Genomic DNA, 72089 nt, shown 5'->3' on the forward strand with positions numbered 1-72089 from the left:
CCTTTGTTCAACACAAGAAGTGACTGTCCTGTCACCTCTTAACAGGATTTAGATCATGAACTTAGGTCATGAACTTAGGTCATGAACAGAGTCCAGCATCTCCACATGCTGGACTCTGGCGGTACCAAACCTCCTGTTTTAAAATTAACCTCCTCCCTCACTGATAAAGATTTCTGGATCCTTATCTCTCATAGCACAGCCCTTTGCAGGCCATCAATCAGGAAATGGGAACATCCTCATGTGAGCTTGAATCAAATAGAATGTCACCTGAACAGTCCTTATTACTCACTCAGGTAGTCTCAAAATTATTAGAACACTTCCCCAGGATGCAGAGATATAGGATGACACTGAAGGCCTTGCTAGATGGAGGTTTAGCCCGGGGTCAGGCAGGGGTGAAACCTCCCTGGGCATGGGGTAAGTGAAACCCCATTTAGCCAAGTTTTTCCCATGGTCCCAGCCTCATGTCGGGCTGAGGCTGGGACCACAGGCATGTGGACCATTCTGCTGCTTTTCCCGGCTACCGCACTTACGCACAAGTAGCCAGGAAAAGTGGCAGACGGGCCACAGCGCTCCCACCGCCTTCCTCCAATTCCCCCCAGGACCTCCCTTAGCCTCCAATCCCCCCTGTCCCCACGTCCATGTATCACCACCACCCCTGTCCCCATTTGCTGTGTCCTGCTGCCACCGCTGCCACCAATGTCCCCAGTTGCTCTGTCCCGCTGCTGCCACCGCCGCCGTCACTGTCCCCAGCCGGCGTTTCCTGTTGTCACCATGTCTGGCCTGTGATGTGTGCTGTCACTATCAGTGACTTCATCTTTATAATGAAGTCCTCACTGATGCTGCCAGACAGCCAAATCCAATTGGCTATATGACCACACGACATCACTACAAGATGTGAACCCTGAAAGCCTGGGATCATGTCACAACCAAAACAAAAATGGGGAAATGGTGTCTGGAGTAAAGAGTAAGGGCAGCTAATAAAAATACTACACTTGGAGATTTTGAGGGAGTATTCTCTCTCTCTCTCTCTCTCTCTCTCTGACTCCCCCTGCCTTTATAATCTGTTCAGCCCAACAGTTTTGTGGGCCAACACTGAGCACATCACACAACAAACCAAGTCATATGTAGCATAGACGGTTAAGATGTGAGGACTCCCTTGCCAGTTCTTTAGATATTCAAATTGGCTTTTTTGCATTGGAGGGGTATTTGGGAAGTGAAGGGTGAGAAATAACGAGACGAGACAAAGGAATAGGGTTAAATATGGGCCACATTTATTAAAAGTTCTGCAAAAGGGGGGAAGGCCTAAGAGTACATCATCTATTGGCCACTTATGAGGCCGTTGTTGGGATCTGGCGAGGCAATCACTCCATGTCCAGTGGCACTTGTTCATTTGCCACCATATGGGCTTCCCCCTCCTGGGGTAGGGAGGCCTTCCAGTGTTAAACCCTCGTCAGGCCGCAGGGCTCTGAGTGGTTTGAGGAGGGTTGGCCTCAAAGGTAACCCTTATCCCGCCAGCTGGTGCTGCAGGGCTCCCAGTGGTTGTCCCTCAGGGATTACTATCACCACCACGGTGCCTGTGAATGCTCACCAATTACACATCATACCAGATGCTCTCTCATATCTGCCTACCCAACAAATGTGACCAAATTGAGAACCAAATCAACGTAATTATACACTCTGCCTGTCTTACAGTGTGAAGGAGGTGAAAAAAAACTCATAACCAAGTTAGATTATGAGCAAAAAATTCCGACTTGGCCTCCTAAAAGACCACCGGCAAACCCACACTGTCTACAGGTGAGGGAGGGAGCTGTGCAGCAAAAGAGGCAGCTGGGAGGGGTAAGTCTGCTTTTATACTCAATAAATCCCCCCCCCAGGGCGAGCGGCACCAAAATGGAGGCAGCCAATGGCTGGCCACCACGTCCTGACATGCCACCCTCACCCGCAATTAGCCTTACTATTCCCAAGCTTTGCTGGGTGTGGGTGTAAGGCATTTCCAGAACCATCTCGAACCGAATTTCCAGTAGCAAGTAGAAAAGGGTGACTAATGCTTGCAGAAAGCAATCTATACGAAATTAGCAAGGAATGACTCCTCCGACTGCCCATATGTCCTGGCCAGTATATTTGTTCACCTCCAGTACCACCCATGTGTTCTGCCTTAATTTATTTTGAATGCTTCCATTTATTTCATTAACTCAATTTGCCAAATGCAACTCAGTGGACTGGGGGTTTCCTTCATCCCTCTCATTAACCATCTGACCCAGACAGTATGGGATGTGTAATAATGCAGACCTCAAATTGGTTAATTGAGTAGATGTGAGAACTTGACCTCGTGAAGAGAAGACATGAGCACTCTTCATATATCTGAAAGGGCTCTTATAAAGAAGAGGGCAACCATCCCTTCTCTGCTGCCCCAGAGGGCAGGAATTGATTGAATGGGTTTAAGAGATGGGAGGGGAAATTTTGGTTAAACATTAAGAGAAAGGTCTTGATGGTAAGAAGAGTTTGGAAATAGAGCCAATTACCTACAGGGGTGTTTATAGGTTGTCCCATACTGGAAGTCTTGGAGCATAGGTTGGACAGACATCACTTGGGGATGTTCTACCTCTGGGTTTCTTGCATGGAATTAAATTAGATGGCCACCAATGCATTGATTCTGTGAATCTATGACTCTAAGTCAGAACATGAAGGTTTTCATTTTGTTTTCTGCTGCATAATTTAGTGCCATTGTGCTCTCTCTCTCTCTCTCTCTCTCTCTCTCTCTCTCTCTCTCTCTCTCTCTCTCTCTCTCTCTCTTTCTGTCACACCCCTCTCTCAGGTTTCAAAGAAAGCAATATAAATTTAATAGGCTTGGGTTTCGTGCTTCTTCTTTTTTTAAATCTGTGCAGGTGATTAAAAAAACTAGTTTTTCTCCAATAGACATGGGGTCATAAACAAGTAAATAAAAAAATCAGGAAGGCTGCAGGGTGTTCTGGCAATAAATGCAGTCACCCCAAACTTCTTTCCTTTGAGTTCTTCACACATTGAATTAATGTGCACCACCATGTGAGGATTGGATATGTATGTGCCAACACATTTATAGTGAAGGCATTGCTTCTGGCATAGTAGTAACCCCTTCCATAAGAACTCAAGTCCTAGTGCTCCAATGGCTTCTAGAAATACTGATTGGCTATGTGGCAACACAACATCATGCCATTCATGATGTGATCCCTGATTGCCTGTAATCATGTCACAAAGAAGAATAGGAAAATAGTTCCTGGAATAGCAGGTCAGGGGAACAAATAAAAAAAAGTACATTTAGAGTTTTTCAGGGGACATACTGTCTTCTATCCCTCCACACAAGTATTCTGTTCAGCCCAGTATTTTTTGTGGACAAATTCTGAGCACAGCACAGCACAAGCCAACTCATATGTGGGTATTCCCTTGCCACCGCGTCAGGCATTTGAATCAGCATTGGGGGGGCAGGTGATTTCCCACACCTCCAGGAACCTAATTTCCAGTAGCAACATAAATTACTATGAAATTATCATGGAACGCCTCCCACTGTTCACATATTCTGGCTATATATACTTTTTCCCACCTCTCGGTGTATTTTGTCTTAATTTAATTTAGTTCATTAACTTAATTTGCAAAAATGGCAGCACAACCGACGTAGCTCGTAGTCAGCGTGGATTTATCTGACTCCTCTTGTCGACAAATCTGACCCAGAGGGTATGAGATGCACAGTAATCCGAACATGAAATTGGTTAACTATGTAGATCTGAGAATTTAGCCTGGAGAAGGAAAGACTATCATTTGGTCTTCCTTCCTTCCTTTCTAACAGAACTACCGGTATAGGTAGCAAAACCAGATTTTATCCAGTAAACGTGTGGTCATAGATAAATAAATGTCCCATGAAGCTGGGAGATTCAAGACAAATAAAAGGAAGGGCTTCTTCACACAGCACAGAGTTAAATTATGGAACTCACCACCACAACATGTAGTGATGGCCACCCATTTGGATGGCTTGAAAAGGGGGTTGGATAAATTCCTGGAGGAGAAGGCTATTAAGGGTTTCTTATTTTCAAATAAAGAAATAAATAACAGATTGCATCTTTTTGGGGCAATGAATATAGTCACCCAACCTTCTTCCCTGTAAGTTCTTCTTCAGACATTAAACCAGTAAGCACTCCTGGGTCACCATTGGACAGCAAAATGTAATAATCCCTTCCACAAGAACCTAGGAGCTAGGGCCCGTGGACTGATGGTTTCTTGAAATTGTCTGTCACACTGTGGGCAAAGAAACTGAGGGTGGAGGGTGGCGTTCACCAAATTTCTCCAGGGGGATGAGAGTTTTTTCCACAATGTCTCAGCGGCAGGGTTTGCCATTAGCATGCAGGTTCAGCATCTTTCTCAGCCCCTTCCACCCCCAGGTTTTGATTTTGCTTTGCTTTTCTGCTGCCATTGTATGGCAACCAGGAGGAGGGCCTTCTCTGCTGTGGCACCTCAGCTGTGGAATGAGCTACCTAAAGAGGTTAGCCTGACACCGACACTATACTCTTTTAGATGCCAAGGGAAGACCTTTTTTTATTCTCTCAGCATTTAAGAATCGATGAGATTAATTTTAACGTTGCTGTTTTAAATTTGTATTTTAAATCGGTATTAATTTCTGCATTGCTGCTCGATTTTATCCTGGCTGTGTTTTTATATTGTATTTTATATTATGCTTTTAGACTGTCTTATATTTTGAATTGTTTCTATGATTTTCATTTTTGTAAACCACCCAGAGAGCTTTGGCTATTGGGTGGTAAAAATAGGTTGACTTGGCATTGCTTATTCATTTGGTCACATTTGATGATGGGCAGGAAGGAACGGGCATCCAGAGGGATTTTGTAATGGTAAGCATTTTCATTTCATTTATTTATTTATTACATTTTTATACTGCCCAATAGCCAAAGCTCTCTGGGCGGTTCACAAAAATTAAAACCATGAAGAACATAATAAATTAACCAACAATCTAAAAACACAAATACAAAATACAGTATAAAAAGCACAACCAGGATAAAACCACGCAGCAGAAGTTGATATAAGATTAAAATACAGAATTAAAACAGGAAAATTTAAATGTAAGTTAGAATTAGTTGTTAAAATACTGAGCATTCACAGGCACTGTTGCAGTGACTGGTAATTCCTGAGGGCTCCCAGATTTGAGCCCCATGACTGGGCTGGGAGATACCCCTGAGATCAACCTTTCTCACCCACCTTGATCCTTGTGGCCTGGGTTGGGGATGACATCGGAAGGTCTCCCTACCTCAAAAGGGGCGGCCTGTGGGAGGGCGAATTGTACAGCACCAACCCACAGGCCATGAATAGCTCGCCCTACTCAGAACGGTCTGAAAACCAGGCCAGACTGGATGCCCCTTTATGTTCCCCCTTTGCAGATCTTTAATAAAATGTGGCCCTATTTAAACCCAATTTTCTGTGTGTCGTCTCTTTATTTACTGATCTCTGTCTCACAAATGACAAGTGCGATGACTGGTCAATTTCCCCAATTTCCCCATTTGTGCAATGTGAGAAGTGAACACAACCATGAAAGGGGTTTAAGCACAAGGTAAGCTGATGTTCAGAGAATACAGGGGATCTTGACCATTGCTTGTTAGCCCGTCCCTAGCAGACATTGCATTGGTGCCCTGCTGCCATTTTGCATCCTCCATGATGTCCCAGTCCTAGCATCATTCTGGGCCATTGATGGAGATTTGGGAATGGCAGTCACCCTCCCCTCCCCACCCCCCAAATAAGGAGACAAAGTGGACTTCTTCTTTTTCTGGGGGTGGTGAAAAAAGAAAAGAAAAATGCCTTCTGAGACATTTTGGCTCATCTCTACACCAAACAGCTTTCCAGGATGAAACCAAAAGGCAGCGCCCAGTGCTGCCATTCTGCAAATTGAAATAGCACTGGCGGATCTCCACCAGATCTTTCCATTGCATAATCGGTTCTTCAATCGGTTGTGCAACTGGTTGCACAGGCAGATGGAAAGAAAATGTAACTTTAGCTGCAGATTCTACGAATACATTTGGAAGAATGAGCATGAAAATATGCATAGATTATGTGGGGAGCCCACAATCTGATACGGGCTCAGGATGGAATTTGGGGAACTTAGGTCACTTGAGATTTGTCAATTCACACATCTGTTTTGCGGTACTTTTCCAGGTCTGCAGTAACCTTTCTGAGATCCTTCCCCCATAGAATCATAGACTAGTAGAGTTGGAAGGGGCCTATAAGGCCATCGAGTCCAACCCCTGGTGAAAGCTGTAGCACTATTAATATAGGTTGTGGCACAGCGACAAAGTAGGCTGTGCCCACAGCAGACTACACCATCGTAAAACACAACAGATCTACATCTTTATGACTACATTGTGGAGGCTGGATCAAATTGCTCCATATTCTCGGAATCCCAATTAACAGAATTAGTGGGAGGGATTTGCTCACATCCAGAGGTTCAAAACTTGGGCTCAACATCATTCACGTCGCCAACGCCAGTGTCCCCAAAAGCAACAACAACATCAATTGCTCACACAGTGGAACCACCTCCTCCACCAGATGGAATAATTCACATCTGGGTCTGCATAGAAGCAGAAATGTGTAGCCTGTCCCAATCCCATGATTCAAATCTATGTTGCTCAGTGACTCTGAATGGGGCGGGTGAACTTCTCTATTGAGACGAATTATGCTTTGTTGATATTAAAAACTGGATGCACTAGAATTTTGTTCCTGCCCACAAATCATTTTTGCAAAGATCTCTCTCTCTCTCTCTCTCTCTCTCTCCCCCTTGCAATTTCCCAAACTTTGCCTTTATGTTCAAAAGTGTGCACTTATAGTCAGGTGATCTTGCTCCATTAGTCCTCACTGAAAGATTTGGAATACCAAGAAGCAGGGCTTTTATTGTGGTGGCCCCTCTGTGTTGGAAGAATCTAACACCAGACAACAAGAGGATCCCATCTCTGGTTGATTTCAGTATGGCTACAAGACTTTCTCTTTTTTTAGCAGTCATTGGGTTGTTTTGGCTTGGGGACTGTTGACATGTTTGCTTGCTAGGTTTTGTTGTTTTCAGGGTTGCTTTTTTGCAATTCCCAGAACTTTGCATTGATGCTCAAAGTGTGCACTTCTGTATACATGCATATGTGCACTTCCCCCAAATCCATACTCTGGAAGCCGCACAGTGTTGTTGCCTGCCTGATCTACAGAGGCAGGGAGTCCCATAGAAAGGGAGCCACCACATTTAAGGTCCTTCTCCAGGTAAACTCCAATCAAGCCATACTTCCATGCAGAAGCTAGGCCACAATTATATCATTGATATGCCATAAATGATACATTGGTCACCCCATGTTTGAATCATGTACAGACTACCTAATTTATCTTCACAGCTATCTTAGTTAGGTGAGGCTATCCAGAAGGTTACCCCAATGAGATATATGGGTGGTTGGGATTTGAAGACATACCTCCTCAGTCCTAAATCAAGATCCTCATGTCTAGACTCTATTCCACAGGCTAGGTACATGAATGAAGAAACTGGCCTTGTTCAAGCTTTGAAGTGCAGTTATTGTATAATTATTTCAATTAATAAAGTAGGAATTGTTACATTAATGTAATGCTACTGTATGGTGTCATAAATAATACTATGTACATTATTGGATTTCCCGGTATGCAATTACCATTTAACTGGCAGGGAAAGGTGTGGGAAGCCAGATGTGAAGAGCTACACATCTGTGGTGTTCTCTTTCTAATGGCCTGTGAGATGCAAAGTCTCCAAATTGACCTGGCTGACGTCAGGCAAGGCATGTGTGAATCAGCCCTCTGCCTCAGGGACGTAAAAGCATGTTGAGGTCCAATTTGTTTTTTTTAAAAAAATGAAACTCAATTGAGGGAAACACAATTCCTGAGGCATTTATGAAGGCTTGGACAGTGTCGTTCTTCTCTGGGTCATCCCATGAAGCTGATTGGTGGGAGATCCAGGACAAATAAAAGGAAGGACTTCTTCACACAGCGCAGAGTTAAATTATGGAACTCACTGCCACAAGATGTAGTGATGGCCACCAATCTGGATGACTTCAAAAAGGGGTTGGAGAAATTCCTGGAGGCGAAGGCAATCAATGTTCACTAGCCCTGATGGTTGTGTTCTATCTCCAGTATTCGAGGCAATAAGCCTGTGTGCACCAGTTGCTGGAAATGTGGGTGGGAGGGTGCTGTTGCACCATGTCCTGCTTGTTCATCCCTGGCCGATGGCTGGTGGCCACTGTGTGAACAGAGTGCTGGACTAGATGGACCCTTGGTCTGATCCAGCATCAGGGCACTTCTGATGTTCTTAAGTTCTTATGTTCAAAGCATAACCGACTGCAATGTGGTTTATGCTAGGTTAGCAGAGGTCAGAGGAATTCATTCAGTTCACATTTCAATGTGACTTCACTGACTTCCACACCCATGAACTACTGTGCGAATTGAGACTCGGCAATCCTTCAAAATTCACACTTTTCCGAATTTTGCAATGGCGTTTTCCAATAACATATTTTTAAAAAAATAAATACAAAAATATGTATAACGGAGGAAATAGTGTATGAATATGCATCGTATTAGTAAAACCGTTTGGGGGAAAAAAGTGAGCATAAGAGGCGGAATGTGCACAAAAATAGACTTGAATTTTAATGCAAACTGTATCGTTCAGGATATGAATTGAAATGAAGATGGAAAAATTCTGAAAGTTCAAGATGGACCAAATTTAAGATTGGGGGGAAAAAAAGTTGCTGAGAGAAACCAGAATTGATGGGTCCGTCCATGGTCAACCCTTGTAGATGTCTCAATAGCTGTTCCCCTTCTTTAATAACCAGTATTGAACGAATTTTACTGGCTACCTATGTAGCCCAAATTAAGGCTTGGGGGATTATTATTATTATTGACCAATACTCACATACCTATGGGATCACCTCTTCTTATACTACCTTGTGTACTTGTTGCAGTCAACTGATTTTCCTTCATAAGTCCTTACTGTAAGATCTGGTACATCAAGATGCAGGGCATATATTGTGTTGGCCCCTCTGTGTTGGAAAAAAAACTACACATAGATGAGAAGCAGAGATCATCTCTGGTTGATTTTAGTAAGGCCACTAGACTTTTTTCATTTCATCAGACATTTTGTCAATTTGGTTTGGGGCTATTTTCAGGTTTGTTTTGTTTTGCTTTTTTAATAAAGTACTTGTCTGCAGTTTAGATTAGATCTTATATGTTCTTCCTTAAAATATTGTGCACATTTTTGATTCCTGGAAAAATGGCTGATGTGCCGTTTTTATTATTAAAAAAGAACACATTGATGCTGAAAAGTTCAAACGACAATGAGAACTTCAAAGGGGGTGAATTTAATTGCAAGCCAAGCATCTCACATTTGCAAATGATGCATCCCAGGATTGCACAAGAGATAACGAGGCTACCTCATGGGGCTGTTTCATGACTCACAGCAATTTTAATATGGAGAGATCCTTAGATCCAAACAACATCCTCTTCATCTAATGATACTAAGAGATCTTGTTCTGTACGTAACAGGCATGACTGGATTGTATGCCTTCTGAGTTCCTTTGTTCTGGGAACGTCTCACAGCTCCCGTTTCATGAGTGTTGTGCTATCTCCAGCATGTTAATTTTGAGATGGCAAAGGGAGTTGAACATAGACACACCCTGGCAGAATAACCAGTTGCTTTTCTGGCTTTTTTCCAGTTCCATTGTAGTGAAATGAGATAAAAAGCCAGTACCCTACTGCCTTTATACAAATCTATGGTGCGACCACACCTAGGCCATCACTAGACAGGGCAAAATCCTGGGATCATCCCTGTGCATTCACATGATGCACAGGGGATCCCGGAATCAGGGAGGGATGATCTCTTCCTTGCCCCGGGATCTTGCCCTACCCTTTGTGCCCGGTTTTTCCATGGTCCTGGGCTGATCCCAAGACCACGGAATGTGTGGCTGGGCATCACGGTTTGTCCTGGTTCCTCGCGAGGAGACAGGACCCATGCATGGGGTGCAGAGCTCCTCAGAAGCACTGCACCCATCGGGGGTGGGGTGGGGTGAGTGGGCATATTATTATTTTTAAAAAATAATTTTGCCAACGAGTGCTCATGCACATCTTCTTCTTTAAGAAAACAGAAAAACAAAATGGCGGGCATGATGCCTCTCCCTCTGAGGTTGTCACGCACTACATGTGAACAGAGGGGGAGATCTCGTGATAAAAATATCACTTCACCCCTCTGTCCCACTAGACCGGTAGGTCTAGCTAAGGCCTTAGAATACAGTGTGAAGTTCTGGTCATCTCACCTAAAAAAACATATTGTGGAGCTGGAAAAAGTGCAGAAAAGGGCAACTGAAATCAGTCAGGGGCTGGAGCATCTCCCCTACGAGGGAAGGTTGCAACAACTGGGATTGTTTAGCTTGGAGAAAAGGAGGCTAAGGGGAGAAATGATAGAAGTGTGCAAAATGACGCATGGCATGGAGAATGTGGATAGAGAGATATTTTTCTCTTTCTCCCATTATACTAGTATCCACAGTCTAATGCTAATGTTTTAGCCTTACTTTCGCCATTTCTGCAATTTGGCCATGATCATACGAAGCTTCCTTTTGCAGATGTCGTAAAGCTTGCTGAGATGACGTGTGTGGATTTTAAACCACGGCAACACTCTAACGTGATGTATGAATGCTAAGTTTTGTTAATTTCATGGATTTGGATTCTTTAGGATATGATCAGCAGGGAACATTTCACATTTGGGACAGGGATAATTTGAATTCAGCGTGAAACTATGCCGTTGCTCTAATCATGGAGTGTGTAGCTTGGGCTTGCCAATTTTTTGATAACAGTGTAAGTGTGCATGACCCCAATATGGTTTGGGACCACATCCCCCCCCATCACCACTGCACACCCCACCCCATGGGAGACTTTTTTAAAAAAGAAAAAAAGCCTCCATTGATTTCCCACAAGGGGAAGACATTTATTTATTTATTTTATTTATTAGTGCATGTATACCCCGCTTTTTTTTCCTCCAAGGAACCCAAGGTGGTGTATATAATTCTCCTCCTCTCCACTTTATCCTCACAACAACAACCCTGTGAGATAGGTTGGACTGAGAGTCTGTGATTGGCCTAAAGTCACCCAGTAGGATTCAATGGCCAAGTGGGGACTAGAACCCAGATCTCCTGACTCCTAGTCCAACACTTTAGCCACTACGCCACACTCGCTTCTGTTGGACAACAGAGGTGTGTATGCCACAAAACATGGCACACACACAGAGACCCAAGCTACCCTGCTGCCTCAGATGTAGTGGAGGACATTTGTCCATTACATAATCCTCCTCCTCTCCATTTTATCCTTACAACAACCACCCTGTGAGGTAGGTTGGGCTGAGAGTCTGTGACTGGCCCAAAGTCACCCAGTGGGTTTCCATGGCCGAGTGGGGAACAGAACCTGGATCACCTGACCCCCAGTCCAACACTCTAGTCACCACACTGGCTCTCTTTGGAGAGACATGGAGAGAAATGGGGAGGTAATAAGGTTTAGCTGTCCCCTCCAGATCCTAGTGGTCATGACCCAAATTGGGTCCATGCACTTACCCAAGAGTAAAACACACATTGTATGCAAAGTTGCCTTGAGTACGATTTTTGGGCAGAAAAGTTGGGTTACAAATCAAATAAACAAGGCCCAGTGACACATTATGTGATTAGTGTATGTAGCATATGTCTCTCCACTTCAAAATGTAAATGACAAATTAGGAGGAGGAGGAGCCAACCTGCAGTGCCCCACAGATGGATGCATTTTGCTCTCCCTCGGACAGCATAATCACCTTCCAGAGCAAACAAGCAAACAGTCCAACTTTAACAAGCATAGCACTTGCATTCCCTTTAAATATCTGGATTCCAAGTTTACCTGCGTCATTTAAAATAGTGAGAATGACTATTCCAGCTTGCCTTTAATCTCTGTGGGTAAATCTTTATAAGGTACCATGTGAAGGTGCTTGGGGAGAATGCTGAGTTTCAGTGACTATACAGTCATTTGGTATCTGCTGATGGTGCAGTAAAAAAAAAAAAAGTTTGTATGAATTGTCATTAAATTTACCCTGGGGTGTAACCAGAATGCTACATTATGCAGAGTTTGGAGGATCAACCAATAACTCCAAATGAAGAGGAAAACAATTATAGTATTCGAAGGCACACGTAGCACATTTTAGTTACACAGCTAATTAAGAGTTGTGGAACAAAGACATGTTTCATATTCATACCCCCTTAAGGCTCTCTAGGAACTCATATAAGAGAGGTAACTATAGCCTTCTCCCCAAAACCTCCTCTCCAACTCGGTCTTCTCACTGCAACCGGTAAGTCCAATTTGATGAAGTTGTTTTACAAGGACTAGATAGTCTTTCTGCAGTCTTATGCATCCAGGTTGGATTTGTGATGAGCAAAAGGACCCTGAGAAGTTGATCAATTTTCCTGGAAGCAAAATCAAATTTCACCGTATCGTTGTATGGAACCCTGTAGGAGAGAGGTGCTTTTTTGCTTCCTTCGAAGTGCCCTAATTTCATTTTAGGCCAAACTTGCTGGAGATTAAATTCCTGGTTGCTTTAGGGAAAAGAAAGCCGTCCTTCCTTCTCACCTTTCCATCCAAACTGTAGAGAATTGTGTCCCATGGGTTGCCCTTGGATTCACTTGCTTTCAGTGTACATAGGGTCTGCACTACAATCATATGTGTGGAGACTCAGATGTAAGTCCAATTGAGTTCAATGAGGTTTACTCACAGGTAGATGTGGATAGGCTGGAATCCTATACTCTTTTACCTGGAAGTAAACCTCCATTGAACCCATTGGGACTTACTTCTAAGTAGACTGCATGGGATTGTACTATCTTCTTATGCCACAAACTTTTACACAATCTTTAATCCAAGCTAACAACCAGCCATTTTGTCAGGAACAGGGAGGTGGGAGGTATCTAAGAGGTGGACTGGAAATTGTCGCTGAATAGCTAGAACATAAATAGATCAGCTGGGTATCTCTGCATTATTTAATTGGGATTATAGTAAGTGATTGGGAAGAATCTTGATGTTCCTCATACCTCTAAGAGAAAAAGAAGAAGAAGGATGTATTTCTCTCTCTGAGGATGTACTTAACCTCATCTCTGAGGTTAAGTACATCTCTGAGGATGTACTTAATGTGACCTGCTCACATTACTCAACAAGTGGGACCACTTCAACAAACTAATTCCAAAGAATGTGATTTAAGACTGAACATCCAGCATGCATTCCGAAGAAGGAATGTTTAAGCCCTACTATTAAATGAGGTTGACTCCTGGGCAAGTGAGCACAACATAGCAGGCGGACAGCACAGGCCTATGCATGTCTACTCTCCTGGCAGCCATTTTGTGGTGGTGCCCACAGCACATTCTGAAAGGATCAAGTGGGTCCACAACCTCAAAACATGATCTAACCCCAATCTACTCTCTCCATTTCTGTCCCTCGAGTACAAAGCTGATGGAGGAAAGCTTGTACAAGTAGGTGAAGGAGAATGCCAGGAGACAATTTTCCCCCATCTCAAGTAACCATGGCATACTGAACAAAGATAAGTGTTCCAGAAACACCACCCACCCTTGGATCAGACCATGCTCACCACTGGGGCATGGACTCAGGGAAAACATCCCCCACCCCATGTTTAGAATGATGGATATAGTGATGGACACCAATTTGGATAGCTTTCAAAGGAGGTTGGATAAATTCCTGGAGGTGAAGGCTATCCATGGCTACTAGCCCTGATGGTTGTGTGCTATCTTCAGTATTTGAGGCAGTAAGTCTGCGTGGACCAGTTGCTGGGGAACATCGGTGGGAGGGTGCTGTTGCACCATATCTTGCTTGTTCATCCCTGGCCGATGGCTGGTTGGCCACTGTGTGAACAGAGTGCTGGACTAGATGGACCCTTGGTCTGATCCAGCATCAGGGCTCTTCTTAGGTTCTGATGATGGTTGAATGGCATTTAGCCAAAACAAATGAACATACAAAGCTGAGACAAAGCAGGCTCTCCTCTGTATGGGACAAAGCCTAGAATCTTAGAATCATAGAATAGTAGAGTTGGAAGGGGCCTCTAAGGCCATCGAGTCCAACCCCCTGCTCAATGCAGGAATCCACCCTAAAGCATCCCTGACAGATGGCTGTCCAGCTGCCTCTTGAATGCAGACGGGTAATTTCTGCAATGCTGGGATGAAGACTGAGGCCACAGCTAGACCTAAGGTTTATCCTGGGATCATCCAAGGTTCGCCTCTGCCTGAGCACTGGATCCCCTGTGTGTCACCTAGATGAACAGGTTTGACCCCTGGACGATCCAGGGATAAGCCTTAGGTCTAGCTATGGCCTAAATCTGCAGCAGGTGACTATCTCCATTTGGAACCATTCTGGTTCTGCTCTGTGTAGCTCCAGCCTTACATCAGCATAGCAATGACGCCCTGTTTCCTGGTCACGCTACTTGTGACCAAATGCTTTTTCTATCTCCATATTGGTTCTATAATGGACATTTTAATGGGAAATGATCCAGTATGTATTTGTTGTTGTTTTTAAAAAGTAAATGGGGAGAATGTAGACCAATTAATTGTGTTGACTTCCTCCACTGTCATTTCAGACACGACTCCCCCTTCAAAAAGATGTCTTTCTACAGGCAATTAAGCTGCTACGAACCTTGTTACCAGCCGTGTTACCAGCCATGCTACCAACCTTGCTACCCACAATATGGCTATGGTCAAGGTGTTGGCTGCTATGAACCTTACAGTAGTTACGGCGGCTACGGTTGCAGTTCTCGCAGCTACGGTTACAGTTCTGGTGCTGGTTACGGTTCGCCTTCCATCCCACCTTGCAGTTATGGTTACCGCTACAGCCGCAGAGGGAGCTGTTATGATCCCTGTGCCTACAGGTTGGGGTACGGCGCTAGATTGAACTCCCCATCGAGAAGACCTATGGGGGGTTTTGGCGGACCCGGTTCAGCCCAGCCGTGTGCTCTGTGGGTCTGAAGATGGAGCAGCAAATCCATGGCCAATATGGCTGGCCCCACATTTCAGGAAGGCTGAGGATCTGCAGGTGTTCATAGATTTCATGAGATACAAGCGCTCAGCCCTTCTGAAATATTGAGCCAGGACTGTCATTCTGCTACGTTGATGTACACAATCAATCGGTCTGCTTTTTCTCTCAGTGGTCATCACATCTTTTCAAGACTTTTCATAAAACCTTTCTGATTTCACACTCCAGCTGTCTAACAAGGGGTGAGGCGGGGAAGAGAAATGCTGGAGTTCTTTCCTCTACCTAAGCATTGTCCAGCTGAAAATATCCGATCCCTTCTCCCATTGTAACACACTTCTGTGTCAGGCAATAAAATGTCTATTGAGCATCAAATCACCTTCTGTATTGTTTTGCTTTCTGAAATATGCATGCCTAATTTTCCACTGTGATGGAGAGCACAGATCCTGGAAGTAAGGGTGTTTGGCTTTTATAAAATCTATTCCTCTGTGTTTCAAAGATTGCCAGCTGCCTTTTCTGCTGTCAGCTGCTCGTTGACGGAATCAGATTATTTTTTTTCCAACTAACAAAATGTGCAAATCACCCCCCCCCCCCCATGCATAAATCTCCCAAAATACACATTTTCATGCTTTAGCCTATCAGGGAAATGCACATCTTTGGCCAGTGCTGGTGTGTGTGTGTGTTTCTATGCCTAAATTTACATAAAATTCTGCAAAGTTTTTTTTAAAAAAAGTCTGCAAGTCCGTGGAATTTATGCAACTTGGGAAAAGTTGATCCGCTGTGGAATCCTTGGGTCAGATACATAGAAATCTGAATTCATATGTTTCCTTTGTGGATTTCTCTGACATCCCTACCTAGAAGTATTTTTTAATAGAGCTGTGCACTACCACCCCGAACTGCTTTGGGACCCGATCCGGATCAGGCCCAAACCACTTCAGGTCAATCCGACCCTTCCCTGATTCTCTCCGGAACTGGATCTGGAGCGAGATCCAGAGGGCCGGAGCGAGATTCCCCCCTCCCATTTTGCCCCCCTTCCCAATTACTTGCCTCCGTGGCAGATGGCAGAGGCAGGTAAATGGAGAAGGGGGGACAAAATGGGGGCCAAATAGGTCCCCCTCCACCTTACCTGGCTTCGCTGTCCTCCGCCACACAGACTGCGGCAGTGGCGGTGCCAGGTAAGTGGGGAGAGGGGGGCTTCTGCTTTTGCAGCTACTACCTACACCATTACAAGCCTACACCTCCCAATCACGCATGTCCACTTGTACCTGTAATACCTGATTGCATCTCGCTTGAACCTATTTATCTCCATCTTCAAAGTCACTAACACTGCAGTTGCTGTCCAAACATGTCCGTGCTGTGCTTGCAACCCCTGGAGTATAGACGCTCGTGTTTACTACAAGTGAAGGGTTATTTATTTTAATGTATGGTTGGCCGTAAGCCAAGAACTCAAGGGGAAGTGAAATGATTCCGATGTGCTGGATGCTCTTTCATTCTGATAGTCATTTCATTCTGATAGTCATTTCAAAAGTTGAATGCAGCCAAATTATAAATGTTCACAGAGAGAGAGAGAGAGAGAGAGAGAGAGAGAGAGAGAGAGAGAGAGAGAGATCCTATCCTTATCAAATAATTTCATAGTTTTAGTCCTGTTGGATGCTGTTTTGTTCCCCGATCTACTTTCTCAACTCAATGCTACTTTCCCCCCCTTTTTCTTTACACTCACTGTCCTTGACCTCTATGCCCTCTTCCGCCCTTTATTTCTCATGCACAATGACTTCCAAATAGCGAAAAATGTCCATCACGGGATGTTCTCATGCCATTGACAATCACAACGGGTTGAAGTCTCCAATACGATTAGGAAGAATTGTGGATAGGGGGAGAAGGGAGGAAATAAAGGACACCTTTATTAATAGGTGGAAAACTCACCCCTCCCTGCATGTGAGAGTGCGGGAATCAAACAACCTATTTCCAGGCTACTAGCCTGCATAAGGGCGAATCACTCGGCCAAGCCAGGAGTCGGATGGAAACCGGGCTCCTTTCTTATGTGCACATTTGTGCTTGGAGGGAAACCCAGCCGTGTCACTCCAACATTGGAGCCCCATAGCCCCAAGTAAGTGAGACATTGAGGTCGACAACGGCAGACCATATCCTGGGTCGAGAGCCCCACCGCCCCTGAGTACCAGGCCTCGGATCTGCCCATCACCATAAAGGTGCCCAATGAGTGCTCACCAACCTCAACTGAGACCTTAGCTAGACCTAAGATTTATCCCGGGGTTGTCTCTGCCTGCTCTTGGGATCCCCTAGGTTTTATTTATTTATTTATTTATTTATTTATTTATTTATTTATAATATTTATATCCCGCCCTTTATCACTAAGATCTCAAGGGGGCGTACAGATAAAAACATACAGTATAAAACAATAAATATACACAGTTAAAAACAATTTTACATGAACAGGGATGACCCTGGGATGATCCCGGGATAAACCTTAGGTCTGGCTAAGGCCTTAGATCCACAGATTGCCGCACAAACCCTAACGACAAATCAACCTAATTATCCACCCTTGACTAAACTTAAATTCCAGTATGGAGTAGGCGAAGAAACACCTGTGCACCACACCCAATATGTGGTGGGTGAAAATGCCAACTCAGCCCCCCTACAAGGGGCGGCAGCTAGCTAATCCCATACTAGATAAAGGGTGGGAGGGTGGGGCCCAGAAAGCGAAAGAGGCCAGAAGAGGTGCGGGGCTCACTTTTATAAACAGATCCCGCCTACGCCTTACATAAGTTACATTTTCATGGTGTTGCCTTTCCTCCTCTCCACCGCCCGCAACAGCCTTCGCTCGCCCAAGCCATTGGCAGGGTGGGAAAAGGTCATGTGAGCAAGTGGAGTCAATGTGGGTAAAGTGAGGGCCGAAAGAAAATGAGACTGAGATCTAGGAATGGGGGAATCAGCAAAACTCGAATTTGTTAATCATAGAATCATAGAACAGTAGAGTTGGAAGGGGCCTACAAGGCCACCAAGTCCAACCCCTGCTCAATGCAGGAATCCACCTTAAAACATCCCAGACAGGTGGTTGTCCAACTGCCTCTTGAAGGCCTCTAGGGTGGGAGAGCCCACAACCTCCTAAGGTAACTGGTTCCATTGTTGTACTGCTCTAACAGTCAGGAAGTTTTTCCTGATGTCCAGCCGGAATCTGGCTTCCTGTCACTTGAGCCCATTATTCCGTGTCCTGCACTCTGGAAGGATCGAGAAGAGATCCTGGCCCTCCTCTGTGTGACAACCGTTTAAGTATTTGAAGAGGGCTATCATTAAGGTTCTGTGAGTTCTACCTCAAAGCTCAGTCCACCTTATTTACACTCCTAGTAGGGAGAAATTATTGTTGTTGGTGCTGTTGTGAGAAAAGAAATGGCGTTCGAAAAGAAAATTAAAGGAGAAGGGATTTCGGAGAAATTCTTATGGGTTGGGTTCAGGTTTCTTGGGCTTCATTTACTGAGGACTGTGTACGAGTGTCCTGTCTTGCATTCTGCAACCATCTCTCAGTTTGCATTAGAAATAAGATGTACCCACAATCACTCCTCCTAATTTAATGTTTGGAAATTCCTGGGGAAAGTGCTGAACCCTAAATAATGCCAAGACACTTGCGGGTGTTGCCACTTCCAGAGGCCGTGCAAAACAAACAAAAGTGAGGTGGAAAAGATAGAAGTTGTGCGACAAGCCTTGCCAGTGGTGAACCCTACCTGTGGGAAGCCCTGGTTTTAGGGATAAAAGAACGTCATTTGCACCTTCTAACTATTTGATAAATCTGACCATCCCCAAACATAGAAAGTAGGGATGTGCTCCGCTCCGATTAGGAGCGTAGAAGCAGTAGCGGATTGGCCTGCTCCGCCTTACCCAGAGGCGGAGTAGGAGCGGACCGCGGACCCCCTAGAAGCAAGGCGAAGAGAAGCGACCATTTTTCGGAGCTCCGAGTTCAGTCGGAGCGCTCCGGTCGCCATCTTGAAAACATTTCGCCATAGGATTGCATTGCGGCAAATAATCGCGCATAACTACGTTGTTTTTGAAGCTATCGTTCTGGAAATTCTTGTGCACAGAGAGTCGTGGATGGGGGTCATTTTGAGACCACTCTCACCTCTCTGCGTGCTGTGGTTCACGTGCAATATTTTTTTAAAAATCGGGTCAACCGCAGGGCTCAAACTGCGTTTCGGCTTTTCGCCCATAGGATTGCATTGAGGGAAAGAATCGGGGATAACTGGGGGGGGGTTTAAGCTATCGTTCTGAAAATTCTTGTGCACAGAGAGTCGTGGATGGGGGTCATTTTGAGACCACTCTCAACTTTCTGCGTGCTGTGGTTCACGTGCAATATTTTTTTAAAAATCGGGTCAACCGCAGGGCTCAAACAGCGTTTCGGCTTTTCGCCCATAGGATTGCATTGAGGGAAAGAATCGGGGATAACTGGGGGGGGGGTTTAAGCTATCGTTCTGAAAATTCTTGTGCACAGAGAGTCGTGGATGGGGGTCATTTTGAGACCACTCTCAACTTTCTGCGTGCTGTGGTTCACGTGCAATATTTTTTTAAAAATCGGGGTTTGGGTTTTTTTTTTTTATTATTATTATTTTTTTGGAAGCGATGACAGGCACATTCAACTCCCAATCCTGATGAGAATTCATCTCCTCAGAAAGCATCCTCCTCCAATCCCAGCGTTGGAGGGGGGACTAAGGCAGACCCACCCTGAGAACTTTCTGTTTTGTGTCTCTTTGTGGGTTGGCGTTCGTGGAGGGAACACTTACTTAGCTAGTGCTCCTGCTTTGGAGATAGATTAATTTAATATAGGTTTAGTTTGGCGCGTGTGTGTGTTTGTTTGCTTCTTTCTGACTTGTAGCTTAGTTTGCCCTGTGTTTTCCCCTTACTTTGATTTAATATAAACTTTATTTTTGAATTTTGGAGTGTGTGGTTGGGTTGGTTGCCCCCCCCTTCCCTGTATTAAAGCCTGACTGTTCTGCTTTTGTGAAAGCTTTCTTTTGAAAGCATACACACACTTTTTGTCCCATTTCCCTACATTTATATTCTTAAACATATTTTATTATATTCTTTCACATAGTCCATTAGTATATATTCTCATACATATTATATTAGTATTCATATTTTGTTCTTCTTATAGTAGTGGTTGGTTCTTTTTCCCCCTCCCCTCTCTTAAATCCTGATTGTGTTTCCTTCTATCTTCTATATACCAAATATACCAAAAAAATTGGATTCTCTTTTTCTTCTCTGTGTAACTTCGACGGAGTGGGCTGCTTTTGTCAAGTTCAACAGGCAGCCACAGATTGAGCATTTTGGGGAAAGCATACGCACACCATTTCCCTATTCTTAAACATATTATTATTATATTCTTTGACATAGTCTTAGTAGTCTATTAGTATACATTCTCATACATATTAGTAGTAGTATTCATATTTTGTTCTTCTTATAGTAGTGGTTGTCCCATTTCTTGTCCCATTTCCCTACATTTATTAGTAATATTCTAAAACATATTATTATATTCTTGTAGATATTCTTAGTAGTATATTCTCATACATATTAGTAGTAGTATATTTTATTGTTCTTGTCCCATTTCCCTACATTTAAACATATTATATTCTTCTTATACATATTCTTAGTAGTACCTTATACATAGTATTAGTAGTATTAATATTTTGTTAGTCATCATGAAAAGAGAAAGCAGGCGTGCTGAAAGCAGCAAGGCTCAGTCTGCCAGCAGGGCTTCCTCTCCTCCTGTGAAACTCAAACGGGCAACTCCTTGGCTGACTGCTCCAAAACAGAAGCAGGACAAGCAGCAGGCAGAGCCACTCTCTTCTGCAACTTGTGCCCGGCGTTCTCTTTTTGAGGGTGGGAATGGGAAAAGTGCCCGTTTGCAAGAGGCACGTGGCAGCAGTGCCATTAGAGGAGGAGGAGTATCCCCAACTCCTTCATTCTCCTTTCAGCCCACGAGCCCGCTGATGGACCTAGACGAGGTCCTCAGCACAGTGGAGGGGGGGGAGGAGGAGGAGGCGGTGGGCCTCCAGGATGTGGGGGCTGAGGAGGAGCAGCAGCAGGCCGAGGCTCTCTCCCCAGTCTCATCCCACACCCCTGTTTCTGTGGCAACACCAGAGAGCTCAGGCGGGCAATTGGTGGTGTCACCACAGAAACGAAAGACAAGCATCGTGTGGGACCACTTTGAGTTGGGAGCGGATCCCCGCTTTGCTGTCTGTCGCCACTGCAAACTCAGCCTAAGCAGGGGTTCATCGACAGGGCATTATGGAACCAGCAGCATGAAGATGCATCTTCATAGGCAGCACCAGGCGATCTTGCTGGGGAAAGAGGCGGGCAAGGCGACTGGTTCCAGGGGAAAGCCGAAGGCTGCTGCTGGCACTGCCACTCTAAGCTCTCCATCTCCCATCCCCACAAGGGTTAGGCAGGCAACCCTGCAGGACATGGGGTGGGGGAAGTATTGACCCACAAGATGGCGTTTTCCAATGCCCACCCAGGGTGCTACTGTGTTGGGGCATCTGCCGGGACTGACTCCTCCCCAATACTAGATCTATGACATGTCACTCTGCCTGCCCCTCTGCTAGCCTGTCCTCCTCGGTGACCGACTCGCTGGGATGGTTTGCGTTTGCAATGCGTGACTAACTGCAATGCTGGCTTAGAAACCAGCCATCACTTCCTTGTGCCCCCAGAAATGCCCGCAGCCTGCCTGCCTGCCTGCCCGCCTCCCCCGGGGTGCTGCTGTGGTGGGGCATCTGCCAGGACTGACTCCTCGCCTACTCTGCCTGCCTCTCTGCCCGCCTGGTGCCTGGTTTGCTCCCAATCGTCCTCCTCTGTGCCCCTCAAGGCGTAACTGCTGGCTTAGAAAGAAACAACCAGCCATCTTTGCCTCACTTTGCGCCCACTTATGGGTTGGTTTGCTATGCGTTAGTGCTCAAGCCATCCTTGCGGCACTACAATGCATGCTGCCTGCCTGCTTTCCATTGATGGTGCTATATAAATAAATAATAATAATAATAATAATTCTCCCCTTCCCGCCTTGCAGCGATGGTGTATGTGTCTTGCTTTGACTAAGGGGAGAAGTCCTTCCTGCGCTCACTTAGACTTTATCAAATTCAATAATCCCTTTTTCAAATGTGCCAGAAGATTTAGGGTTATCTCGTGGCATGTTGGGATTGCCTTGGAACTGGCCCCATTGAGCTGTCTGCAATTGCAACTTTAAATCCCTGACATACTGGAGTGTTCAAATTTCAAAAGTTCCCCTAACATCAGGGGATGATGGGATTGCCTTGAAACTTGGTGTCCATGGGGACACATGGGTAAGCTGTCATGGGACCAAAGGATAGGTTTCTAACGTGCAAATTGACGTAGTTGTAGAATGGGACTTGATTTGGGGTGAGTTAAAAAGTTTAAGCCGCGCCAAAAATCAGGGGATGATGGGATTTGCTTGCAACTTGGCGTGCATGTGGACACATGGATAAGCTCTCCTGGTGCCGAGTTTGAGGTTTCTAACATGCAAATTGACGGAGCTATCCCAAGGGGTGTGAATGGGGTGCCCGATTTTCATAAATTCCCCAAAAATCAGGGGATGATGGGATTGCCTTGAAACTTGGCGTGCATGTGGACACGTGGATAAGCTATCATGGTGCTGAGTTTGAGGTTTCTAACGTGCAAATTGACGTAGTTGTAGAATGGGACAATTTGGGGTGAGTTAAGCCATGCCAAAAATCAGGGGATGATGGGATTTGCTTGCAACTTGGCGTGCATGTGGACACATGGATAAGCTCTCCTGGTGCCGAGTTTGAGGTTTCTAACATGCAAATTGACGGAGCTATCCCAAGGGGTGTGAATGGGGTGCCCGATTTTCATAAATTCCCCAAAAATCAGGGGATGATGGGATTGCCTTGAAACTTGGCGTGCATGTGGACACGTGGATAAGCTATCATGGTGCTGAGTTTGAGGTTTCTAACGTGCAAATTGACGGAGCTATCTAAAGGGGTGTGAATTAGGGTTATGGGAGGTGCGTTAGAGGGTAGAGCCGCGCCAAAAATCAGGGGATGATGGGATTTGCTTGCAACTTGGCGTGCATGTGGACACATGGATAAGCTGCCCTGGTGCCGAGTTTGAGGTTTGTAACATGCAAATTGACGGAGCTATCCCAAGGGGTGTGAATGGGGTGCCCGATTTTCAAAAATTCGCCAAAAATCAGGGGATGATGGGATTGCCTTGAAACTTGGCGTGTGTGTGTATACGCCCATGAGGTGTCATGGTGCCAAACGTGAGGTTTCTAACTTCAACGGAAAAAAAGTTGTTTACTTTTTTAGCTTTCAATGCAAGCCTATGGGGGGGCAAAAACGGAGCTCCGGATCCGATCCGGAGCTCCGGGCGGAGCGGAGCGGAAGTGGGCGGAGCGGGGGCGGGGCGGAGCGACCCGCTCCGAAAAATGGCGGATCTGCAAGTGAAGCGGAGCGGGGGGTCCGTGCACACCCCTAATAGAAAGGCATTGATGCTAGCCAAATTTAATGTTTCACCATCCACACTGTTGTAAGGTGGATTCAAAAAGATCCCTTATAGCAAGCGGATTTGCCCGTGTGAGATGGGAGAAGTAGAGACAGTGGATCACATCCTACTTCACCGTAACTTTTATCAAGACCTTAGATCTTCTCTTATAATCCCACTCACACAAAAAATCTCAGGTAGGCCAGGTGAATTCTATCTAGAGTATCTTTTGTCAGACCTGAACTCTCAGGTCACAGCTAAAGTGGCTAGATTTTGCACAGCAGCCGTAAACCATCATAGAGAGGTGATAAATTAACATTGTGAAATGCTCTACAGATGGCTTTGTCATGTTTCTCCTGTGGTGCCTGTATATTTTGACTTTTAATCTCTCAATTTTAACTCTGTTTTACTGTTGTTGTTGCTAACTGTATTTTATTGTTCATTTGTTCCGACATGCTGGCTGTTTGCCGTAATAATAAACTTGATTGATTTGATACCTGTGAGAAATGGTTGGAGGATTTCTCCTTGCTCTGGAGAAATTCGATGAAATCCTCCTCTCAATTTCTCTTCCCATGCTTAGGGCGGTGAGTTACGAGGGGTCATTTCTACACCGCTCAGGTTATTTTTAGAAGCAATGAAGCCTCATTGCCCAAGCGTGACAGAACCAGCACTGACAGAGCAGTCCTGTTGAATGCCACCCTTTGACTGCGAACAGAGCTCACATTCATGTGTGTGGTTGTGAACGGAGAAAGTTCTGGTCAGGAACGCACTGACATGATATTCTTGCATGCCCTTGTGAGGATAACAACGGTGAAATTCTGTGAGTCGCTTCACAATGGGCAGAGGAAGCTGCTGACATCTGCTTTAGTGGAAGCTTACTGAAAACTATGGCTTCTCCTTCCTGCCGCCTTTGATGGGCTTCCAAAAAAAAAAGTTGGCCTCACTGGCATTCTTCAGAGGTTTAACCTGACTCAGAACGCCCACATTTGCCTCCCGTCTTGCTCTACATGACATTTTGGAGCCAATTCTGTTCCCTGCCAAACTACGCCAGGGGTGAAATGCAACCGTCTCAGATCCTTCACCCAAGGCATGGAAGCAGGAATATTGCTGTAGCTCATTCTGAGGAAGAATAAGACCGGGCATGTCAACTGCTTGGCTCAGTTTTGGATGGTGCAGCAACATCAGAGGGGGAAACATTACCAGTAATGATTATCACGTCATCCAAAAAATACCACCCACTACTGAGCAAATAATAATAATAATAATAATAATAATAATAATAATAATAATAATAATATCAAATTACATCTTCTAGAGGAAATGGCAGAGGGTGTCATTCTAGAAGCAGAATTTTGGAGCACCTCTGGCAAATCATTCTCAGTATCCTCCACTTTAACTTCAAGAATCTCCCATAGGTGCCCCAAAGAATGAAATTGTGGTATTGTTAGACTAGGGGTGAAGCATGGGAGGGGGGCAAATCCAGCCATCTGGAGGAGTCCCAAGGCAGCCCATAAGAACATCAGAAGCACCATGCTGGATCAGACCAAGGGTCCATCTAGCCCAGCCATCTGTTCACACAGTGGACAACCAGCTGTCGACCCACAAGCAGGACACGGTGCAACAGCACCCTCCCACCTATGTTCCCTACCAAGTGGTGTAGATAAGCTTACTGCCTCAGATACTGGAGGTAGCACAGATCCAACAGGTCTATCAATCACTGGTAGCCTTCTCTTCCAGGAAGTTCTCCAACCCCCTTTTGACACCATCCAAACTGGTGGCCATCACTACATCTTGTGGTAGCAAATTCTATAGTTTATCTGTGCACTGTATGAAGAAGGAGTTCTGTTTATCTGAGGAACCCCTAAGGTAACTCAGATGGCCCCACCCCCTTCTCCCTTCCTCACACCCTTTAACCTAATCTTTTACAGTTGAGTTGTTGTCCTGCTTGTGTGCAGATCCTATGCCCACCACCATTCTAAAAGTTTGAAACACCTCTCCTAATACATACCTACTGGCACATTTTAAGCTGAAATGCTATAGTATTTTTGGTATTTAGGCCCCACCCATGTGGTCATTGGACCTTTGGATCTGCCCACTCCTGGAATGTAGCCCCAAAGAGCTTCTCTGAATGGAAGTTGACTCTTGAACTGAAAGAGGTTCTGCTCCCCAATGTAAGACCTTTTGTGGTGGTGGGGGGACCCCAGAAAACACTGACTATGTTCTAAAAACAGACATAGGTGGGGTTCATAAGAACATCAAAGGACTCCTAATACTGGATCAGACAAAGGGTCCATCACTCTGTTCACACAGTGGAGGGATAGCCAATTCCTGTTTTCTGTGTTCTCTGCCAATAAAGTAAGAGAAAGGGGCGGATCGTATCACTATCCGTGTTCACATATACTACAAAGGTGGATAAGTATTATAAAAGCCTTTTAATACACTAATAAGTTTCACTAGTGCAGAAAAAAAAGTATATTGCCACTGTAGGGCTGTATAGTCTGACATTTAAGAACACATTTGTGGTGGTCTCGGACTGTAATAAAGTGATTGATTGATAAGAACACTTTAAGAACACATTAACAAATACTAGGAACCCATTAAAAACACTCAAAGTCAAGGATTTCTTTTTTAAAAAATCCTTGACTTTGAGTGTTTTTTAATGGGTTCCTAGTATTTCTTAATGTGTTCTTAAATGTCAGACTACACAGCCTTACAGTGGCAATATACTTTTTTTCTGCACTAGCGAAACTTATTAACATATTAAAAGGCTTTTATAATACTTATCCTCCTTTGTAGTATATGTGAACACGATTCGCCCTTTTCTCTTACATTATTGTCTTTATTTTAAGGGGCCTGGATAGCTCTTTTGCTTTTCTGTGTTCTCTGGCCATCTTGTGGAAGGAAATTGTATGTTTTAACTATGCACCGTGTGAAGAAATGTTTCCTTCTTATCTGAGCTCACACATGCAGAGATTGTGATGTAAGTCCTCTGAAGTGTTTCGTTTTAATATAGAGCTTCCTTTTTTGCATGTGTGTTTTATGTGCAGTGTAGAGTAGTGGCTAAAGTGTTGGACTGGGAGTCAGGAGATCCGGGTTCTAGTCCTCACTCTGCCCTGGAAACCCACTGGGTGACTTTGGGCCACTCTCAGCCCAACCTACTTCAAAGGGTTGTTGTTGTGAGGATAAAATGGAAAGGAGGAGGATTATGTATGCTGCCTTGGGTTCCTTGGAGGAAAAAAGGTGGGATATAAATGCAATAATACATAAATAAATTTCAAATCCCATGCCTAGATCCCCCTTCTGAATTGGTGGAACATATTACAACTGTATTTATTCCTGCTTGTGTTTAGGCAGGATGAGTCCCAAAACTTGGAGTGATTTCAATTTCAAATGTAAGTGTAGAACAGCTGATCCAGGACAAATGCTAGGCAGATGACTGAGTGTGGAATACGTTTTAATGAGGAGGAGGAGGAGAAGCAGAAAGAGAGATTGGAACGATACCAAACGAAGCAAGTGTACACATGAGATCAAGAATATTTCAGAACATGGCTTGCCATGCTGGATCAGACCCCAAAGAAGGATCTATTCCAGAACTCTGTTTCCTACAGGAGCCAGTCATGCTCCCTGGAGAAAAGCACTAGGAGAATGTGAGAAAGATTAGACACCCCCTGTTCTTTGCCTCCAGGCACATCTACTTGTCAGAGCAGGTATACTGTCCCTGAACGTAGAGGTACAATTCTTAGCTATTAGAGTCAATAGCTGTTGCTGGACCTCTCCTCCATGGATCGGTCCGAACCGTTCAAAACACCATCTTAATTTAGCCATCACCACACCTTGTGGCACTGAGGTTCTTCCTTCCTATCGACTTCCCCAGTCCAATACCAACATCCCTAACTTATAAAACTGCCTTGCATGGCAAGAAGAAAGGTCCATCTAGTCTTCTCCCATCTCCCATAACAGTGGCCAATCAGATGTCCATGGAAGTGTACAAACAGAGCAAACATGTGTTGTCTTCCTTTCCCTTTGTTCTATCCCCATTTTCAAAGATATTCATCTTCTGAGCATGGAGGCTCCATTTAGCTACCATGGCTGATAGAAATCGCTGGACTGATATCCTCCATAAAACATTATACTTTATGTATTTATTTATCTTCAATGGACATCTTAGGAAGTGGTCATCACTACATCTTGTGGTACTGAATTCCTTCTTCCCTCTCAGGTCATCTTTTCCACTGGCTTCCATCTAAGCCTTCCTCTCTGTCTTATTCCAAAGCAAAACTTTCGACAGACCTATTGTCTTCTGAGATCCCTGCTCTTATCCCTTGATGGACAATCCCAATGAAGTAAGACAGGACTCCCCTCCCCTCCTTAGTGATATACAACTTTTCATTAACTTTCCATACTGCACCTCTGGTTAGGCCAATGGTGTAATGACGTGTGTGTGTTTTGGCAAATGCCTGCCCTATTGTGGGATGTGTCACCAACATCAGATACTTTGTATGAAGTTCTAGACATTTCTGTTTGGGCCTGGAGCAATCATGGAGGCATCTATGCTACTCAGGATAACATGTAAACCAGCCCTTAGCTGGCGAACAGGCCCACGATAGGTGGCGATAGTGCCATCTGTGGTTTTCAAAGTTCCAGTCCTTGGGAAACCCTGTCAATTGGTTTGTAAAATCAAACCCTAGGTCCAAATTGAGTGTGGATTGAGGGACAAAAAGAGAATGTTCAACCAGCATCCACAGACACACGTGCAACCATTTAATTTTCTACACTTGTGTTTTGTGGTGTCAGTGTCAGTGAGCTAAGTCACCCTCATGGCAACCAGCAATGCGGGATGTAATTTTCCTCCTAAAACATCCCCTTGTGCGCTCCCAAAATGTTAATTCACCCCAGTACTCCCAGACAATCACTGGGAGGAAAAAGAATGGTTACTTGGGAAACCAGGGGGATTCTGGTCAGGTCTGTGGGGCTTAAATGTCCTTCTGAGGTTGATCATTTCAGGGGAATATCAATAGCAAGCTGTCTTTCAGGCAGAGTTGTAGCCTGAAGCCATTCTGTGAGAGCTTGGATCTTTCAGACATATTTCTCCCCTGCCTGCCTCTTTTTTAGTTTTTTTAAACTAAGTTTATAGTTCTTTTGATATAAGATAAAGTCTTACAGGCAGAATTCTATCCCATTGTGCACAAGGACACAGTAGAATTGAGGCGGCAATATCCTAAAGAAGTTTTTACTAAGGGCCATTAAATACAGTGGTCCTTTGTAAAAATATAAGGCTGAGGCAAAATAACTTTTCCCCCCCTCCTTGGCCTGGTTCCAGTAGAAGGGAAAAACTTGCTGTATTCTTCTTCTCCCCTTCTCTGAGTAACCCCAGAACGACATTACTGTACTGCTGCATTAAATTTCATCTCCTTGGTAAACATGCATAGGATTGCAGCATTACAAAATTTTAATATCTCAGGGCCTTGGTCATTTTCTGGGTGTTCTGCAGTATTTTCCTGCCCTTTTAGGTATGCTCATGCCACACACACCCCTTTTCTGGCTATTTCATGAATGTCTGCATGTTATTACCATTTTTGTCTCTTGGGGTCCTCTAGATACACTTTCACAAAACCGCTTGGGTGCCTCAGAGCACAGTTTGAAAACCACGGTACAATACTTGGTTCTTCCCCCCCCCCACCTTATTTTTTCCCTTTTGACTCCCCCACCCCACTCAGGAATGAAGCAAAAGACACATTTTTCATCTCTAGCAAGCTGAGGAACTGAAATGCAAGGTTAAGCGTTTAAAGGAGTACAGTGAAGAACATAGGGTGAGTCAGATTAGAAAGTGATCTTCCTTCAAAGAGTTGAGGAACTTAGTCATGTTGGGCCTGACTTTCAGAGGTACTGAGCATCCAAAAGATCATTGACATCAATGGAAATCAATCATCTGAAAACCCAGAATCTTTGAAAGCCATGTCCAGGCATCGGTGAACATCCCTTGGGATTTGCTTTGTTGGATCTTGCTGGTCCTTCTTCTTTCAAAGAAGCTCCCAGCCAGCTTTACCAAGGGCAACAGCAGCTACAGCTGTCTTCAGGATGAACTGGTGCAGCAGCAGCTTCTGGAAGCATCACCATGGGAACTGTAGTGACAGGTGCGATTGCCGGATCCGGAACTGTAGCAAGGGGAGCTATAGCCAGAGCTGGAGTCAGGGGAGCAACATCTGGATCCATAGCTGTGATCAGGGGAGTAACATCTGGATCCATAGCTGCAATCAGGGGAGCAACATCTGGATCCATAGCTGTAATCAGGGGAGTAACATCTAGATCCATAGCTGCAATCAGGGGAGCAACATCTGGATCCATAGCTGTAACGAGGGGAGCAGCAGCTGAACCTGGAGGTGTTGCGTGAGGAACAGCTGGATCCACAGTTGCAGGAAGGGGAGGAACAGCTGGGCCTACAGCTGTAGCTTGGGGCACAACAGCTGGGTGTACAGCTGCCAGAAGGGGAGCAGCAGCTAGACCTAGAATTATAGCAAGGGGAACAACAGATAGACCTAGAATTATAGCAAGGGGAACAACATCTGGATTCACAGCTGCCACGAGGGGAGCAACAGCTGGGTTTGTAACTGTAGCGAGTGGGACAACATCTGGATCCAGAGCTGTAGCCAGTGGAGCCACAGCTGGATCTGGAACCACAGCTGTAATGGCAAGGACTACAGCCATAGGAACATCCAGAGGGCTGGCTACAACTGTACCCACACGGGTTCCAACTGTTTTCCCAGCTGCCGCTGTATGGAAAATGGTTCCCCAGAGGCATGGAGAACATCATCTTGGCGGGGTGGAGGTGGATCTGGAAAGAAGCAACATAAAGTGGAATGAAAGACACCGCATCACTTGTGTAGTCAGCATGAATGTACTCAAACAAAGAGCATGTATTGGTGTCTACAAGTCCAAGCGACAGAAGACCAGCATAGGACCAACCACCCCAATTGCATCCATCCCCATTGGCCTAAGAAGATCAGACAGAGGCCAAGGACAGTCTTCCATTGCCATGCTCTGCCCATCCCAGATTACTGATGGTCTTTAGCAGCCAAAGGTATGGAAGGGGCATAGCCATTGCTACTTGATAACTAAATGGCAAGTAACAACATCATTGCATGATGAGTTAAACATGGATACGTAGCTCAGGCATTTCATAGCATATGACGGGCTCTTCCATGCATTGGCTTAATTAATTTTTTTCTGGTTGTCACAGATATTTTATCCCTCTTTTACAGGTGGCTGTGTTTGGTGGTGATTTTTCAGCTTTTCGAAGCATTGCAAGCTTTAATTCTGTTGTAAGTCACCTTGAGTCTTTTATGAGAAAGATGTCTAAGAAATCTTCATAAACAGAGTAAGAATAATAAGAATTATTATTATTAATAATAACTATTTAGAGTTATTTTAAACAGTACTAACAACAATTAAATATGCTAAATAAATAAATAAATATGTACAATCATCATCATCATCACGTGGGATGGGCAGTATCCACCCTGGGCAGTATCCAATTTGACACTAGTGTTAACAGAATATCCATTTCACCAGCAAATGCTATTGGAATTAGAGTACGGATTGCTTATCGTAGCGCAACAACATTTATTAGTACCAGTGCAAAATTGGATATTGCCCTCTATTTCTAGTCCATGACGCAGATTAATATTATTCACTCTTAAGTCTGTTCCATCCTGTTTCCTCATTGGTCTGCAATTTCTTTTTTTTTAGAAAAAAAAGGTGCATGCAAATTCTCAGTGATGTAGACAAACAGAATTTGCAAATGCATTTGCTTTCTAAAGATGCACATATTGTTAACCTGTGAAATCCTATACACACCTGTCTCAGGACAAGCCATGTTGAACTGAGCGGCATTTGTTTCTTAGTAGGCAGACATAAGATCATGTATACTTAGCCGCAAGTAGCTTTGCATACAGTAGATCCTTCCTTCAGGGGAAAGGAAGAGGGAATTCTCCAGTTTTAAATTCCATACTTCAACTACGAATTCCTTACCATAATGACTACCAGTAGATCTCACCACAGTTCTAGCAAAACACACAAGAACCACAATTTTGGTAATGAATCTATACTACACCTATTTTGGGATATCAACACCCAGTTGTAGATCTCTCTCTCTCTCTCTCTCTCTCTCTCTCTCTCTCTCTCTCTCTCTCTCTCTCTCTCTCTCTCTCTCTCTGTCTCTCTCTCTCTCTCTCCTTACCCCCTCTCTCTTTTGTCAATACCCAACTAAAATATGGAGTCCTGTGTATGAAAATTGACATAGATTTGAAGACACTTCCAGGGGGGAATAGAGCAGCCACCCCTTCCAGATGTTTTGAACTACAATTCCCATCAGGCCTAGCAAACATGGCCAATGGTCAGAGACTGTGGGGTTTTTGATCCAGAGCTTCTAGAGGTTACTAGGTTGGGGAAGGCTGGTTGAGATTCCCAGAGGAACATCAACAAAGACTGAAAGAATCCAAGGAGAGTTTTGAGAAGACAAGTGAAATTTCTCAAGGAAGGTTCTTATGTCTTTACATAGCATAAATCTCTACAGATTAAATCAAACAGAACTTACCTGGATCAGGGATGACAGAAAGCATGGACATGTTTCTGAAGGTTTTCAGAGTTGTTGATCTGTTTTATACATTTCCCTTAGGCGCTCCTAGGAAATGCAGCTACCTAATGAATGGGAATACCAACATTGGCACCCATAAACTGCTTATTTTCTCAATAAGCTTTAATTCTCTTCTTATTTACCAAAAAAGTAATTTTGGATAGGTTGAGCCCATGGTCACACCCTTGAACTCTCTTTAATTTTATGGAATGATGGGTTGCACATGTTCTCTGAGTGTTCCTATATTAGAGTAATGAGCAGAAATGTGTTAAAAACAGAGAGTTGCCTCCAAGGCATTGGTGACCTACATGGGGTGACCATGAATCCATTTCTTCTGAGAAATGCTTCAAATCAATGAGCCAGTGCAAGCCATGTTGCATTGCCATGGGAAACATCTATAACCCCAAATCCATAGGAACATAGGAAACTATGTTCCACAAGGTCAGGAAATGTTGTCAGTCTGGGACATTATTGGCTACACTTCAAGTATGGGATCCAAATCTGGCCCTCTTTACATCCCAATGTTGCTCTACAGGGTTCTCCAGATGCCCACACACCCTTTCTCCTGGCCATGCCCCCTTCATCCCAACCACCAATTCTCTTGTGGTTTCTTGGCTTTGGTGCAGTTTTCCTCCACTTTCTGAAATGTTAGCATGCCTCTCTTAAGACTTAGTTACAAGCAGCAAGTGTTTAAAGACAAAATATGCCAGTATTTTGTCTATTTGGCCCCACTGTTGGCATCTGGCCCTATCTGCCACTGGATTGGGACCACCGAGAACTTCTCCAAAATTGAGTTGGGCTGAAAGAGATACCTCATTCCTGGTCTACACTGACCAGTGGTGTCTCTCCAGGGTCTTTTAACTTGTGACCATGTCAATAACATAGGAAACTGTGAGGCGTCTAAGAACATCACAAAAGTAATGTTAAATCAGACTCAAGTTCCTTCAAGTTGAGCATCTTGTTCCAACAGTGGCTAACCAGATATAGCAAGACTGTCCAAAAGTAAGGCATTCTGGCAAGAGCCTTCTCCTGCTGGAGGAAGGAACCTAGGCAACTGCTAATAACAGATACACTGTCTACACATGGAGGTCCCAATGTTAATAACCATTGACAGACCAGTTCTCCACAAATTCATCTAATCTAGAGATGGACAGATCTATTAGATTCAGTTTCTCTCAGTTTATCATTTTTCTAGTCCCAACTTTCATTTGTCCCAGTTGTTTCCCTGTAGCTTGCTTGAAAATTCATATACATTTGCATCAGCATTTCTCCTAATAAGCACATGTTGTACGCTTTTCTACTGAATAAATACATTTTTGCAATATCTCTAATGTGATGTGTTTTAATGTGAGTTTCACTAATATACATATTCTTTCTGTGTCCTTTTGCCGAAGGTGTGCATTTTTGTATGTTTTATTATTATTGCAATGAGAAAACTGCTAAAAACTGAACTAATTTGTGTTTTGGCATACTGACCTATGTTAAATTAAAATGGGTGGGTTAAAAAGTCACAATGGCGTTGCCCATGCAATACATAAGCTGAAGTTAGCTGCTGGGATCTACTTCAGCAAATGTTCAGGATAGAAACTTTTGCTGACTCTACCAGAAGAAAAAGGTCAGTCATTAGGAAGACTGCAAAACTGACTGTAAAGACTACAAAGTAGTAAAATGCATGATGACTTCTGGTGTGTGTGTGTGTGTGTGTGTGTGTGTGTGTGTAAAAACCCAGACCATCGTAGGGACCACTGCTTCCAAACAGGGGCTTTCTCTGCTGTGGCACCTGGGCTGTGGAATCAGCTCCCCAGAGAGGTCCGCCTGGCGCCTACACTGTACTCCTTTCGTCGCCAGCTGAAGACCTTTTTATTCTCTCAGTATTTTAACACTTAATTTCAACTTAAATTTAAATTTTACTGTTCTAACTTTTGTATTTTCATCTTATATCCATTTTGCTGTGTGGTTTTATCCCGGTTGTGCTTTTTAGACTGTATTTTTTTTGTATTTGTGCTTTTAACCTCTTGGTTGTTTTATTATGGTTTTAATTTTTGTGAACCGCCCAGAGAGCTTCGGCTATTGGGCGGTATAAAAATGTAATAAATAAATAAATAAACACTGCATGCAATCTTGAACTGTGCTTCAGAATACACATACAATAAATGTGCACAAAAGTGCATGTGAAGTTTCTTGCAGACTTTTTTTTTAAAAAAAAAACCAAAAGCAAATTGATGCAGCAACAGAATAAAACACATCTATGACTGATGTGTTTTTTTTTATCACACTTTCAAGAGTTTTGTAGCTGTTAAAGCCACATAAATATCCCAACTTCAAGTATAATCTGATGGGATCTGGATTTGCAGTGACAGGCAAAGGAAAATCCTGTGGTTGTGGTGGACAGCATGAGGAAAACTTGGTGTGTAGCTGCTATGAAAAAAGCAAACTAAATCTTCAGCTTAATTTGGAAAGGATATCATACTGTCCTTATACAAAGTTATGGTGCAACCACACTTGGAATCGAGTGTGCAGAAAGGGGCACTGGAATGACCACGGGTCTGGAACAAGTCCTCTAAGAGGAATGTTTACAACAGCTGGGATTGTTTAGCTTAGAAAGAGAAGAAAGACATGGTAGAGGTGTACAAAATTAAGGACATCCAGCATGCATCTTTTTACATTTTTAAGAACTTCCTTGTCTTCTGGTCTGTTTCCAGACATAAGGAAGAGGCGGGTAAGAAATAAATATATTCTTATTCTTCTTATTATTATTATTGATAGTTATGACTTATTAAGGCCCACAGGGCTTGGGGCAAGGCTATCCAAAAGACCACCTTGAGCCTACCTGGGATTTAAGAACTTTGGAGAAGTCCTTCTTTTGGTACCATCACCTTCAGAGGTTTGGTGATGAGTGAGAGATGGCCTTCTCTCCCTGGTTGCTTCCAGGCTGTAGAACTCCCTGCCAAAGAAAACTAGGTTGGCTTTGTTCCAACTGTCCTTCTGGTAGTATGCAAATACATTTTTTTTTTTTTTTTTTTACTCAAGCAGGCCTATTGGGTTAGGTGGCTGGTTCCATTTTCTTATTGTTGCATTTTAATTGTGTTTTAATATATGTGTTTTCGTATTGTTTTCATTACAGTATGTTGCATTCATCGATAATTGTGAGACACCTTGAGGGTTATTTCGTGGGTAGAAAAGTAGGCTACCTATCAAATCAATCCATCAGTTGAGGGAATCAAATTATTAGAGTTCCTTAAGAATTTTTTTTCATTTCTTTTTAAAGAACAAGAACAAAGCACTAGGTTAATAAAGTGCAAAAAGAATCGAGAAATTGGGGTGTACAATGTAACAAAAATAGACCAAAAAAGTGTGTAGACGTTTTGCTCAGCCTTTTTAAATTTAATCTTTTTAAATTAGCCAGTGTTCCTGGGTTCATAGTCCTAAGGCAGAGACTTTATTGCAAGGGTGAGATTCTGAATCTAATTAAGGTTTCTGCCTTCCAAATTGACAAGAGTATACAGTCAACAAGAGCCAAATCTCTGTATTATGTTTCTCAAGGAACGAGACATTTGTTTTGTCATTTTGTCCATGTGGGGCATCAACTAATTAACACTTTAGCAGATGAAGTTCATGAATGTCTCTTAGTCACAAAGCTCTAACCATTGCTAATGTTGGTGATGCTCAAAGAGCTGTGTAATTTTACTAATAGCTGCTTACATTCTTTTTGAACACCCCTGTCAAATTACACGACGGGATACTGTTACAAGATTTCTCTACACAAATCATCTTCCATCCTTCTACAAACGATCGTCAGGGCAATTGTCCAGGCAGACTTATAAAGGAGGTGGAGAAAAAGGTGAGGAATTACATCTGATCTCTGAGCTTCTTTTAACTTTAGCTAAAGCTGCAGATTCCATGTAAAGTTCGGCTGACGCCAAATATGTTCACGGCACGTCTACTCCTTTCATCTCCCTTCCAAAATGAATGGGGCAACTGACTCACGGGATGATGTTGTCTATACCTTTGCTCCTGCTCTAAATCATTATTGGCTGCCTCCAACCATCAATGGGGAAAAGGGTCCCCAAACACCATGTCATGGACAGGTTGTCGTAGACATTGAGTATATGAACCTGCCTTCCAGTGAGTCAAAACACTGATCTGTTTTGTCTAGCGAGGAGGCCAAATTTAATAGTCAGCTGATAGGTCGGAACTTGTGCATCTGTAGTGCTCACCTGTGCGGTGAGCTTGGCCCACCATCTTACAAATTTGTTGTTGAAGTTGGATCACATTGCAAGCTTTGGAGCCCACACATTTTGCATCTACATTATTGCATTTCTGAGCATGGGGGTGAGTTTATTGGGTTAACCCATTTCTTTCAGGAGGAACAGTGATGATATCACTTTAACCATCAACCAATCATCTTCAAAGAACTTTTTCCATCAACCAATCATGATCAAAGAAACAGCCACATAGATTGCATTCACTTCTACCTATTGATCCATCTCTCTCTCTCCTCCATAAACCAATTGGCTATGGCAACTAAATGTTATGTACAAAGGCCAGGTGGAAACAGCCAATCAGGAAGGGGTGATGCATGATGTCATGATACATGCAATACCAAACTTCAGCTCCCAAGCTGTGATTTGATATTGTGCATGAGCAAGAACACACACACACACACACACACACACACACACACACTGAGCTCTAGAGATAAATGGACAACTCTTGTCCCCATGAATTCGATACTGTCCAAGGAAATAACAAACCCATTTGTGGTACAGTCATCTATCAATAGTTATCTCCTGCACTGTGTTCACTGATGGTAATCAGCCCAAGCAACAGTTAGGTACAGGCAAATCTGTCTGTTTTTCTTTGTTTGTCCATTCTGTTTGCTAATTTCTGTAACATTTGCATTTTATCAAAGGTTAGTTCATTGCAACACATTTCTGCATCCATTGATGGGTGGGTATGGTGGGGGTTTTTTAACCCCACAAAATGGTGTACGGATATTTGTATACATAAAAACGTATTTGTTTTATGTATACAAATATCCATACACCATTTTGATTTCCATTTTATAACTGTTAAGGATGGGGGGGACGAGCAGTGTTTGAGATCATTGGGTTCTCTGTCATTTTGTCGTTCAACTTGCATTCCCATTCCCATTAGGAATCACAGCCTGCTTTGCGCAAACAAGACAAATTGAACCACGATGGAACAGGAGATTTGTGCAAATCTCCCAAGCCAGTGTGGTGTAGTGGTTAGGGTGTTGTACTGGGAGTTGGGAGATCTGGTTTCTCGTCCCCACTCAGCCACGGAAGCTTTGGGCCAGTCACAGACTCTCAGCCCAACCTACCTCACAGGGTTGTTGTTGTGAGGATAAAATGGAGAGGAGGAGAATTATGTATGCACCCTTGGGGAACCCAAGGAACCCATTTATTTATTTAAACGTAATGAATAAATATGTCATTTTTATAATTTTTACAAATCCATACACTAAAGTGGAGTTGATTCAGTCTAAGCAGGGCGTTTGCACCTTTGGACATTTGTGCAAACTGAATTGGCAGTCAGGAGCAAACCAAATGTGAGCACATGTTTGACAATATGTGAAAGAAAAGTGTTGGGCATGTCAAGGCCTTGAACGAAGAATGATCACACGTATTGCGAGCAATAAATAAACCCTCATACATCCCTAGAACCTGTGCTCATCATAGATGGGGTTGTGGGTGGCGACATAATAGCAATTTACCTAACAAGGGATAGGGCATGCTTATAAAACCCTCATTGGCTGTACCTCCACGGTGGTCCTTCTGGACTCTCTGCCGCCATCGAGGAGGGCAGCAAAAAAGAAACCATAATAGCTGTGATCCAGGTGGGTGGAGTCGAGTCTTGGGATGAATGAAATAATTAATAATTGTGGACATGCTTGCAATAACTTTTACTTCCAAGAGGTTTGAAAATTAGGAGTGTTAACCAAAGACACGGCCCATGGGGTGTAAATGAATAACCAAAGAGAAAGCAAAGTGAATAAACCAGTTTGTGAAATTAGTATGGTCATCCAATACATTGGCCTAGTATCTAATTAGACTCTTCTTTGTGAACTAGAGTCTTCAGGCTATGTCAGGCTGTGTATAAGAAACCAGGACTCTCAGCTGGACAGGATTCCCAAAATTCCTCTCCTCTGCGACTCTTCAGATACCTAGGTATGTCAATGCTTTGAAACTGATGAAGAAATGACTCCTTGTGTGTTATTTTCAATCGGGGGAGGGAATTTAAGCTAAGCTAAGCTGAAATGAGGAGGGAACTTCTGAGGTAGACTACAAGTTTTGCATGTTGAAGATGTGGTGGTGTAGTGGCTGAGGTGTTGGACTGGGAATCGGGGGATCTGGGTTCTAGTCCCCACTCGGCCATAGAAACCCACTTGGTGACTTTGGGCCAGTCACAGACTCTCAGCCCAACCTACCTCACAGGGTTGTTGTTGTGAGGATAAAATGGGGAGGAGGAGGAGGAGGAGGAGGAGGAGGAGGTACAGCACCTTGGGTTCCTTGGAGGGAAAAAAGGTGGGATAGAAATGTAATAATAATAATAATAATAATAATAATAATAATAATAATAATAATAATAATGTCATGCTCTGGCATCTCTTTCTCTCTCTCTCTCTCTCTCTCTGCAATGGTAGGCAAGACGGACCGCTGGTGGATCTCATTATAAGGCAGCTTATAATGAGGAAGGTGTGGGTGGGTGTGTGGGTGGGTGGACTGAACTTTAATAGCAAATCCATGTCTGTTTATCCTAAGGATGTATGAGAGATTTATTTCGTTTCAGACCATAATTGTCCCGGTTCACACCACACAAACCTGAACCCAGACTCGGGTGCAATCTGATGTTGCAGCCAGTACATGTCCGAGCTTTCAGGGGGATTTGCAAATGAACTGTGCACATTTGAAAAGTATGCTAAAAAAAAGAGTGTGTACCTTTTTGGAAAATGTGCACTAGCACACCTCAATCAATGGAAGAAAGGATAAACAAAAATATGTGCTCCAAAATGTGTACCTTTGGAGACACGTGCACTAAATGTGTGTGTGTGTGTGTGTGTGTGTGTGTGTGTGTGTGTGTGTGTGTGCTGTGCAAATGGGAGGCTGCAATCTGATATGGATACAAATTGGGATAAATTTGTAGAACCGCAATGAGGTCAATTTTTGCAAATTTTCATATCAAAAAGAAGGAACTGATATACCACTTAATATATCGGGGGCCACTCAATGACAATGGTGTTATCTGGGTATATAGAGGAGTCCTCTGTGTGTTTGGGAAAGGACCATGGTGACTTACTTGTTCATTTATTTAATCTTTAGCACCTGATAACTAACTGTTAGAAATCTCTGGTGACATTTTCTAGTGCTACCAATTTGTCCGTTACCAATTCAAAAGTGTCTTTGGAGTTTTGTGATGATATCTAGAAATATTATTATTATTATTATTATTATTATTATTATTATTTATTTATATAGCACCATCAATGTACATGGTGCTGTACAGATAACACAGTAAATAGCAAGACCCTGCCGCATAGGCTTACAATCTAATAAGTTGTAGTAAACAATAAAGAGGGAAGGAGAATGCAAACAGGCACAGGGAAGTGTAAACAGGCACCGGGTAGGGTGAAGCTAACAGTATAGAGTCAGAACAAACTCAATATTTGAAGGCTATAGGGAAAAGAAAAGTTTTTAGCTGAGTTTTAAAAGCAGCGATTGAGTTTGTAGTTCTCAAGTGTTCTGGAAGAGCGTTCCAGGCGTAAGGGGCAGCAGAAGAAAAAGGACAGAGCCGAGTAAGGGAAGTGGAGGTCCTTGGGCAGGCGAGAAGCATGGCATCAGAGGAGCGGAGAGCACGAGCGGGGCGATAGTGTGAGATGAGAGAGGAGAGATAGGCAGGAGCTCACTCCTGCTAAGACAGGGATCATAGAATCATAGAAAAGCAGAGTTGGAAGGGGCCTACAAGGCCATCGAGTCCAACCCCCTGCTCAATGCAGGAATCCACCCATAGCATCCCGACAGATGGTTGTCCAGCTGCCTCTTGAATGTCTCTAGTGTGGCAGAGCCCACAACCTCCCTAGGTAACTGATTCCATTGTCGCACTGCTCTAACAGTCAGGAAGTTTTTCCTGATGTCCAGTGGGGGATCCGCACATCGCTCCCAGAGCGCTTCTATGCAACCCCAGTGCACCCCGAAAACGATAGTCTGACTTCCCTGTAAAAGAAATGAGGAAGAGCCGTCCATGCCGCCGCCGGCGAGGAGAGCTCTCCGCCGGCGAGGAGAGCTCGGCAAAAGAAGGCGGGGTGCCGCCGCCGCCGGGGAGGAGAGCTTGGCAAAAGAAGGCGGGGAGAAGCCCCGCCTTCTTTTGCCAAGCTCTCCTCGCCGCCGCCGGCACCCCGCCTTCTTTTGCCGAGCTCTCCTTGCCGGCAGAGAGCTCTCCTTGTTGGCGGCGGCGGCGGCGGAGGCATGGACGGCTCTTCCTCGTTTCTTTTACAGGGAAGTCAGACTATCGTTTTCGGGGTGCACTGGGGTCACGTAGAAGCGCTCTGAGAGTGACGTGCGGATCCCCTCGTGCTGGAATCTGGCTTCCTTTAACTTGAGCCCGTTATTCCGTATCCTGCACTCTGGGAGGATTGAGAAGAGATCCTGTCCCTCCTTTGTGTGACAACCTTTTAAGTATTTGAAGAGTGCTATCATGTTTCCCCTCAATATCATTATCATTTTGTCATTCCTGCTAATGCTGAACATGGGTGGGTCGTGCTGTTGGATTTGTAGGCAAAATAGTGAAGGGGTTGGAGCAAAGAGGGAAAAACTGGTGGTGGTGGGTTGTTAACCAAGTTTGCTGTGCAGAGCACAAACTGATGTGCTCTGTTGCAGAACAAAATGATCACATTGGCTCTTGCCTATATGTTCAAGCAGGAAGACGAAATAAGAAGCAGGAAACAGTCACGAACGTCGGGGGGGAGGGGTACTGACTGGAAAAAAAATATGATAATTTGTGAGAGAAGAGAGTGAGTCATATCAGGGACATAAGTTAGGCCTCATCTTGGGTATTGCATCCAGTTCTGGGCACCACACTTCAAGAAGGATGCAGACAAACTGGAGTATGTTCAGAAGAGGGCAACCAGGATGATCAGGGGTCTGGAAACAAAGCCCTATGAAGAGAGATTGGAACAGCTGGGCATGTTTAGCCTGGAGAAGAGAAGATTGAGGGGAGACATGATAGCACTCTTCAAATACTTAAAAGGTTGTCACACAGAGGAGGGCCAGGATCTCTTCTCGATCCTCCCAGAGTGCAGGACACGGAATAATGGGCTCAAGTTACAGGAAGCCAGATTCCGGCTGAACATCAGGAAAAACTTCCTGACTGTTAGAGCAGTATGACAATGGAACCAGATACCTTGGAAGGTGGTGGGCTCTCCCACACTAGAGGCATTCACGAGGCAGCTGGACAGCCATCTGTTAGGTATGCTTTAAGGTGGATTCCTGCATTGAGCAGGGGGTTGGACTCGATGGCCTTAGAGGCCTCTTCCAACTCTACTATTCTATGATTCTATGATATCCTGCTAGTTCCACTTGTCCTCTCATAAAAGTGTCATTTTCCACCAGTGACTTCTCTAATGTCTTGGATTGCAGGTGAACCTCTGTCCAAGAAAGATGATGGGCATCAGTCTACTAAGCTGCTATCCACCTTGTGGCACAAGCCAAATCTATAGCCCACAGAGCACCAGTGGTCCAGTCTGCTATGATCCATGCAGCCAGGGTTCTTTCTCTGGTTGGGTTCCTACCTGCTACAACCCTTGGGGTTCCAGCTCTCTTTCCAGCTGTGGTTCCAGCTGCTACAACCCTTGGGGTTCCAGCTCTCTTTCCAGCTGTGGTTCCAGCTGCTACCAACCATATACTTACAGCTGTCTTCCTGGATGTGGCACCAGTTGCTACCAACCATGTGGTTACAGTTGCTATTCACCATGCAGTCCTGGTTACCTCTCAAGCTATGGTGGCAGCTGCTATGACCCATGTGGTTATGGTTCCCTTTCTGGTAAAGGACAGATCTGCTATGACCCATGTGGTTATGGTTCCCTTTCTGGTCAAAGTCAGATCTGCCATGACCCATGTGGTTATGGTTCCCTTTCTGGTAAAGGTCAGATCTGCCATGACCCATGTGGTTATGGTTCTCTTTCTGGTAAAGGACGGATCTGCTATGACCCATGTGGTTATGGTTCCCTTTCTGGTAAAGGTCAGATCTGCCATGACCCATGTGGTTATGGTTCTCTTTCTGGTAAAGGACGGATCTGCCATGACCCATGTGGTTATGGTTCTCTTTCTGGTAAAGGACAGATCTGCCATGACCCATGTGGTTATGGTTCTCTTTCTGGTAAAAGTCAGATCTGCCATGACCCATGTGGTTATGGTTCTCTTTCTGGTAAAAGTCAGATCTGCCATGACCCATGTGGTTATGGTTCTCTTTCTGGTAAAGGAGTTACCTGCTATGATCCATGTGGTTCCAGCTCCGGCCAATGCTATGTGCCACGTCCTTACAACTCTCTTTCTGGCTGTGGCACCAGCTGTTATGCACCACGTGGTTACAATTACATTACTGGTAGTGGCAGCTGCTATGACCCATGCGGTAAAGGTTACCTTTCTAGTTATGGTGGGAGCTGCTACAGGCCACGTGCCAGAAGTTACCTTTCCCGTTATGGTGGCAGCTGCTACAGACCATGTGATTATGGCTACAGTGACAGCTGCTATGACCCATGTGCTCCCAGCTACTGCCAGCCACGCTACGCATACCGGCGCCGTTACAGCTGCCGACCCATTTCCAGTGACCCATGCTGCTATGGCTCTGGATCATGTGACATCCCAACGTACCGGAGACACAGCAGTGGATGCTCTACCTACTGTGGGCCCTGTTAATCCCAGAAGAAATGGACAGGAAGAACCAGGAAGAACCAACCTATCTGAATACAGTCCAGAGCTTACTCAACCTTTTCTTCTTTTTCTTCTTCTAAGAAATGCCAGCCTCCTTCATCTTCCAACACCCACGCAATTCCAGCTTTTGTGAACGGAAGCTTGACACTGCTGAAACATAAGTGCAAGCTTCCTTAGGCTTTATCAAACAAATCACTTTCATTTGTTCTTTCTCATTTCCCAGAGAGAACCAGTTAAACTCTGTGTTTTCCTCTCCCGTATCTTAATCTTTCAATTTGTATCTATCAGATGTCCTGATAGTTACTGATTCCCATATTTGCATCACCAATAAAGCATGTGTTGTACACAATACCTGTTTGTTTGTTTGTTTGTTTGTTTATCTAGTTATCTATTAACTACAGGATCATTCAATTTCTTCATATAGGAATGGACATATAAATGAAATTATATAAGCACATAAGAAGAGCCCTGATGCTGGTCAGATCAAGGGTCCATCTAGTCCAGCATTCTGTTCACACAGTGGCCAACCAACTGCCCCAGGAAACTCACAAGCAACAGCACCCTCCCACCCATGCAACAGCACCCCCCCACCCATGTTCCCCAGCACCTGGTGTATATAGGCATACTGCCTCTGATACTGGAGGTAGTATGCAGCCACCAGGACTAGTGGCCATTGATAGCCTTCTCCTCCAGGAATTTATCCAACCCCCTATTCAAAATATTTAAATTGGTGGCCATCACTACATCTTCTGGTAGTGAGTTCCTTAATTTCACTATTTGCTGTGCGAAGGAGTACTTAGAATCATAGAATAGCAGAGTTGGAAGGGGCCTACAAGGCCATCGAGTCCAACCCCCTGCTCAATGCAGGAATCCACCCTAAAGCATCCCTGACAGATGCTTGTCCAGCTGCCTCTTGAAGGCCTCTAGTGTGGGAGAGCCCACAACCTCCCTAGGTAACTGATTCCATTGTCATACTGCTCTAACAGTCAGGACGTTTTTCCTGATGTCCAGCTGGAATCTGGCTTCCTTTAACTTGAGCCCGTTATTCCGTGTCCTGCACTCTGGGAGGATCGAGAAGAGATCCTGGCCCTCCTCTGTGGGACAACCTTTCAAGGATTTGAAGAGTGCTAACGTGTCTCCCCTCAATCTTCTCTTCTCCAGGCTAAACATGCCCACTTCTTTCAGTCTCTCTTCATAGGGCTTTGTTTCCAGACCCCTGATCATCCTGGTTGCCCTTCTCTGAACACGCTCCAGCTTGTCTGCATCCTTTTACCTGTCCTGGAACTCCCACCAATCAGATTCATGGGTTCACCCTGGATTCTAGTATTTTGAGAGGAGAGAAAAATGTCTCCCTATCCACTTTCTCAATGCCATGCATAATTTTTGCAGACCTCTATTGGGTTTCTCCTCATTTGCCTCTTTTCAAAACTAAACAATCCCAGCTGCTGTAACCTTCCCTCATAGGGGAGATGCTCCCTAATGGCCACTAGGAGAGAGATTCTTACATTGCTAAGGTTGTCATTAATGACTATGTGGCTATAAGGAAAGGAGCATTTATTCTTATCCTTATTAAAAATGATCCCATGATGAACATGGTTATAAATACGAAGGGGGTGAACTGATCATTTCAGTGCTAATAAACATTTATTGGTGGGCCTATTTAATTTAAGGTTTCTACTTACTGATTGGTTGCAGAATGAAGGTTGGAGCTCTACACGGGGTTTCTTTTCCTGCTTTTCAGCTACATGACCTCTAGATGGCACTGTGGTACAGTGAAATGTTGCAACTACACTTGTGGGGACCAGCACTTTGTTTCACTTTGACAAAACAAATACCGGATTTTCCCAGTTCTCCACATTAGTTCATAGGACCAGACAAACTTTTTATCAAAGCCTTCCAGGGCTAAATTCCTCCATGGTTACACAGAGTTTTAATTGATTTTTTTTAAAATTATTGCTTTTATTATTATTTTCTATGAGTCTTAATTTGTTAATGATTTAATACATTTTTAGCAGTGTAAATTATTTAAGTTTTTATTTTTTTTCTGAATTTATCTGTACATTGTCCTGAGATCCCAGTGATAATAGGGTGGGACACAAGCATTTTAATAAATAAATAAATAAATAAATAAATATCAACATGTTAACATTTTTTTTTCCTGGGAGGAGGCATGTGTTGCTTTATTTAATTTATTTAAATTTGATTTAATTCAACCTTCCCAAATGGAAATTGACACACACGAGTAGTTTGGTACAATGGAAATGAGTTTGAATTTATATTTTATATAAAGACTGTCTCTTCCGGACAATGTTGACTGATTGCTTATTCTTCTTTGTGACCAGTTGTTATTACCTAGAGTGTCAAAGAACTATTGCTCACCTGAAAATCATACTCCATTGATTATTACTCTCTAGCGTGTAATACATTTTTTAAATTTATTTATTTCTTTATTTCTTTATTACATTTCTATACCGCCCAATAGCCGGAGCTCTCTGGGCGGTTCACAAAATACATCTTAATTGCTGTGCTTGAAATGATGTTTAAATATTAAACATAATATTCCTCTCTTTTTTTTTTCCTTTTTTTTTTTGAGAAAACAAAAAAATCCAAAGAAATTTGTGGGTAGCCAAAAATAGTTTTTAAAAGACCAGTAAATCATCTTCGAGTGGTGCTTATGAGGATTCCAGATTACACTACGGAGACTTCTTTGGAAATGACAACAAATTTCACCTCAGGCAAAATGAGTGTTGTGTTTGGGCAGGGAATGGTGGCTTTACTCCAGCAACACCTCTGAAGGAGTTTTGAGGGAAGCATTAGTGACATTCCGTATATTAATTAGCAGAATTTCACAGCAATTTCATATCTCTCTCATCAAAGGCTCTCCTGATCTGAGTTTCGGATGTCAGGATTTCCATGACACAATGACTAAATCACTCTTAAAACTGTCACTGCCAAAGTGAGTTTTAGGGCTCACCTCCATCACCACATCTGAGAAACAAATTGACAGGCTCAGTCGTTTCCAGCAACTATTCCTAGCTCCATTAGTCATGGTTATTTACAAATCCTTGTTTCTTTCTTAGAAGTGGTTCCTTCCTTTTCTTTTCTCCCAGGAATAGCTGTCTGCATAAACATCTTCAGCCTATGATGGTGTTGCAGAGCCTGCCGGATTTTGTGTATCTCCATAATTGTGTGGCAGATGACCAGAAACCAAACCATTTGATTTGAGGATGGAAGAGGTTCTCCTATAGGAATCTGATTATGGAACTGATGACCATCTGAAATGTAGACCACCTGGTCTTCTCTAACTTTATGCCTAGATGGAAAATAATATTTTTGACGCCCCTCCCCCCTCAAAAAAAATCATCTTGACCTGGATCATGAGTGTACAGCCTATGGCCCTAAGGCTACATGCATCACTCAGCCTAATTTCAAAGAGTCCTCTGCATTTGATCAGTTAAGAATATCTGGCAAGAGCCATCTGCCTCTCTCCTGGCAGCTCAGTGGTGAGAAGCCAAAGGGGATGAGAAAGAGAAGAAAAGGGGTGGCAGGAAGAGAGAGTAAAGAGGGTGGCAGAAAGAGAGAGAAAAGGGGGTGACCCACCCAACTTTGGTTCTATTCCTACACACCACTGGCTTTGGCCCTATCTTTAGTCAAAATGCCTCCCCTCAACAGATTATTCATGTGGGAATGCAGCCCTCAGTGCATGCACGCACACGCATGCACACACACACACACACAGGTTCCCACCCCAGCCCAGATAATTAGAGGTGGGTGTTGTTTTTTTCTCAGCCACACAGGAACGTTGAGGTGGTATAGAGTGTTTTGAAGAAAGAGTTCGTGTTTAGTGCTCGTGTAAAGGAGTGATGGAAATGATGTCCTGCACTCTGCGATCCTCCCAGAGTGCAGGACACGGAATAACGGGCTCAAGTTAAAGGAAGCCAGATTCCAGCTGGACATCAGGAAAAACGTCCTGACTGTTAGAGCAGTACGACAATGGAATCAGTTACCTAGGGAGGTGGTGGTCTCTCCCACACTAGAGGCCTTCAAGAGGCAGCTGGACAACCCTCTGTCAGGGATGGTTCAGGGTGGATTCCTGCATTGAGCAGGGGGTTGGACTCGATGGCCTTGTAGGCCCCTTCCAACTCTGCTATTCTATGATTCTATGATTCTATGATCTTTGCCAGGCTAAAGGGTATAAGTAAGGGAAGATTAGAGTAGTTGTGAAATAGTAAACTTCGCTCTCTGTCCCCCTCTGACTGACACCCCACAAGAATATATTCAATGGGGATGTATATTCTATAGCAATATATAGGATATATACCTTGCAGTGCTGAAAGTGACATAGAATCATAGAATCCCAGAATAGAAGAATCGGAAGGGGCCTATAAGGCCATCAAGTCCAACTTCCTGCTCAATTCAGGAATCCAACTTTAGGGTGGGAGAACCCACAACCTCCCTAGGCAATTGGTTCCATTGTTATGCTGCTCTAACAGTCAGGAAGTTTTTCCTGTAACTTGAGTTTAGTCTTTTAATTATGTGTACTGTATTCTTTTAGCTCCTTGCAATCTGCCCAAAGAACATTTGTTATTGGTGGATTAAAAGTATAATGCATGAAGAAATGTCTGGAAGCAACGCTGACTGGACTCAGTGGGAGTTCTGTCTGAGTAGACATGTATAGGATGACACTGTAAGGCATTATTTGACCATTATCAGGGCTGCTGTGGTTTCCAAAGCAAACCACAGCAGCTCTCATCTGGGTAGGAATAACAATAGATCCCGAGGTAGCGGGACTCATAATCTACATTCCGGCCAATGCATTTGACACAATCCCCCAGAAACCCAGGCCACAGCTAGACCTAAGGTTTCTCCTGGGATCATCCAGGGTACGTCCCTGCCTGAGCACTGGATCCCCTGTGTGTCACCTGGATGAACAGGTTTGACCCCTGGATGATCCAGGGATAAACCTTAGGTCTAGCTATGGCCCCAGTCTCTGTTCTTCTCCTCTGTTCTTGAAGTTTCATTCTTGGGCGTTCTTGTGATGCTGTTTCTTAGTCTGTATTAAAGGGTTCATATACAGTAGGTGTGCATCATCCCAACTGAGAAACACCCTTGTAGGCTTCAGTCATTCCTGCAATTACTTCTAACTGCTGCAATTAGGCTGATTAAAAGTCTCTGTTTCTTTCTTAGAACTGCTTCATTTTCTTTTCCACCTTCCGATATGAATTGTACAAAAGAAGTAGCTTCACCCTGTGACTCAGTTGTCAAACCTGTCCCTGTCCTGGGGTAATGAGGCAGAGACACCAACTCTAGATCTTTGTTTAGGCTTCATGTAAACTAATCAAATGCCATTATTCATTCCTCCAAAGAGACCTGGAGCACGGGGTTGATTTTTGTGAATTAAAAATTGCCAAGCGCAATAGCTTTATGGCATAATAACATGTGGAATCAGAACAAGAGTCCATCTAGTCCAGCATGGCATGAGCTAAAACCTCCAAAATTGTCAGGAAAAAACCAAATGGGCACAACCAAATAGTTTTCTTCTCCCACTCCTCCACACCCTTCCCTCTGGAGGTTTTATGGACTTCTGATTGGAAAAGATAGAATGCACATTCATTCTTTCTTTACATCAAAATCCAAAAGAATCATAGAATCATAGAATAGCAGAGTTGGAAGGGGCCTATAAGGCCATCGAGTCCAACCCCCTGCTCAATGCAGGAATCCACCCAAAAGCATCCCTGACAGATGCTTGTCCAGCTGCCTCTTGAAGGCCTCTAGTGTGGGAGAGCCCACAACCTCCCTAGGTAACTTCTCTATAAGAACATCAGAAGATCCCTACTGGATTGGACCAAGGGTCCATCTAGTCCATCACTTTGTTCACACAGTGACCAACCAGCTGTTGACCAGGGACCAGCAAAGCAGGACATGGTGCAACAGCACCCTCTCACCCATGTTCCCCAGCAACTGGTGCACACAGGCTTACTGACTCAGATACTGGATGTTTACCATGGACTCCAAGATATCTATCGATCCATCTATCCATATTTCTTACAAATGAAAGATAACACCTTGGAGCTTTGAGGAAGTGAAGCAGCTTCAGCACAGATTGAAATAGGGACAGCAATGTTGTCTTGGAGGGGTGTTGTATAGGGATGTGCTCCGCTTCTCCTCGAACTGGAGAAGCAGGAGCAGAGCGGGGGGCTTCGCCTACCCTTAAGGTGGAGGCGAAGAGGATTGGGAGGCTGGCGGAGCGTCGTGAAGAGTTCTGAGCGTCGCCCAGACTTCCTGGTTGAGCCACGGGCTCAATTGAAGAAGCCGAGGGACCGCGGATGGACGCACGTAAGGCCCCCTACCCCTTGGTCTCTGCAGGTAAGGGAGAGGAGGGAGGGGGCCTTACCTGCGTCCGTCCGCGGTCCCTCAGCTTCTTCAATCTAGTGATGGACTAGATGGACCCTTGGTCCGATCCAGCAGGGATCTTCTGATGTTCTTATAAAGAAGTACTGGTTTTTCTTTTGGATTTTGATGTAAAGAAAGAATGAATGTACATTCTATCTTTTCCAATCAGAAGTCCATAAAACCTCCAGAGGGAAGGGTGCGGAGGAGTGGGAGAAGAAAACTATTCAGAGCCAGAGCTCCGCGGCGAAGAGGAGCGGACTATGGGCGGAGAGGCGCGGAGCGGAGCAGGCCGATCCGGGGGTCCGTGCACACCCCTAGTATTGTATGGGGGAGATGTATGTACTGTATTGGATATATTGGATGGATGTATTGTATTTTATTGGGGATTGTATTGTATGGAGGAGATGTAGCAATTGGGGCAAGCGTTCCACCCTAGGAATGTCACAGGTGCCCAACTGAGTCCGATACCTGATGGACCCCATTCTCAAAAAAGAAAAAAAAAAGAAAAAAAAGGTTCAGCACCTGGGATAGCTCATTTAGCATTCTGGTTGGTTCTGACTAAAACCCAGAATGTGTTCACAGCCCTGCCGAAATTGGAGTCACCGGCCAGCACTGGACAAAAAGAAGGACTTCGTCACACTACGTTGCATTCAGCAATGGAATTCATTGCTACTGGTGGTGGCTGTGGCCCGCATTTGAAATGGAAGATCAGGCAAATTCATGGAGGACAAAGCTGTCAATGGCTACTCATCATAATGGTTAAATGCTACCAGCATGACGTATCTACATGCAATCGTAGAATCATAGAATAATAGAGTTGGAAGGGGCCTATAAAGCCATCCAGTCCAACCCCCCTGCTCAGTGTAGGAATCCACCTTAAAGCATCCCTGCCAGATGGCTGTCCTGCTGCCTCTTGAAGTCCTCTGGTGTGGGAGAAAACTTCAGTGAGCTCGGGTTTTGTGGGGGAGAGCCCACCACCTCCTTGGACCATTGGTTCCATTGTCATAGTGCTCTTAACAGTCAGGAAGTTTTTCTTGATGTCCACCTGGAATCTGGATTTCTGTAACTTGAGCCCACTATTCCATGTCCTGCACTCTGGGACGGTGAAGAAGAGATCCTGGCCCTCCTCTGTATGGCAACCTTCCACATATTTGAAGAGTGCTATCATGTCTCCCCTCAGACTTCTCTTCCCCAGGCTAAACATGCCCAGTTCTTTCAGTCTCTCCTCATAGGGCTTTGTTTCCAGACCACTGATCATTCTCGTTGCCCTCCTCTGAACATGCTCCAACTTGTCTTCATTCTTCTTGAAGTGTGGTGCCCAAAACTGGGTGCAATACTCAAGATGAGGCCTAACCAGGGCCGAATAGAAAGGAACAAGTCTGAATCAAGTCTGTATCCAGCTGCAAGCTTCAGTCTCCCCCCTTTCCACATGGAAATCAGTGTGAATTTTGATGTGTCCCCCCCCCACAAATGTACACAACAGTTGTGCACATCCATTAAATGTATCCCTTCTTCTACCATTGACTAAAGCCTCTTTGTGTCCAGCTGGAATCTGGATTTCTGTAACTCGAGCCCACTATTCCATGTCCTGCACTCTGGGACGGTCAAGAAGAGATCCAGGCCCTCCTCTGTATGGCAACCTTTCACATGTTTGAAGAGTGCTCTCATGTCTCCCCTCAGACTTCTATTCTCAAGGCTAAACAGGCCCAGTCCTTTCAGTTGGATGCTGTAGCACAAGTCCATGGGACAAGAACAGGCGTTGGTTGCTGTGGAACAAAAATGAGAGTGTGCGTTTGTATTCTTGCCCTGCCTGTGGGCTCCCCAGAGGCCTCTCATGCCACTCTGAGAAACAGGACGCCATGAGAAACAGATAGGCCTTTGGCCTGATCCAGCGCAGCTGCTCCGTTCTTTCCTTTCTTTTTCTTTCTGTTGGCCTAGAAGTTCCACGCGGAAGCCCTTAACTGCTGACTTCACCCTGCCTTGCCTCCAGCCCTTGTCTGCTTTGCATGTCAGGGGATAATGACCCCGGTTTGGGAGTGGTTTGGATTGCTTATTCGTTAGAACAAAGCAGCCTGCGGAGCATCACAAACATTCATTAGTGTTATACACATGCAAAGTGGTGCATTATATGGAGAGATCACCCAACCACTCCTACAGCTTTGCGTTGCTCAAGATGTCCCATTTTAGGATATTTTAATGCAGCGGAGGGGGGGGGCATCCAATTTAATTAAGGGTCTGAAAATTAATGGGTCATCAGGGTGGGGAAACCTAAAGCAACAAGGGAGAGGGCCTTTTCAGTGGTGGCCCCCCAATTATGGAACAATCTCCCCAACGAGGCTCGCCTAGAGCCAACATTGTTATCTTTTCGGCACCAGGACAAGACTTTTCTCTTCTCCCAGGCATTTAACTTGAGTTTTTTTAACTGCCCCCAGAACAGTTGTTTTAACTGGAAACCGTCAGTTTTTATGCTTTTAATGCTTTATAAATATTGTATACTTGTTTTTAATGTCCAGCTGCATGCTGTCCAATGGTCAGCGAGCCCCCAATGCTTTCTGGTAGCCATTCATTGCAACAGATTGTAGTGACTTCCATGAGTTATGCAGTATCATCGTTGAGGTGGAGTCAAACCCTGCTCCTGTTGATGCACTGGTGTCCCATGTGCCATTTCTCATTGAATTTATATCAATGCGTGACATACCTTTCTATCTGGGAAAATGGGAGCAGTAAGAAACTAGGAGAACTCAGTTCTCAAGACCTTCATCATCAGATTCCACCTCTGGTCAGTGTGCTCCCCCTACTGGAGTAGAGAGGACACTGCACCAGGAGGCTAATTAAAGAATGAATTATTGTAAATTAAGTAGTAGGAGGAGAGTTTTGAGATACTACAGAACTCGGTGGGAATGCCCAACTAGCCAAGAAATGCTTTCTTTTGTTTTTAGGTTTCATTGGTTTTTAGGTTTCATATGGCTCGGGTCCAAGTTATCTGAAGACCATATTCTCCCTTATGAGCCTGCCCGTACTTTGAGTTCTTTTGGGGAAGCCCTTTTTTCAGTCCCACCATCTTCACAGGCATACCTGGTGAGAACGTTGGACAGGGCCTTCTTGGTGGCTGCTCCAGTGCTCCAGAACTCTCTTCCCAGGGAAGCTATACTCACTCCCTCTTGATGCGCTTTCGGAAGCAGGCAAAGACTTCTTTGTTCCAGCAGGCCTTTGGCAAAGAATCGTTTAAAATGGTCATGTATTTTAAATGATTGACGTTTAAAAATTGTAATATATTTAATATATTTTAATTTCTGTATATTTCTTTTCATAGGTTTTAAAATGTCTATGTTTTAAATTTTGTAAGGCTGCCTAGAGGCCCAGTATTGGGCAAAAGATGGGATACAAATAAATATAATAATAATAATAATAATAATAATAATAATAATAATGTGCTAATATTTGTGAAATCACAGGAAAGTGTGTTTTATTCCTGAAATGCATAGAGCAGATTGAAGAAATCATTAAAGGTTAAAGAAAAAGATGGTTTCATAGCACCATGGCTTGGCTCTCATTTTTTCATAGATTAAGCAGAAACCAAAAATCTCTGAGTGACATGCAAATATAAAATACAACATAAGAACAAAACACAGCATACAATAAAACCCATCCCACCATCTTCACACAGTAGCCAACCAGCATCCTCCCACCCATGTTCCCCAGCAACTGGGGTATGTAGACTTATTGTCTTTGTTGCTGGAGGTAGCACATTGCCACCAGAGAACTAGAAGCCCTTTATAGCCTTCTCCTCCAGTAATTTGTCATACTCATTTTGTTTTGGTTTTGGTTTTTGGTGGGTTGTGGTTTTTTTTTTTTTTTTTTTTTGCAATTTATCAAACTATATTTATTTATTTATTCATTTGTTTATTACATCTCTGGATGGTTCACCAACAATTAAAACCGCAAAACTCTCCATAAGATATGCTATAAAATTGTTAACAGTTTGAGGCTCTGGTGTAAAATAGAAGTAAAACAAACAAACAAAAAAAACATAGCAACAGTGCAAAGATTTAAAATACAGTAACGGATTTGAAGCAGAACCTGAAAGTCCAAAATGCCAGGTAAACAAGGAGGTTTCACGGTGCTAAAAGAGCATAATGTGGGTCCCTGGTGACCCTCTCTGGGAAGTTCATTCCGCAACTGGGTGCCACAACAAGGCCCTCTTCTCAGTATTCACCCATCTCACTTCCTTTGGGGAGGATTCCTAGCAGAGGGCCATAGAAGATCATGAAGAACCTTAAAGAAAATCTCCAAGAAGCTAATGGCTTCCACCTATAGTTTTGACAATAAAATTATATGATAGAATTTATTTCTATGCCACATTTTGGCCCAAATGCCCCCAAAGCAGTTCACTATTTACAAAATACAAGTTTACAGCAGAAATGCCACAACTATTTAGAATTAAAAACCAAAAGCAAAATCCCTAGAGGCTGAAAATGCCTTCTTCATATTGAAAAGCAATAACCCATTAGTAAGAATGTCACAGATAGATAGATAGATAGATAGATAGATAGATAGATAGATAGATAGACACACACACACACACAGAGAGAGAGAGAGAGAGAGAGAGAGAGAGAGAGAGAGAGAGAGAGAGATGTGATGTTGTGGGGGAAAGCAAATGCTATTTTGGGCTTCATTATTTATTTATTTATTTATTTATTTATTTATTTATTTATTACATTTTTATGCTGCCCAATAGCCGAAGCTCTCTGGGCGGCTAACAAAAATTAAAACCATGAAGAGCATAAAAACAACCAACAAATTTAAAACACAAATACAAAATACAATATAAAAAGCACAACCAGAATAAAACCACACAGCAAAAATTAATATAGGTTAAAATATGAGATTAAAACAGCAAAGTTTAAATTTAAGTTAAATTAGGTGTTAAAATACTGAGAAAATAAAAAGGTCTTCAGCTGGCTAACTATACAAGTATAGTTCCCAAATGGTGTGAGGTACTGGTCTTATCTTGAGTACTGTACCCAGTTCTGGACACCACACTTCAAGAAGGATGCAGACAAGCTGGAGGGGGTTCAGAGGAGGGCAATGAGGATGATCAGGGGTCTGGAAACAAAGCCCTATGAGGAGAGACTGAAAGAACTGGGCATGTTTAGCCTGGAGAAGAGAAGACTGAGGAGAGACATGACAGCACTCTTCAAGTCCTTGAAAGGTTGTCACACAGAGGAGGGCCAGGGTCTCTTCTCGATCATCCCAGTGTGCAGGAAACAGAATAACAGGCTCAAGTTACAGAAAGCCAGATTCTGACTAGACATCAGGAAAATCTTCCTGACTGTTAGAGCAGCGTAACAATGGAACCCATGACCTAGGGAGGTTGTGGTCTCTCCCACACTAGAGCCCTTCAAGAGGCATCTGGACAGCCATCTTTCAGGTATGCTTCCTGCATTGAGCAGGGGGTTGGCCTTGTAGGCCCCTTCCGATTCTACTATTCTATGATTCTATGACTCCATGTATACCTTATGCCATACATTCCATTAAATCTCTCCATCAGCTCCAAAAGTTACAAATGATTACTTACTGGGGCAACGGTGAAAAATCACAGCAATGATTCATATCTGTTAGAAGTACCGCCGTTCAGCATGACTGGAGCACTCATTAGAATTCAGCTGATCACTTGTTGACAAGCATCAATGCCCCTTTTTTTCATAACAAACTATTAAGGCAGTCTTGCAAAAGCACTTCAAAGGACCATTCCTACTGCAGGGATTCCACCCATCACCACTCCCTGTCTGTAGGGTGTAATTACCCTGGTTTTGCCTGCCTTGCAGAAGAGTCAAGCGGCAATTCTGGCATTTGCCCAAGGAGGAGTGCCCATACGTTGTTTTCCATAAGCAGGAAACGCACACATACACAATCATCCATTCCACCCCAATAGAGCCTTCACGTCATGAATACTTCTAGGACTTGTCATAATGAGTATAAGTTACACAAAATAAATGGTATGAAATACTTCCATCCTCCCATACTTTGGGCTTCGGGATATATGTGAGTTTTGTTTCAGTTTATTTCATTTGGTTTTCTCAGGATTTTCTCAGTTTGCACTTTCTGGATCCAACATGCAAGGTAGAAGTCTGAAAAGAGCCCTGCTGGATCAGATCAAGAGTCCATCTAATCCAACATTCTGTTCACGCAATGGCCAGCCAGCCACTCATGGGAAACGCACATGAAAGAAGCATCACTCTCCCACCCAGGTTCCACAGCAACTGGAGTGCCCAATCATACTGCCTCAGATATTGGAGGCAGTGTATTAACAACTCTCCTGTCATGTTTCTCAAAACCTCCTGCCTTCTTGGTAGACAAAAACGAGGCCTGCTAAGAAATCCACTAAGCTTTATTCAAGCAATAAACATCTCTTCCCACCTGAAGAGACTAATCTCTAGGAACTTTCTTTTAGGCAAAACTATGCAAACTAAGCGAGACAATTGTCCTTTCAAGAAGAATGGAAAGCCTCTTCCCAAGACACATTAACTTCAGAGAGACTAGTTCTGAGGAGGCTTCTGATGGGATGTGAGCTGGGCTGACTTTCTCTCTCCTTCCTTTCGCTCTGCCCGTTTTAGTCGGCAGCGTACTCTAGGATCAGCTAACCTCTCCGTGCTCTCCCCCTCGGAAGAATATTGGCTTCCTACTGACTGTGTATTGTTTTCCCTTGATGGGATAAGCTCTGGAGAGAGTTCACCACCAGCTGGTGAAGAGCCCGTGAGAGCTTTCTCCCCCCCCCCCCCCCGGTACAGGCTGGCCTGTTTCTGGTGCCGACTCCTCTACTTCAGGGTCTGATTCTGATTGATCACCTCAAACATCTTCTTCCAAACCAGGGGGAGCAGGGCTAGGCATGACATCTCCACATGTTGACAAAACTTTCAATATCAATGTATTTTAGAGAGCAGCTTATGTGCGCTTACCACCATCTTCAGTGTCACAGGATGGTGTGATGATCAAGGAAGGTTTTCTGTCGTCTTCTCACCCCACAGCCCTGGGGTCCATCCCATATTAGTTTTGAACCCCTCCCCACACACACACACCTATTCAGAGAGGTTTTTCAGTAGCATTGTGCTATTTTTTTTTAATCTATTTAATTTCAACCATTCATTAGGGAGAGAGACAAAAAAGAAATTACGCTCCAGAATTATGGAAAGGTGTAAAAAAAATAATAATCAGAGAAATATCTCAGTGAGCAGTGGTTAACTTACTGCAAGGAAGGGGCTGAGGGTGATTATGTCTGTACTCTTTATTGTATAGTTTTTATCATGCCAGAAAGCCAAGTTGTTGTTAAGGATGTATGATATTTGCACAAATGTCATTTGTTACATCTAGGGGTGACATTATTACACCAATTTTAAAATAATTACACTGGCTGACAATTAGTTTCCAGGCAAAGAATAAAGTGTTTGTTATTACCTTTAAAGCCCTACATGGTTTGGGTCCAGGTTACCTGCGGGATCGCCTTCTCCCGTACAATCCGCCCCACACACTCAGGTCCTCTGGGAATCATTTACTCCAGCCAGCAAGAACCCTGTGCCTGTTGGCATTTTCTTCCCCTCCTTAATGTTTTATTATGATTTTATTAGATTGTAAGCCTATGCGGTAGGGCCTTGCTATTTACTGTTTCACTCTGTACAGCACCATGTACATTGATGGTGCTATATAAATAAATAATAATAATAATAATTATAACTGATACCCAGAGGACCTTCTCCGCTGCCGCTCCCAGACTGTGGAATGGCCTGCTGGGAGAGATCCACCAATTCAACAGTCCTTCTGAATATAAAAAAGCAATAAAGACTGATCTCTTCCGGCAGGCCTACCCAGTCGAATTTTAAGATCTGGCTGTTATTTTAAGAACATATTAGGTTTTTTATGTTTTAATTGGTTTTAGGTATTTTATAATATTTTCTTTTTTATGTTGTTCCCTGCCTCAATCCAGAGGGAGAGGCAGGTAATAAATAAATTATTATTATTATTATTATTATTATTATTATTATTATTATTATTATTAATTTGTGACAGATTTGTGCAAATGTCCTTTGTAGACTGAATCATCCCCATTTTAGGCCTATTGAGAGAGAGAAAAATATGCAGATTCATAAAGGTCTCCTTGGGAAGAAGGACAGGATGTCTGCTTACATTTCTAAGGCCATAGCTAGACCTAAGGTTTATCCCAGGATTGTCCTGGGGGCAAGCCTGTTCATCTAAGTGCCACACAGGGCATCCAGAGCTCAGGCAGGGGTGAACCCTGGATGATCCCAGGATAAACCTTAGGTCTAGCTGTGGCCTAAGTGCAGGAGATGGTTGAGGAATCTTGTATTTATTTATTTCTATTTATCTTATTTTGGCTTTAAAAATGTCCCCTGCACCACCAGCAGCACGCCAATCTTTAAGGAGAGGTTTCTCTGACCTGTCAGCTCTACCTGAACTCCGTTGGGACTACATGACATGGTCATGGAGAGCTAGTATGCAGCAGAAGCCTCTTAGCAAAGAATGTTGAGCTGTTGCAGGCAAGAAGAAATGGACTTTTAGAGCATTGGGGGGAGAGAGAAGCTCTGTTCTTGTCTGCAGCAGAACAACGCATTTTTCAGATGGTTCCCCAATGCCTCTCTGTGTATAGTGCTTTTCAGGTACCAAAACCAAACAAATGTGAGCAAAGCTTAGATAGTTCACGGCAAACATTTCTTGCACCCTTCACAACGATGCCCTGTATTTGAAATGAACATGTCTTTCAACGAGATATTGCCGTCAAGCTGTATCAGCTGTCCCGTAGCATCTCACTTTGCCTTGCCCAAATCTGTCAACTCAAACATCGCCATAAATGTGATTAGTATCAGCGTTACAAGCTTCAGGCCGTGACTTGTTTGTTTTTCTTCACTAATAGGCTTCCTCATGCATGTCGTGGCATCAACTGCACGGCGTGGCATTTTGATTTGCGTATGCATATATCCCGGAATGATGGCATTCCTAACCTGTATTTGGATTCTCTCTCCTGGCAAAGGCTGTGGAATTTTAGTCGAAATAAAGGCAGTGCAATATAATTAAGAGATCTGCAGGTCATGAGGGGTCAGCTGTAGCTCAGCAGAAAAGCACCTGCATTGCTTTCAGAAGCCTCCAGTTTCAATCTCCATCATCTTCAGGTGAGGCTGGAAAGATTCCTGCCTGAAACAAGAATTGTTTGTCTTCACTCAGATTCTCTGAGAATCAGCTTGATTCTCATCTCTCCTTTGAGTTCTGCGGGATTATGAGATTATGCTCTGCCATCACTGAACAGGAACCCAACTAAACGTAATCTGATTACAAGTGAAATTTGCCCACAAAAACTGAGCATTTTTCAGAGTTGCTCAGCTTCCCCCCATCGACGGAAATGTGAAACTGCACATTTCTAAAAAAGGCGTCATTTCAAACTCTTTTTTGCTCTGAAATTTGCGCATTTGGGGTGAGGTGGGGAAACGAGCACAGAATCATGAATTTGCGCGTTTCTCCAGAGAACGGGTTCTGCTGCTCGTGTTCATATTTAAGGCTGCAAATGGGGCATGCTTGACTGTTTTGTGAGTGCAAAGGAAATGCATAGAATCATAGAACTGTAGAGTTGGAAGGAGGCTGTAAGGCCATCGAGTCCAACCCCTGCTCATTGCAGGAATCTACCTTAAAGCATCCCTGACAGAGGGTTGTCCAGCTGCCTCTTGAAGGCCTCTAGTGTGGGAGAGACCACGACCTCCCTGGGTCATTGGTTCCATTGTCATACTGCTCTAACCGTCAGGAAGTTTTTCCTGATGTCCAGTTGGAATCTGGCTTCCTTTAACTTGAGCCCATTATTCCATGTCCTGCACTCTGGGAGGATTGAGAAGAGATCCTGGCCCTCCTTTGTGTGACAACCTTTTAAGTATTTGCATCAGGCCACTGAACCCAAGCCAGGGGTAAGTCAGAGAAGGATACATTGGCCCCATTCAGACAACATGCTAAACCATGCTGCTTAAAGTTAATGCATTCCATTAAATATTTTGTGATTAAGCAGCATAGTTTAGCGTGTTGTCTGAACAGGACCCGAGAGGATCTAAGCAAGTGATCCAGGGAAGAGAAAATCAACTGGAAATCCAATCTTACCAGCACCTTGGTTGCTTTCTCTTAAGTTGGGAGCAAAAAAAAGGTCTCATTGACCCAATGGATGATTGGCAATGGATTCCTCATGGACCCAGAATGGATAAGTATAAGGAGAAATCTCCACCCACCTAAAATAATCCACTCTTGAGAATATTCCAGATTTTAGAAACAGGGTTGGGTTGGCAAGAAGAAAGTGAAGATGTACTGCCACCGTGTGTAGGGGGAGAATATTTCCATCATGGATGTTTCCATTTATTATACATGAATGAATCAGGATCAGGATCATGCGTATGCATGAAGTAGTAAGTCTCATAATGCCACTGTGTAAACTTAAATTCAAGACTAGAGAGGTATGAGGAATTAATTTCCATTTGTTCTTGTCCAGAATGCCTCCAGTTTGCACCTCCCGGCTCTGAACAAGGACCCAAATGCAATCAGGAGTCAAAACCTGTACATTTCCTGACCTTGCAATGTATGTGATTCACGGAAGCCCCCTCCCCACTGAAGAAAGAAAATAAAAGTGCATGAAAAATGCACATTTAATTGATTGGCGGATATTCCACTCTAGAAAATAATTGAAACTTTAAAAACAGGGTTGGCTTTCAAAAGTGAAAACGTGCTGCCATCTTGTGGTGGAGGGCGGTGTTTCCAGCCCTGATGCTTTCATTTATTATAAGCAAGTGAAACTGCAACAAATTATTGCAGTATGAACTGCCCACGTTCAGTTTTCTTTCGACCAGAATATACCGGGTTTGCATCTTCTGGAATTGAACACAGACACAAATACAATTTGGAGTTAAAGTCTGTACACTCCCTGATCTTGCATTCAAATGCAATTCATGGAACACACACGGAGATACACACACACACACACACACACACACACACACTGAGAGAGAGAGAGAGAGAGAGAGAGAGAGAGAGAGAGAGAAACACAGGAAAAATGTGAAGGTTTTTTTGGGGGGGGTTAATTACCAATGAGTACTTTTGGGGGGAAAACTGCACATGAGAATGCACATGTTTGAAGATGTGCACAAATGCATTTAATTAATGGGAGAAAATGTATACATTTCAAAAATGCTCACAATCGATGCGTAGCTATGCATTGCTTTTCATGCAAAACAACAACAAACAAACAAAAACCCAACACAAAAACCCAAAATAGCAATCAGATATGGGAATGGATCAGAACCTCAATGAGTTCAGGTTTTGCAGATTCACAATCCTCTATGCAAGATACAACTGTTAAGATGTATCTGTTAAGATGAAAGTAAAGATGTATTCAGTTGTGCTCATATCTCTCTCTCTCTCTCTCTCTCTCTCTCTCTCTCTCTCTCTCTCTATATATATATATATATATATATATATATATATATATATATTGCAGCTCCAAGAAATGGACAGAAACATCACCAAAGTGATCATGGATCTGTAGGACCTTTACCATGAAAGAAGACTACATTCTTGGGAGCTGGGGCAGGGAGGGACACACCTGTAAAGGAAATTATCAAAAGTTGGAGAATGAAGTTGACGAAATGCAGTTTATGGCCAGCAGAGGGTGAAGCTGCTGAATAAGATCTTACTACTATTAAACTTTTGCATTACTATTCCTAAGCATCAGAGGGCTGAGATAGATACCAACTTTATCAGATCTGGATTCCATCCTTGACTTCAGGTCAATGGTCTGACTGTACCAAAGCCGTCCCACCCACCTTCAGTTCATTGATGACAATACAGGCTATTGCTGCATTAGTCCTTAGCCCTTGATTGAACTCATCCATTGGATCAGGGCCCATTCCCCCAACTTTATTTATATTTCTATCTATTAATTTATTAAAAGCATTTCCTCCTCTGTTCATTAGCCAAATGGGCTCTCTAACCAAGGCCATAACTAGACCTAAGGTTTATTCCTGGATCGTCCAGGGGTCAAACCTGTTCATCTAGGTGACACACAGGGAATCCAGTGCTCAGGCAGGGGCGAACCCTGGATGATCCCAGGATAAACCTTAGGTCTAGCTGTGGCCCAACTTACAGAGTTCAGTTGTGTGAGATCCCCTGCCCTGAGGTTTACAATCTAAAAACAAACAAACAAACAAAATAGTTGGCACATGAGGAAAACAGATATGGCGGGAGAAGGAAAAAAAAAAGCAAATTCAGGCATCAATTCTTTGAGTAGAATACAAACTTCCATTTGGAACTACGGAAGCCTGGGTCTTCCAAAACAAGGAATTGCATTATTATTATTATTATTATTATTATTATTATTATTATTATTATTATTATTAATTTATTTATATAGCACCATCAATGTACATGGTGCTGTACAGAGTAAAACAGTAAATAGCAAGACCCTGCTGCATAGGCTTACAATCTAATAAAGATTGTTGTCCTTTGTTTCTCGTTCTTTCTCTACGTTCTGGCCATCCTAACACCTGATATACCTGTATGAGAGGCCCCGGGGATGCCTTTGAAGAGTGTAAGACAGTCCGTGGGTGGCCCCTCCCTTTCGACTCTTTGCAGATCCAGAGGCTGGTAGGCGAGTGTAAACAGCTCTTCTTGGCATGGCATATGCTTTCAGGGGCAGGGAAGCACAAACGGTTGTGCTACCAGTGGTGACCGGCTCCTTGGAAGCAGCGATACTTATTCCTGGAATGACCACACTGACGGCTGATGGTTTTATCAGAACCTCTGACTGTGGCAGCTGTGAGACACATGACATGTGGCTCGTCTTCTGTATGTAGCAGGCCATCTTGGTGAAATGGTCACGAGGGATCTACAACAAAAGCCTATTATTATTATTATTATTATTATTATTATTATTATTATTATTTCAATTTATATCCCACCGATATACAGAAAAACCCAGGTGGTATTCTGTATATTGTGTCTGCATACGCATACGCATACACAGAGAAAGAGTGGGAGAGAGAATTTTATATGGAATTGCCATGGACCCAATTTGAACAAATCTCTCCATCTTTTTGCTTCATCACACCAGGGTTATACTGTGCAATCATGGCGAATTGCGTGCAAAGGACTCCGAAGTTTTCCAGCTTATAGTCTGCTTTGACTGTGAAGCGCTCCCAGGCATCCTGCTTTAATTGTGCTTCTTAGCCAAAAGAACCGATGTATTTTACTACCCCTTTAGCAGCGAATCTTTTGTTGTTCTCCGAGCGGCCACTGGGGGCGCAGGAGGAGGATTTGATATGTTTAAAATACAAATTAAACAAATGCTTACATCTGCATAAGTTTTAAAGATAAAGACATCAAAATTGGCACAGTAATAGATACTAAGGAGGGCTTTAAGCACACCAAATTTGAATCAGATTGGGTCATCCATTGATTTTTTATGATTTTTTTACATTTCTCCCCCTTAAACTCTTTCCTGGCATGCTAAGGACCTTAGGAGCACTGCCGCCTGGGTGTGATTTAGCTAACAACAACAACAACAATGACAGCTTTATGCTATGGGAATGATTCAAGGGAAACAGGTACCTGGGATGAAGCCCTGAATCTCCAAGACCTGAGATGGGATGCACATTTTGAAATGAAGATGTGGAAAGTTAAGAGCTTCATACAGTGTCCTTTCTCTTCCAGTGACCCTAACAAAGTTTTATCTGGCTGTCATTTAAAGCAAAGGAACCAATACCCCCCCCCCCAAAAAAAACCCTCTTACCTATTGGTTGAAGAGACGTGGAATATAGATGTAGTTGAGCCAAATTACTGGATAACCAAGGAACTGCAGACATATTTATATGCCTTCCTGAAGAATCTTGGTTAATAATACACCAGCCCCAGCCTAGATGAGCGGAACTCCTCTCAAATTGCTTTAAATTGTTGTTTGTATTCTCTTTACTATTATTAGCTCATCCTCTACCCCACCCCCCATATAGGACATCAAGTTGGCACTTACACAACACGTACAATTTCTTACTGAAATGAGCCCGGAAACAGACGAGCCCGAATCCAGATTTCGAATGCCCAAGGCATAATGTAAGAGTGCTGTAATGTTTTGGTTAATTTTTAATCAGGGTTTACCCAGTTCACGCCTTCCAGACTGAACATGGACCAGGATGCAATCTGTGGCTGAAACTTATACCTTTCCAAGTTTGCAAATGTATCGTGGATCAAAAGAAAAAGAAAAGAAAGACTAGGATTGTTTGAAAGCATGCATGCATTTGAAATACACACACACACACACACACACACACACACACACACACTTTTGGGGGAGAAATGTGCACAACTGCACTTTAATCGATGGGAAAAGAATGCATGTGTGCCTTTGAAAAAAAATCCACACAAAGAGGCTTTAATCAATGGTGGAAGAAGGGATACATTTAATGGATGTGCACAACTGTTGTGTACATTTGTGTGGGGGGGGGGAAACACATCAAAATTCACACTGATTTCCATGTGGAAAGTGGGGGGAGACTGAAGCTTGCAGCTGGATACAGACTTGATTCAGACTTGTTCCTCTATATTCGGTCCTGTTTAGACCTCATCTTGAGTATTGCACCCAGGCCATAGCTAGACCTAAGGTTTATCCCTGGATCATGCAGGGGTCAAACCTGTTCATCTAGGTGACACACAGGGGATCCAGTGCTCAGGCAGGGGCGAACCCTGTTAAAAAAATATCCTGAAATAGTGTGACCATATTTTGCCTCCTCTGCGATAGCTGGGTAGTTTTGGTATGCAAAAGCGCCCTCCCTTCCCAGCTGGAAGCCTTGCGAGATTTGGGACTGCTCAGAGAAAAAGCTGGCGAGGGTTTACTGGGAACCTGGGGTACTCATTTCTCTGGTAAATCGGACCCCAGCCCTGGTTCTCATGGATCAGCATTGTTTTCCCTTTGTTCTCCAGTATTTTCTGGGTCTTATGGTCACCCTACCTAAAAACATCCTAAAAGCATACTAAAAGCATCCTAAAATTCCACTGGAAAGGCCTGCCGGAAGAGATCAAAATGTCCTGGTAAATCGGACCCCAGCCCTGGTTCTCATGGATCAGCATTGTTTTCCCTTTGTTCTCCAGTATTTTCTGGGTCTTATGGTCACCCTACCTAAAAACATCCTAAAAGCATACTAAAAGCATCCTAAAATTCCACTGGAAAGGCCTGCCGGAAGAGATCAAAATGTCCTGGTAAATCGGACCCCAGCCCTGGTTCTCATGGATCAGCATTGTTTTCCCTTTGTTCTCCAGTATTTTCTGGGTCTTATGGTCACCCTACCTAAAAACATCCTAAAAGCATACTAAAAGCATCCTAAAATTCCACTGGAAAGGCCTGCCGGAAGAGATCAAAATGTCCTGGTAAATCGGACCCCAGCCCTGGTTCTCATGGATCAGCATTGTTTTCCCTTTGTTCTCCAGTATTTTCTGGGTCTTATGGTCACCCTACCTAAAAACATCCTAAAAGCATACTAAAAGCATCCTAAAATTCCACTGGAAAGGCCTGCCGGAAGAGATCAAAATGTCCTGGTTAGAGTCACTGGTCCATTATGTAACCAATCGTCCAAATGACAGAGCGAGGGCAAGAGAGAAGGCTGGGGAAGGCAGGCACATTTAATTATAAAACTGTAATATTTGGAGGGTGAGCAATCAAATTAAGAGAGAGAATATCTAAGCTTCAGATGGGGAAACGCCTATTGTGCTGCTTCTAGATTTTATTTTGGTCCTTATTTTTTATTTAAACTGGAGTTAAACTTTTCTATTGTATTTTTTATTATTATTCTCTTGCATTTTAAAGTTTCAATTGTGAAATGCCAAGAGAGCTTCAACTATTGTGTGGTATAGAAATGCAATAAACAAATGAATACATAAAATGAGCTTTGGAGTGCTTTTCCTTGTTGGAACTAGGAATCTACCTTCAAGCAATTTCCAAAACATGTAATTCCACCATTGCAGCAAGCTGGTGTGCTTTATGATCTTTACACTCCTTAACATGCAAGCAGCAAAGAAAATGAGACAAAACAGGAAATACCCATTTCAAAATAACCCGAGGTGCACAAGGCATCCTCAGAAGTCTAGAGCTGAGACAAAACGAATGCCGATTACCGTCGGAGAAAATATAGTAGCCATCTGTATTGCATGCTCCCAAACACCATTTTATCTGGGTCAATGTGGCAGTTGGGATGTGTGATTCAGTAAAATTCAAGGTTGTGGAAATCCTCCAAATTCTCTTTCAAAGCTCATTCTCATAGAATCATATAATAGTAGAGTTGGAAGGGGCCTATAAGGCCATTGAGTCCAACCCCCTGCTCAGTGCAGGAATCCACCCTAAAGCATCCCTGACAGGTGGTTGTCCAGCTGCCTCTTGAAGGCCTCTAGTGTGGGAGAGCCCACCACCTCCATAGATAACTGGTTCCCTTGTCGTACTGCTCTAACAGTCAGAAAGTTTTTCCTGATGTCCAGCTGGAATCTAGCTTCCTGTAACTTCCCGTAACTTGAGCCCATTATTCCATGCCTTTGTGTGACAGCCTTTCCAGTATTTGAAGAGTGCTATTATGTCTCCCCTCAGTCTTCTCTTCTCCAAGCTAAACATGCCCAGTTCTTTCAGTCTCTCCTCATAGGGCTTTGTTTCCAGACCACTGATCATCCTCGTTGCCCTCCTCTGAACACGCTCCAACTTGTCTGCATTCTTCTTGAAATGTGGTGCCCAAAACTGGGGTCATAGCTAGACCTAAGGTTTATCCCTGGATCGTCCAGGGGTCAAACCTGTTCATCTCGGTGACACACAGGGGATCCAGTGCTCAGGCAGGGGCGAACCCTGGATGATCCCAGGATAAACCTTAGGTCTAGCTGTGGCCTTACTAATCTGTAAAAGATAACAATTCCAAAGTAAACACATTTGATTAGAGTTGTTACTGTGGAATAACTCTTGTCAAATGTGTTTACTTTGGAATTGTTATCTTTTACAGATTACTAGACCGACGTGTTTGAAGAAGATACTTTGGAACAAGGAATAACATGAACCTTGTTGACCAAATTTGGTCTTAATATACTGTTTCTGTGATTAGGTGATCGTGTCTGATGTCTATGGGTCAGATTTCAATGCAATGACTGTTTAAATCTGGTTTGAAATGATTGTTAGTTACAATTGAATGCTATTCTGATATGTAATGAAATGCTACATTAATATGATAGTGGATTGTTGTAGACTTGTATTAGTATTGTATTGAAAACAGTTATTCTATTATAAATAAGTGTGTATAATTTCTCTCCACATTGCATATGAGGGGGCAGGGACAGGGAGCACGGTTTATTGGCTCCAAGGTCTGAACCCCGTCCCCAACCTTGGAGCTAGTAATCCAAACAAGCCCATCTCCCCCAACAATGTCTATGGGCCACAGGATTGCTCTCTTAAGCTCTTAACATAGCTAAAGTGTCATAAATACTGATGCTGGTTCTTATCATATCAAAGGCTATCAAGGGCTACTAGTCCTCATGGCTATGTGCTACCTCCAGTATCAAAGGCAGTAAGCCTATATATACCAGTTCCTGGGGAACATGGGATGGAGGATGCTGTTGCACAATGTCCTGCTTGTGGGTTCCTGGTCAACAGCTGGTTGGCCACTGTGTGGACAGAATGCTGGACTAGATGGACCCTTGGTCTGATCCAGTAGGGCTCTTCTCATATTCTTAGAGTACTATTATCTAGATGGTTGGTTTTGTTAATCCTGAATCTGTGTGTGTATGTATAACAGAAGTTCCATGTTTCCAATCTTAGGCTTGGTTCATTTAGAACTTTGAGAGTTTATCCAGAATTTTTACAAAAAGCTTTCATTTCAGTCCTAATACATGTTTTTATGTGTGCAATTTCCCCTAATATGCCCATTTTTGCAAGTATATTTTTTCTGAATAATATATATATTGCGGGGAAAACATTTTCATGAGTATACCCATTTTGGTATGCACTTCCTAATAAATGTGTTTTTGTAACCATATTTTTTTTATTGGAAAACTCCATTTCAAACTTCAGAGAGATGCAGAATTTGAAAGATAACTGAGTTTTGGTTTGCGTTTTGTTTCAAAAATGTGAAATTAGGTGATCCTGTACATTAAACTGTACAGTCGACTGATAGATGAAGGTGGCTACAAATAAAAACTACGGGACATAGTAATGATGCAAATATACATTTTAATAGAATAGAGCATTGAAATGAGAAATTGGGCATTTGTTCTTTTTAAACAGAGTGATATACAGGGGTGGAGGGACAAATAGAAAATGTTCTACTAAGCAACTCTGGGAACAAAGTCATACATCAGGAACGATGTGTCTGTATATGAATATGGCTTTGCCTAATTGACAGGAATTGCAGACAGTGTGCTAAGTCCCGTGCAATACAATGAAGTTGCAAGGATCCTTGATCCAGAGAGGATCCTTGTCTTAAGTGCACCTACATAGAAGTCAGGGCTGATTCCCATGTCCACGGGCTTCAGGTAACAAGTTCCATCCAGTTACATTGGACAGTCTTCATTGAAAATTTCAGAATCCAAGATGGTGGTGGGTGATAGACACCTTCTATTGATGCCGGTGGATCTTGACTTAATTCAGACAAGCTTGATGTTGAAGTTCTTCAGCGTAGCAATGATTCCGGTGTGAAATGGCCCTCCATCACATTGATTTAAGTTGGATTTCCTCTGAAGTAAGGCCGTAGCTACACCTAAGGTTTATCCCTGGATTGTCCAGGGGTCAAACCTGTTCATCTAGGTGACACACAGGGGATCCAGTGCTCAGGCAGGGGTGAACCCTGGATGATCCCAGGATAAACCTTAGGTCTAGCTGTGGCCTAAGTGAGCCTAAGAGAGCAGCACAAACTGGGAACCATCAAGCTACTTCTTCCATGTTTAATGGCCTTCTCAAAAGCTTGGCAGGCCCTATTTTCACAGTCTCATGAGGGCAGGGAAAACAAAGGGTTTTACCAGGCATGGTGGGCTACCATGCATGATCGTCAGCTTGATGTTCATCTTGGTGGGTTCCATGTTGATTAAGCCTAGGCTAAAGTCTAAGTTGTCCAGACAAAGTTGGAAAGAGCTCAGGACTTGAAGAATGGTTATGTCTCCATCATAAAGAATGGGAACTCTGGTCAGCTGTCTGCATTAAGCACTTGACGACAGAGGTTATTTTAAAACATATATCACTAGTTTAATTATCCCAATATGACTGAAAAAAGATTGGGTTATTCTAGTATGAGAGAAAGAGAGAGAGAGAAAAAGAATGAAGTAAAATATGGAGGAGGTGGGAAACTGATATATAGGTCAGGGAAAGAATGCTGTCGAGAAAACATATGGGCCTGATCTTTCAGAGGAACTGAGCACCCACAGCTCCCATGATGTCAGCAAGCTCAGCCAGAGAAGGAGGGTGCTCAGCACTTCCAAGATCCCTGCTTTTAGCTTTGGATTGGCATCATCAGACCCAATAATTTGCCATTCGGTTGGTTGTTCTTTCCGTAACATCTAGTACCGTCTATAACCATAGGCGCTGTAAGGCCGGCTGGAGAGGCCTGGCAGGTTGTAGCTGGATCCAAAACCAGAGTACTCCGAAGAGGAAATGGCCGGATATCTGCCCCCGCCTAACACACTGTAGTTGGCACATGGGTTGTACTGCTCAATGCCAAATGCTTGACTGGGGCAGTAGAGCGATGGTCCCGGAATATTTATAACGAACGGTGGAGGCTGAATTGTCACAGTTGATGTTGGGCATTCGGCGTAGCAGGAATTATAGCCATAGGAAGACATCTTTAGGGTTCTGAAAGAGTTGTTGTTGTTAATATTATTATTATTAATGTTGTGGTTATCATTATGATATCATCATCATCATCATCATCGTCATCGTCATCAGGTAGGGCGACCATATAAAAAGGAGGACAGGGCTCCTGTAACTTTAATAGTTGTATTGAAAAGGAAATTTCAGTATGTGTCATTTGTATGCATGCAGCACCGGGTGGAATTCCCTCCATTACAACAGTTAAAGCTGCAGGAGCCTTGGCCTCTTTGTCTAGGCAGGGCTGTGCAGCTTTAACTGTTGTGATGAAGAGGGGATTTCACCAGGTGCTTCGTACACACAAATGACACCTGCTGAAATTCCCTTTTCTATGCAACTATTAAAGATACAGGAGCCCTGTCCTCCCTTTCATATGGTCACCTTATCATCACGTCTACTAAGAACATAAGAACATATCAGTATATTACATGTGCAAAGGGGCTCATCAAGTGAAATCCCAGGACTTAGATGCTATAGTGTTCCCAATTTGCCCACAGATAACAAGCAGGGAAAGGGGTTATTGGATGTTAGATCAGAGGGAACTAGAGTTGTGTACAAATGGCCCCTTAAAATCCTCCACCCTATTGAAAAATCAGTAGAATCAATTTTCCAACAGGGGAAGGATCAGGGGATGGAGCAAATCCCCAACAGTTTTTCAGGGCTGGGGCTCACCACTATCTGTGGCAGTAAGTTTATTTTTTGCTTCTGCTGCTGCTGAATGACATCTTTATTGCTAAAAGCGATAAGCCATCACAATTCGACATAATAAAAACAAGTAAAGAGATAAGCTAAAATAAATAAGTTAAGTTAAAATGGATAATATAAATTAACATGAAAATAATGGACACAAATGGAATATAAAGATAAAAATCACATTAACATAGGGTGACCATATGAAAAGGAGGACAGGGCTCCCGTATCTTTAACAGTTACATAGAAAAGCGAATTTCAGCAGGTGTCATTTGTATATACGGAGAACCGGGAGAAATTCCCTCTTCATCACAACAGTTAAAGGTGCAGGAGCTATACTCGAGTGACCAGATTTAAAAGAGGGCAGGGCTCCTGCAGCTTTAACTGTTGTGATGAAGAGGAAATTTCACCAGGTTCCCCATATATACAAATGACACCTGCTGAAATTCCCGTTTCAATACCACTGTTAAAGATACAGGAGCCCTGTCCTCCTTTCCATAGGGTCACCCTAATTAACATACATTAAGAACTTGTGAGTGGGGAACTAGATCAGTACATATACCAGAACGAAATCTCCAGCTTTCCATTATGAAACTTGTTGGGAGCCTTGGCGCTTAGCTCTCAACTTACTTGCAGCTAAAGCAAATTTTGCAACCAGATCAGTAATAAATACATTACCAGCCAGCAATATACAGATTTGCTCAAGGGAAGTTCGGTCAGAAAGTTAACGAAGAATGTAATCAAGAAATTTTTGTCTAGGGGATGTACATACAGGGCATAGCAACAGATAATGTTGAATGTCGTCCATTGCTGCCACCATTTTGCATCTTCTACAATGGGCTGAACAAAGCACTGGTCTGGAGCATTGTGTCTGCGGGTGTTTTGAGAGTGCTATGTGTGTGTGTATATTAATTCAGAGAATATGTTGGGTTGGAGCCAGATTTTAACACTCTTTTCCCCCACAGTAGATGCTAGCTCCCTAGACATACCATAGAGGGCCAACTCTCAAACTAAAGCTGCAGTCTTACCACTGAGTATGCCCCCATCGGACTCAATGTGACTTACGTCTCTGAGTCGACATTGCCTAGGATTGCCATGTAAGCGTTGCAGGAATCCCTTGAACAGAAGGAAAGAGGAGAGTCAGTAGTAAATGGATCTTACCGGGTTCTCTGAAGAGACGGATCCAAGCAACGGGGTCGAAGTGATTAAAGGAGCAGATGGATGAAGCCAAGTCTGCTGGTCTTTTTATACCGTTCTACGCTCAGCCCCAAGGGCATGAGACATCTTTTACGGAATGCCGTTGTAATTAATTGCCAATGAAATTTTGCTTAGTTGGACAACACCCCAAATTACTCTATTTACTTATCTCTTACTCATCATTGCTCGTTGGCTTTCCCAACAGAGGAACAAGGGATGTGTGGTATGCCACTAAATGGCTTTCTTCCTCCAAAACTATTAAGAGATCATGATCACAACAATAGCACAGGTAGCTTTAGGATACTCAGTTGGATGCAGATGGGATTCTTTTCTTTCTTTTGCGTCTTTTGAAGAAGTGTTGAGCACTCAAATATTTGGGAAATCAGGACATGCAATCAGGGGTGTGTATCTGCGGGAGCATCAGCTAGAAGAGAAGACTGGTAACACTGTTAGGACCCCTGAACGGTTGACTCGTTGAGGACGGCAAATGGTTCTTTGCTCCGCCAGGAGGAAGAACTTGATCTAGAGGGCTTAAGTAATTATTATTTTATTTATTATTTTTTTAAAAAAAAAATCTATCATGTGCTATATCATTGGCATTTCTGGGCGGCATACAAATAAAATCAAACAGTGTAAAACAATAAATAATGTACACAGCTAAAAACACATTAAACTATTCACAAGCTAAAACAGTAGAGATTTTAAAAGCAATGAATACAATTTAAAACGATGTCTAACTTTAGCCCTCAAAGCT

Source organism: Elgaria multicarinata, chromosome 21 (genome assembly GCF_023053635.1).
Source record: "Elgaria multicarinata webbii isolate HBS135686 ecotype San Diego chromosome 21, rElgMul1.1.pri, whole genome shotgun sequence".
In the NCBI taxonomy this organism is placed as follows: Eukaryota; Metazoa; Chordata; class Lepidosauria; order Squamata; family Anguidae; genus Elgaria; species Elgaria multicarinata.